The sequence below is a fragment of the Prunus mume genome, linkage group LG1 (assembly GCF_029339155.1).
Source record: "Prunus mume cultivar Tortuosa linkage group LG1, ASM2933915v1, whole genome shotgun sequence".
In the NCBI taxonomy this organism is placed as follows: Eukaryota; Viridiplantae; Streptophyta; class Magnoliopsida; order Rosales; family Rosaceae; genus Prunus; species Prunus mume.
The window spans coordinates 1,413,045-1,483,065 of NC_142698.1; the positions used below are offsets into that span (position 1 = coordinate 1,413,045).

At 38.7% G+C, this 70,021-nt stretch overlaps 8 protein-coding genes, 1 long non-coding RNA gene and 1 pseudogene across 12 annotated transcripts in view; 7 read left to right on the plus strand and 3 right to left on the minus strand.

Moving 5' to 3' along the window:
• The first annotated feature begins 344 nt into the window (after positions 1–344).
• On the plus strand, positions 345–4,450 carry LOC103329217 (phosphatidylinositol N-acetylglucosaminyltransferase subunit A-like). The gene is given in 9 exon segments (XM_089051356.1): positions 345–629; positions 632–693; positions 1,152–1,724; positions 2,200–2,354; positions 2,785–2,874; positions 3,022–3,139; positions 3,235–3,338; positions 3,862–3,952; positions 4,039–4,450. Coding segments are annotated over 9 exon segments (1,344 nt in total). The 5' UTR covers positions 345–574; the 3' UTR covers positions 4,135–4,450.
• A 41-nt stretch (positions 4,451–4,491) lies between these two features.
• Positions 4,492–9,406, plus strand: LOC103329206 (uncharacterized). The gene is made up of 9 exons (XM_089051347.1): positions 4,492–4,629; positions 4,702–5,204; positions 6,075–6,167; positions 6,727–6,938; positions 7,412–7,556; positions 7,639–7,711; positions 8,120–8,266; positions 8,382–8,507; positions 8,940–9,406. The coding sequence occupies exons 2-9, from the start codon at positions 4,948–4,950 to the stop codon at positions 9,027–9,029; spliced, it is 1,143 nt and encodes a 380-aa protein (XP_088907473.1). The 5' UTR covers positions 4,492–4,629; positions 4,702–4,947; the 3' UTR covers positions 9,030–9,406.
• Positions 9,407–26,595: 17,189 nt separating this feature from the next.
• Positions 26,596–27,108, plus strand: LOC148920657 (uncharacterized). Its single transcript, XR_016123285.1, has 2 exons — positions 26,596–26,730; positions 26,810–27,108. It is a non-coding gene; the product is annotated as an uncharacterized LOC148920657 (long non-coding RNA).
• A 3,314-nt stretch (positions 27,109–30,422) lies between these two features.
• On the plus strand, positions 30,423–35,047 carry LOC103329195 (uncharacterized). Its single transcript, XM_008231629.2, has 4 exons — positions 30,423–30,831; positions 32,532–32,788; positions 33,143–33,594; positions 34,301–35,047. Exons 1-4 carry the CDS (start codon positions 30,716–30,718, stop codon positions 34,571–34,573), a joined length of 1,098 nt encoding a protein of 365 aa, XP_008229851.2. The 5' UTR covers positions 30,423–30,715; the 3' UTR covers positions 34,574–35,047.
• Positions 35,048–36,736: 1,689 nt separating this feature from the next.
• Positions 36,737–37,887, plus strand: CLV3 (CLAVATA3). The gene is made up of 3 exons (XM_089043862.1): positions 36,737–37,263; positions 37,366–37,433; positions 37,548–37,887. The coding sequence occupies exons 1-3, from the start codon at positions 37,179–37,181 to the stop codon at positions 37,740–37,742; spliced, it is 348 nt and encodes a 115-aa protein (XP_088899988.1). The 5' UTR covers positions 36,737–37,178; the 3' UTR covers positions 37,743–37,887.
• Positions 37,888–39,376: 1,489 nt separating this feature from the next.
• On the minus strand, positions 39,377–44,488 carry LOC103329452 (pentatricopeptide repeat-containing protein At1g05750, chloroplastic-like). Its single transcript, XM_008231929.3, is given in 5 exon segments — positions 39,377–41,848; positions 42,444–42,566; positions 42,655–42,791; positions 42,877–44,207; positions 44,210–44,488. Coding segments are annotated over 2 exon segments (1,566 nt in total). The 5' UTR covers positions 44,463–44,488; the 3' UTR covers positions 39,377–41,848; positions 42,444–42,566; positions 42,655–42,791; positions 42,877–42,894.
• On the plus strand, positions 39,576–41,171 carry LOC103329441 (pentatricopeptide repeat-containing protein CRR2, chloroplastic-like). The gene has a single exon (XM_008231919.3). The coding sequence runs from the start codon at positions 39,576–39,578 to the stop codon at positions 40,563–40,565; it is 990 nt and encodes a 329-aa protein (XP_008230141.1). The 3' UTR covers positions 40,566–41,171.
• Positions 44,489–46,937: 2,449 nt separating the features above from the next.
• On the minus strand, positions 46,938–52,552 carry LOC103329468 (receptor-like kinase TMK3). Of its 3 annotated transcripts, none has more exons than XM_089052422.1 (3): positions 49,657–52,552; positions 47,929–48,452; positions 46,938–47,148 (listed from the first exon to the last, which is right to left on the minus strand). In XM_089052422.1, the coding sequence occupies exons 1-2, from the start codon at positions 52,118–52,120 to the stop codon at positions 47,944–47,946; spliced, it is 2,973 nt and encodes a 990-aa protein (XP_088908548.1). In that variant the 5' UTR covers positions 52,121–52,552; the 3' UTR covers positions 46,938–47,148; positions 47,929–47,943. The 3 variants fall into 3 exon arrangements, with proteins under 3 accessions (XP_088908548.1, XP_008230166.1, XP_016652325.1); XM_008231944.2 differs by lacking the exon at positions 46,938–47,148 and adding an exon at positions 47,627–47,840; XM_016796839.2 differs by lacking the exon at positions 46,938–47,148 and having other exon boundaries at positions 47,627–48,452.
• Positions 52,553–57,747: 5,195 nt separating this feature from the next.
• HDA08 (histone deacetylase 8) lies at positions 57,748–59,754 on the minus strand. Its single transcript, XM_008231969.3, has 3 exons — positions 59,379–59,754; positions 58,478–59,058; positions 57,748–58,167 (listed from the first exon to the last, which is right to left on the minus strand). The coding sequence occupies exons 1-3, from the start codon at positions 59,641–59,643 to the stop codon at positions 57,865–57,867; spliced, it is 1,149 nt and encodes a 382-aa protein (XP_008230191.2). The 5' UTR covers positions 59,644–59,754; the 3' UTR covers positions 57,748–57,864.
• Positions 59,755–68,724: 8,970 nt separating this feature from the next.
• The window catches only part of LOC103329544 (aluminum-activated malate transporter 2-like), a 2,491-nt pseudogene continuing 1,194 nt past the window's right edge, over positions 68,725–70,021 (plus strand). Inside the window, exons 1-4 of the transcript XR_016128509.1 lie at positions 68,725–69,117; positions 69,236–69,375; positions 69,501–69,773; positions 69,943–70,021. The exon at positions 69,943–70,021 is cut by the window's right edge and continues 34 nt beyond it. The product of XR_016128509.1 is annotated as an aluminum-activated malate transporter 2-like (transcript). The remainder of the gene's footprint in view (positions 69,118–69,235; positions 69,376–69,500; positions 69,774–69,942) is intronic.

Below are 70,021 nucleotides of genomic sequence, written 5' to 3' on the forward strand. Positions count from 1 at the left end.
ACATTTTATGGTATTTTGAATGTTTCACCATTCTCTGCCTTTTGCTTTATATAAATAGATAAGTCCATATATTAATATTAATTTAGAACAACAAAAAAAAGGTAAGTAGAATTAAGCTACAACTGGCTGGATTTAGAAAAGGCAAGAAAGATATTAATTCTTCTTGCCTTAAGTTTATTACAATAAAGGTGAGAAAAAAAAAACAGAAACTTGCGTTTATTTTTTTATCAAGACACTCCAAATGAAACGAGGTCGTTTCAATTAGAATTTTTTTAAAACACTACAATCGAAACGACATCGTTTCATTACAATAAACCTTTTTAAAAAAACACGCGAGTCGTCTTCTTCGTAGAGTCGCAGCCAATTTGAGACTCGCAAAATTTCTTCCGGTTCAGAAGTGTCCAGATCTGGCTCGCCTCGCTCCGCCTGGCCTCGCCGTGCAACGCCTCCTTAAGCCTTCCCCGCGCTAAACGTGCAACTCACGAAACAGCCGACCTCCTCGGGGCGATTTCCTGCCGCCTCGCTCCGACGCGCGCGAAGGCATGCCTTTAAAAACACTGATTGAAATAAAGAAATGGGTGAGTGGAAAAGGCATAGAATTCTCATGGTCTCGGATTTTTTCTATCCCAACTTGGTGGTGTGGAGAATCACATCTATTATCTCTCACAATGCCTTCTCAAGCTTGGTCACAAGGTCAGACATACAGTCTCTTCCACTTTCTGGGTTCACGTGTGTGTTTTTGTATATGTAATTATCTAATATAACTGGAAAACAATAGTTCAATGAAACTGCTGATTTATTTATTTGTATGCTCTCATATTGCTTTTCCAGCACAAGGATGTTGAGGCCCCCATCTAGGTAATAGGGGCATTAGATGAACCACCATTTTGTTTTGGAGTAATGGGAATTTTGTCATGATACTCGACTTGAATGATGTGGCAGCTAAGGTGTAATGAGGAGTTTCTCTAGAGATGGGGGTGGGTGCCAGATTATATATTGCTGTATACTTGTAGTTGTTTTAATATGATTGGAACATCTGAGTTGCCGAGTGTTTTGAGATATAAAAAAATGAAAATATTTCGTGACACAAATCAGCTTCCTTTGTTCTATTAGTTGTTGACTAGATGAACTTTCATTGTTTGATTGTTCAGGTGGTGGTAATGACTCATGCCTACAACAATCGTTCTGGGGTGAGATATATGACAGGCGGATTGAAAGTGTACTATGTACCATGGAAACCGTTTCTTATGCAGAATACTTTTCCAACCTTTTATGGGACACTTCCAATAGTAAGGACTATCCTTATTCGAGAGAAAATATCCCTGGTACATGGACATCAAGCTTTCTCAACTCTTTGCCATGAGGCTTTGATGCATGCACGCACAATGGGGTACAAGGTCGTATTTACTGATCATTCACTCTATGGTTTTGCTGATGCGGGAAGTATACACATGAACAAGGTATTGCAATTTACATTGGCAGAAGTAAGTCAGGCCATTTGTGTTTCTCATACAAGCAAGGAAAACACAGTGCTACGGTCAGGTTTGCCACCAGAAAAGGTCTTTGTGATACCTAATGCTGTTGACACAGCTATGTTCAAGCCCGCACCAGAGCGCCTGAGTAGTCATGAAATTGTAATTGTTGTTATAAGTAGATTGGTTTACCGAAAGGGCGCAGATCTTCTCGTTGAAGTCATTCCAGAAGTATGCCGTTTATACCCCAATGTGAGTTGTTTTCACATAGCATTCAATGAAAATATTACGTTTCTTATCTTGTTTGCTCATTCTGTGTAATGAATTTTAATATTGGAGAGGACTTGAATGTGTGCGCCAATAATTCTGTGATTGTGTATTGAGATGATCATATATTCATCACTTGTCAGCATTACATGCAAAACAATTTTGATGTGTGAAGGCCTAACCTAAGGGGATGCTTTTGATATAAAGAAAATGTTGAGGGTGGTTTGGAGCATAACATCATTGGATGTAATAATTCTGTGATTGTATATTGAGATGATCATAAATTCATCACTTGTCAGCATTACGTGCAAAACAATTTCGTGTGTGAAGGCCTAACCTAAGGGGGATGCTTTTGAAATAAAGAAAACGTTGAGTGTGGTTTGGAGCATAACATCATTGAATGTAATTATTAACATGGTTAATTAGCATTCAATCATCTCATTCAGAAATATGTGGTAAGGTTCGTTTCATTGTTGGAGGAGATGGACCGAAACGTGTGCGGTTGGAAGAGATGAGGGAAAAACATTCTCTTCAAGATCGAGTTGAGATGTTAGGTGCCGTGCAACACTCTCAAGTAGGATCTGTCCTAATTACTGGCCATATATTCTTAAACAGGTACTTATGAATATCTTCTTTGATTTTATCTTTTATAAATATCTGAAGAACAATTTTTGTAGCTACACCAACTCAGGCGAAAAAATTAAATCGCTGGGAATCTTGTAGTTTACTACAACTGGTGGTCAAATTGCCTTTATTTTTTGAAGCTAAACAGTGTCGTTATTAATACCGGTGATACTATCAATACAGTTTGAAACACAAGTAAATTAGGAGTTGCAATTGCTTGCAGATGCATTGGAGCATAGTCATACTACTTTTTCTGCTAGCTAACTGTCGAAACTACGGAGAAAGCATCACAGTTTCACAACTATAGTAATATATTAATGTGAATGAATTTGCACCAACATGTATTCAACTTCATCTATGTCTGTTAAAACCGTTACCTTTTGTTGTAATTTTTTATGATACGATTTTTCCCTCCTGGCAGTTCTTTAACAGAAGCTTTTTGCATAGCGATCTTAGAGGCTGCTAGTTGTGGATTATTAACAGTCAGTACACGTGTAGGAGGTGTCCCGGAGGTATGAACTTTGGAATCTTTTTTCTCTAATAGTTAATAAACTAGTATTTTTTTTCTTTCTTAAAGCTAGGATAAATTCCATCTCTTAGTAGAGTCGAATTTGTATTAGATTCATTTAAACTTAGTTAACCCCGTTTCTGTACATAGGGTACTACCAGATGACATGATTGTACTTGCAAAACCAGATCCTAGTGATATGGTTCAAGCAATAAAGAAGGCAATATCTATACTTCCCAAAATTGACCCACAAGAAATGCACAATCGTGTGAGTGCACTCTTTCAAAAATTGTTGTCTTTAGGCACATTGACTACTTGTACAGTGGTTAAAATATGCTTCTTTGGTTCTTTGTTGGTTTGTAGATGAAGGAGCTCTACAATTGGCATGATGTGGCGAAACGGACAGAAATTGTTTATGACCGTGCTCTGAAATGCTCAAATCAAAATCTTTTACAACGACTCTCACGGTGTGCTACTCAAAGCTTGCATCTAAATTGCATGCTTGTACAGATGTGGTTATGAGTCTGAGTGCTTAAAACAAATCCGTTGTGCATAGAGTGTGAACCAGCTTTTCTCTTCATCACATCAATGGTAAAACTGTAAAAGCAGAGTTATTGACTGCAATACCATTGTTCATCTTGTCTTGCTTGAGAGGATGATAATGAGTTTTTCTTTACAGTTTAGGGAGACAAGGATGCACAGGTAGTTGTTTTTTCAGTTCGAAGGCTGACTGTTGTATCTCTTGATCCATTAGCTTATTAATGATTGCAAGATGGAGTGGAGAGGGAGCGCTTGTGTATTTTGTTGGTAGAAACTGTGTCACATTGAATTTTAGTTAAGCTGCTTGAATTGGACGTCAAGAACTTGATTAGGAGGCAGTGATGGATTTTGAATTTAATTTCATTATATATTTATCTTGATGTTTTGAGATTGCATAAATATGTCAGGAGCAATTTCAGGGTTGCTAATTGCTTAATTTGTTTATTGTAGATACCTCTCATGTGGAGCTTGGGCGGGAAAGCTTTTTTGCTTGGTTATGATCATTGACTTTCTGTTATGGCACCTGTTGCAACTATGGAAGGTTGTATACTTTCTGTGCATGTTCTTTGGGTTTCCACATTAATTTGTTTTCCTTTTTTTAATTATATTCCTTTCATTGTCCATTAGCCTGCAGAGGATATTGAAGAAGTGCCCGATTTCATTCTATCCCATGATCAAGATGAAGGGATCTCGCAGGACAATGAGAACCAAAGCTTGAGATGATTGCATTTAAAAATTGGAATTGTTCCCTTCGTATACAGCATGAAATAGATTGACCTTAAAAAGAGGATGAAATGGATTGACCTGATCTCTTTTTTATGTTGTTTTCACTTGGCTGGTAGTATCAAACTAGTCCTGTATGTAGTGAAGATTTTTTCATGAAGACTTAAAGATGCTTGTCTGTTGCCTGCATGGCAACTTTCGAACAAATTTTGGCCAGAATTTGGCCGGATTGGCTACTTTCTTTCAATTGTTTAGAATGACCTTGTAAAATTTTGGCCTTGTTGTTGGTAATGACATAGTCCGGTTTTTGTACTAATTACTCATCCTATTTCAATAATATACTGTCGCCCTTCTTTCAAAAAAACGAAAATGATCCTTCCAGTTTATTTTGCATCCAGTTTCCTATGATTCTTGAAGGTCGAAGCCTCTTGGTTATATTTTGTTTTCCTCAGGGCGGAGATCCCATTGGAGCATGTACTTTAAAAGCCTCATGAGGTCATTCTCTGTCCTTAAAAATTCGACCTTGACATTAGTAAAGAGAGGATGTAATGCAAACGCAAAATGCAGGGCCTACAAACTCGTGTCTGGCCAAAAGAAGATAAAGAGGATGCATAGCAAAATCCAAAATGTACATGGCAATTGACAAGTTGGGTACGTGGAGCAAGCCTAAACACTAAACATGAAACAAGCTGACCTCTAACCGTTGGTTGAACGTTCATCTATGGCCACCATGTGAGCTTTGTATATCACACTTGACACTTCATCAGTCCATTGCTCTCTGTCTCTCTCTCTCTCTGTCCTCGTATCAAAGCCATGGCAAGCACTACCTCTCCGGCTCTGTCTGTGTCAAAATTGGATTTTCCATTTTTATCCTCTCAGAGAAACATAACTTTCAGCAAGGAAAATCTTCATCAAGTTAAGATGCCTCGTAGGATGTCTAAGTTTTCTGGGTTTGAATCAAATGGGTTTATCTTATTTTCTTCTTTGAGTGGTCAAATTGGTGAGGGCAGCTTTCCTAGTCCAGAAGCCACTGCGAACAACAATGCGCCTGAGGTCCAAGTTCAAAGCAGGTACCATGCTTTCAGTTCCTCTCTTGCTGTAATAATCCCTCATATTGGTTTAGAATTTTGCATTGTTCTAAGTTTCTGTTTGGTTTTAGAAAGTAGGAATTCTTGAAGCAACTGTGAAGTTTCATATCCGGTTCTGGGTTTTTCTTTCAAGAGATGTATATAAAGAACTTTCCTCTGGTTTCTCGGAAACGATCAAATTTTATGTCTTTAATTAGCTATGCTGCCCTTCATACGAAATTTAGTGAGTAAGCTGTTTTTTATTAAATTTTCTAGAAGGTTAGACTCTAATTTAGCTTTACATTCTATGGATCATACAATGCATAGTTGTGGAAAAATTGGCATAGTGGTAAGTGAAAAAAGATGCGACAGAGGATAGCTGAATCATAAAACATCGCATGAGCCCCGAAAACTATGTCCAACTGTGGTAAAGGGAGCTAATATGGACTAACCAAGAGGGGCAAATGAAAATTTGGATGAGAACCTCAAGTTGGAAGTCTCATAAAGACTAGATCTTGCCATCTTTCTACAAACACTCCAATTTCCACTTTATTTGGAATCTCCTGATTTCTAACTGAGACCATGGAGTGAGAATTGCTCATGTGCCTTTATAGAGTTGTGCTTTTGATTCCCACTTAATATATGAACCGATATAGTTTTAGTGATCAGCTAATGAGAATAATTTGGATACTCATGTTGCTTGTTGCCTGAAAGAGTTTTTCTATTTTCAGTTGCTATTGTATCATTGATTCTTTATTTCATGCTAATTGTAATTGATATAAGTATTTGGCATCTTTTTTTGGCTGACAGTGGGTTTAAATTAATGATTGTCTTTCTTACTTTCTAGTGTCATTTTTCTTTTGTGTGTTGTAGAATATGGAACTGGAGGGGTTATTCTATCCGCTATCAGCATGCTGGCAACAGTGGCCCGGCATTAGTATTAATTCATGGTTTTGGAGCAAACAGGTCTACATCATGCACACATTACTTCTCATAAGCAGACAACTAATTGCTATAGGTATTACATGCCCAAATTGCTATATACATTCATGTTTTACACACACGGGCATGAGACATATCCATTTTTCTTAGTTGTACGCATGGTATGAACTTCATTAAATTTGAAAAATTAAATTTACTTCTGTAAGGTTTTGCACTTTTAAGTTTGTTGCTTACTTATCTTGTAGATAGTTGTGAGAGAGGTAAGTCTTTGCTAATTAGACTTAATAAGTCAGATCATAGCTGCTCAAACTGTTGTTAGTGCTTAAGATAAGGACCCATGAACAGACCAAAATCTAATCTTTCTGGGTTTTGGTGCAATCTAGAAGCTAAAGCTTCATTTTTTGGGCTTTGTATTCCCCACAATTTTCGAGTTTTCGTGCATAACTTGCATTTTAAATGTTCCCAAACTATTTGCAAGTTTCACACTTTGCCATATGTTTCAGAGTTTTGTTGTATGATCTCTTTCGTTCCATGCTTAACTTGTCAAGGTCAGTACCTATGACACACATGTTATTCTTTACAGTGACCATTGGAGGAAAAATATTCCAGTTCTTGCAAAATCACACAGGGTATACTCAATTGATCTTATTGGTTATGGGTACTCAGACAAACCAAATCCTCGTCAATTTGGGGAAAGTTACTTTTATACATTTGAGACATGGGGCACCCAGCTAAATGACTTTTGTATTGATGTGGTCAAGGATGAAGCATTCTTTATATGCAACTCTATCGGAGGTGACCATCTCTCTCTTTCTCTTTTTGGTATGAGTTGTAAGTTTTTATGCTTAACTAGTTCTGCCTAGTGATAAATGAAAAGGATCAAGGGAAAAAAAAACATATAATTTATGCCGTCTTTGTTAATCTAATGGCACCTGTGAGGCTGTGAAAGATCATGTGATAGGATATTATGCTTTCCATCATGTGTTGGTCAGACATGCCTTAACAATAAATAACATATTAATATATTATGCATTCAGATATGCGTATATGGAAAGATAGTGAAGTCTTGGATCCGAAGGAGGTCACCATTAAAGTTCATTTTTGGTTACTTTGCTGCAATAAACTTATGAAAGAAATATTTTGGTAAAATATACTGCCTTTGCTTTCTTGCGTACCATCTTCTAATACCCTTTGTTCTTTAGAAACTATTTATTTGAATGACATCAACAGAGACATACCCTTATGAGTTTTTTTGGGTCTTCACATAGGACTTGTTGGTCTTCAGGCAGCAGTTATGGAGCCACAGTTATGTAAGGGCATAATCCTCTTAAATATTTCTCTTCGTATGCTTCATATTAAAAAGCAGCCTTGGTACGGAAGACCATTGATTAGATCATTTCAGAACATACTGAGGTAAAGCTGGATTAAATAGTTTGTTTGTCATGTTAGAGTTCTTTAGTGTAAACACAGAGTTCAAGTCATGATGTTGTGGCAGAAATACTGATGTGGGCAAATATTTTTTCAAAACTGTTGCCACACCAGAGTCTGTGAGGAATATCCTTTGCCAGGTATTTTACGATAGCGACATATTTATTTTTTGATAAGCTGCTAATATTGAAGTATATAAACCAACGTTATCTGATTAGCAAAGATAGATTCAGAACATAGTACAAATTACGAAAATGATTTTTTGCAAATAGTTAAAATTTGGAATCTTTTCAATCCATCCACATAAGTCTTTCTGGATCTTAATGGGTATAACAGACACTTCAGCTATGATATGTACATATTCACTCTAAGTGGGAATCTAGCTTGAATGTCGGTGTGGTTGCCTATGGTGGTGTGTGTTTGTTAAGCTGTATAGTGTTATATCCAAATTATCTTGTTTTTATAGAAGCTAAAAAACTCGTGAACACTTGCACTCTTCCCTTTTGTTTCTTTGTTTAGGTTTACTGATACGAATAATTGCATTTCAGTGCTACCATGACACCTCCCAGGTAACAGAGGAACTAGTTCAAAAAATCCTTCTTCCAGGACTTGAGCCTGGTGCTGTAGATGTATTTCTGGAGTTCATTTGTTACTCAGGTGGCCCCCTTCCTGAGGAACTATTGCCTCAAATGAAGGTTAGTGTCTCAGTTAACTGATTACAGTATCCTTACTAACCACTCACACCAGTCAAATTTACTATTACTAATGCATCAAGTAGCTTCAAGTTTTTAATTTTTCTTCTCTGTACAGTGCCCTGTTTTGATAGGATGGGGTGAGAAGGATCCATGGGAGCCCATTGAACTTGGACGTGCCTATGGGAAATTCGATTCTGTAGAAGACTTCGTTGTTCTTCCTAATGTTGGCCACTGCCCTCAGGTCTCTCTCTCTCTCTCTCTCTCTCTCTCTCTCACACACACACACACACACACACACACAGCCACAAACACTCTGAGGTTATAATTTGTCTGTATATATAAGCACCAGAGTAGGTATTTAAGAGCTGCCTTGGAGCAGAATGGTAATAATTTAGCTCTCAGAAAGGTTTGCGTATATGAAGGCTATTGGAGTTTTTAAAATGTTTGAGAAGATGTATGGATGTATAATGTGGTTTTGTAGCACATGCTAAAATCTGGCTCGGAGAAACTGGTTTCTGTTGTCTTGGGGATGAAAGATTAGATCAAATGTATAAATAGGGAAAAGAAGTGCTAGCGCCCAACCATAAGCAGATATAATTAGTATGAATTCAGATAACTTTCCCATTGACAACGAACGCTGATTCATAATTTGTTAATGTTCCTGATCCTGAAGGATGAAGCACCTGACTTAGTGAATCCACTGGTCGAGTCATTTGTGGCACGCCATGCTGCACTCTCAGCCAGTATTTCCACGGCTACCTGATCTGTGGCATGTCAGTTTGTTGCAGTTTCTTTGTGCAGCAAAGGCCATTGCTAGTCAAAACTTAATTCTTATGCCCCAGAAGCAGCGGCTTTCAAACAGTATTGCAGATGCTTTTGATGTTCTATTGATGGTGTCATCATGTGGCATCTGAATAGAATGTTACGAGTACTTGGTATGGCACCCTAAACCCTAGTTTTATATTCTACTCTTTCCCTTTTACCAGGAATACCAAGTTTCTATTAGGTTTTGCTCTTTGTAATCACATATTATGACTGTGTAATACCTCTTTAGTTTAGTGATGTATCAGCTTCACATTGAGGAATACTTTGTATATATTTTACAATCACATTGAAGGATATATACGTCGTATATACGTATTGATCTTGTCTCATATATTGCTATGGTACGTCATCTTATTTCCAATACATTGTTGACAATGATGATTTGAACACTTGAGAGTTGAAATCATGTTTGGAATGCAAATGGTGCTTAGTTAATTGATTTTACTGTTTTTGTCCTGTAGAAGGATGACATATTGGGTTGTGACATGTTTATCATTTTGGTTCAAATGGTCTCTCATATGTATGCATTCATGTGGGGCTGCGGTTCTTAATCAAACTGTTTTGAACTCAAGGATGTATCAGACAGAATAATTAATGCCCATTTCACTCATTACATCAACAATTAGAAAAACTTATTTGGTTTAAATACATAATGATGAGATCTTGTACATAAGCAGGAAGATTAACCCTTGTCTTTTTTGCTTGCCTTTTACTGCTGACTCAATTAAATTTTCCCACGAAAAACTAAGATGGAAAACTAAGATGCAGACTTTTGTCAAACTGTAGCAGATTATTATCAAGGATTTTAAAAGCCAAAAAGTCAGCAATGGCTTCATAATTAAATGGAACAGTGACAACCCAGAGAGACATTTCACCGACAAGTTCATTGTCCCGTTTAGCTTGTTTTTATTAACTTTTACTGGTTCCAAAATCATGATTATTTACAAAGCAATGCGCCTAAGAAAAGGTGAATATATGTTCTGTTTCTGAGTAATAGAACTTGTCTTGACCAAAAAGAGTTCAAATTTTGCTTTCATATCACCCTTGTTTGAATAAGATAAAATATCTAGGTAACTAAATATAAAATGAGATTTTCAAACATTCGTTACCTTAATTTTTCTAGAGCGGAAGAGTCGAGAAAATCTCAATTTTAGTTATTTGTCTTCAGATTTGATTCAACTTATTGACATAATTGTTTATTTAGAATACAAAATAACCCTTTAGAGTTTATATATTTTAAATTTTAAGCAATTAACGTAATCTGATATTACAACCTAAAATCTAAGCTCTAAAGAGTGATTTTACACCCTAAAGAATCAACCATGTTAATAAATCAAATCGACACTAAAGAAAATTGAGTAAAAATAAGTTCTCAGCACGTTGTTTAAAGAACAAAAGTCATGCACGGAGAATAAACTACTCAAATATCAATATACAATGTCTCATGCGAGTCTCTCTCTCCCTAGCAACCGCACAAATATACTTATGGGATTAAGAACCATTATGAAGATTGTCCAATAGGACAGGATTGAAGCGTGATCATACAATAAATCCTAAAATATTAGCCAGACATGACATATGCTCATTGTGGGAACCGAATTAAATCATACCCTAGGTCAAATAATTCTTTCTATTTGGGGATTATTTGACCTAATTGGGAATTACTCAACCTAATTGGGAGTTACTCAATTTAATTGGGAGTTACTCAATTTAATTGGGAGTTACCCAATTAAATTGAGAATTACCTAATTAAGTTGGGAATTGATTTGATTCCTACCCCAATTCCCAATTAAATTAGGAGTTACCTAATTAAATTAGGATTTGATCTGATACCTACCATGATTAGGGATTTGATTTACCTTAATTAATCAAATCAATTCCAAATAGGGGAGGAATAATTCCTTTCCATCTATGGAATTATCTCTGAAACCCTAATCTCCGAGACCATTATAAATATTTGCTACGCACAAAGGTCAAGGTACGTCTAAATTCCTACTGAAACTCTGCAGAAATTATTTCTCACAAACCCTAGCCACCACTTTCTTTCTCTCTCTGACACAAGGCTCCGGCCACCACACATGGCTCCGGCCACCCGGTTTTCCTTGAAATACCCTACCTTACTTAGGCATCGGAGGGCCTTTGGCCAACATTCCTCGGGTGTGGTCCTTTTACCCTGATTTGTTTTGCAGGAAGAAAGAGAAGTGGAGAAGACGAAGGAATCTTAGACGAATATTCTAGTGGGACGAGATTTGCTCCCACAAATTGGTGCTTTCATTGAGAGCGCGAGATAGATTCAAAGCGTGCTCTAAATCCATCTTTCACACATTTTTTCAAACAACCATGGTTGATACCAGATGTACGAAGAGTAACGCCACCACGACGGGCCCATCTCATGGTTTCGTGGTGGAAACCTCAATGCAACCGCACGGAATCATGGCTGCCAATGCCTTGCAGCCGTCTTCTAGTGCTTTGCAGCCGCCTTCAATCGCTAGGAATTGCGTAACAGCCGCCACATGACCCCGGGACCTACAGCCTTGCGTCGCCAAGCCGACATCGAGTTGCTCGCTACCGCCGTCCGCCTTGGAGCACAAAGAATGCCACACCACTTAACTACCGAACTAGCCGCATGCCCCACTCGGCTACTTTGACGCCGTCCCGGTCTTGGAGCAGATCCATTCTCTCCCTCCTCTGCGATCACACTTGACATATGCACCTGTACGCGTCTAATGGAGCCCTAGCCCACATGCCGCTGGGCCCGATGCACGCCACTCTACTTGACCCGCGTAGTCAGGTGGACCTTAACTCACGGGTTGATCAACTCACAGAGAAGGTCGATGATCAAAACAACCTGATTGGCCAGCTACTCAGGCAGATCAACTTGAATCAAGGCCCCAACCTTGGACCACATGACGAGGAGAGAGGGCACACGAGCATGCCGGGCGAAAGCAGCTTCGAGAGGTCCCAGCTGGTCCGACAGGCAAACCGGCAGGGAGAGAGCGAGATCGTGCAGACGAGACGCATACCGCGAGCCAGACTGAGCCGCTCGAGGTTAGGTCCTGTGGACCAATGTGCTCGAGAGGCTAGGCCCACAATCCAATGTTCGTGCTCGCTTAGGTCCACAAGGAGTTCGAGTTCGTGAGCGGTCGAGGCGACAAGTAGTGGAGGGATCTTCCCAAACTCAACCTTCTCTCCTGCCTCACGGGCAGGGCAACCAAGGGGATCGACCCTTGGGAGCTGGATAAGAAGTTAGCCAATCACGCCGAGGCACCAAGACGCCGACCAACGACCTTCTTTGCAAGCAGAGGATGACGATCAACGCTCACCAGCCCGCTCGAGGTCCAACATGCGGCGACAAGCTGTGGAGGGATCCTCCCAAACTCAATCCTTCTCTCCCGCCCCACCGGGTGGCAACCAAGGGATCAACCTTGGGAGCCGGAGAAGAAGTTAGCCAATTACGCCGAGGCACCGAAGACGTCCGACCTGAACGACCTTCCTTGCGAGCAGAGGATGACGATCGACGCCTACCAGCCCGCTTGAGGACCAACACGCTGCGACAAGCTGCAGAGGAATCCTCACAAGCTCAATCTCCTAATCTGCCTCACGGGCAGGGCACCCAAGGGGATCGACCCTGGGAATCGAGGAAGAAGTTAGCCAATCGCGCCGAGGCACCAAGACGCCGCCCGAGACTCCAACCCCGCGATGCAGGGATGTCGCAAAGCTAGTAAATGACCAACTCCGAGGTCTCCGACTCAAAGGAAGCACGGAGGAGGCCCTGCAAGGAAATTGATCGAGTTGACGCGCCTCTTTACCGACGAGGTGAAATGAGCTCCGCCGCTGAAGCAGTTTACAACGCCATCCATCACTCCATTCAAGGGGGACTCTGACCCCGAGAGCCATTTGAGGCACTTCAAAAGCGCCATGATCCTGCATAGGCGACGACGCCGATGTGCAAAGTGTTCACGATGACTCTGCGAGGAGTAGCTCAGATTGGTTCCACACTCTACCGTCCGCGTCAATAGGCAACTTCAAGGAGTTCGCCATCATTTTCACAAAGGAGTACACCTCCTACAAGACGGTCAGAAAGCATGCAGACGACTTGTTCAACCTGCTCAAGAAGCCAAACGAGTCTCTACGAGACTACCCGAGATGGTTTAAGTGAGAAGGCTAACATCATAGGATGCAACGACCAAGTTGCATCCTCAGCTTTCAAGAAGGGCTTGCCAACCGAGCACGAGCTATACCGGGAGCTGGCCATAACTCCAAGTCAAACCTGGCGTATGTTTATGACGGCAGACGCCACGCACTTTGAGACGATGATCGTACGCCGCAAAGAAAGCTAGCAAGCAAGTTGACCACCCGACGAAGGCAGGCAAGCCAAAAGAGCAACAAGTTCGAGCAAAAAGCCCGAGATAAGCGCAGATCGCGGCCCCAAGAGGAAGCTCAGAAACAGGGACCTTCACTGAGTTCGCCATCCCAATCCACCAGATCCTAGCTCAAGTGAAGGACAAGCCGGGTAAGGAGACCATCATCCATGAAGGAGACCCTCTAAAAGAGACACCAGTAAATACTGCGCATTCCACGGGGAGCACGGTCATTACACCAACAACTGCAACGCTTGGAAAAGGCACCTTGAGGAGCTGGTCAGAGAAGGCCATTGCACAGAGTTCGTTGCAAAGAAGGCTATCCAAAGATCGAGCTTGACTCGCCACATAATGACGCCTAGTCATCTGATCCAAATTAAACAAGCTGTGATCGAGCGAGTTCATGTAGATGAGGGCAGCGCAGCCAACATCCTGCAACTATCTGTTATCCAACAGATGGGGTTCGAGCCCAAGATTAGCAAACTTGCCAGATCGCTCACCGGCTTCAATGGGGCCACATCAATCACTGTTGGAACAATCGACCTAGATGTCCACTCACCCCCAGTGGTCTGCTCGCAAACCTTCATGGTCATCGACGAGGTTTCCCCATACAACGGAATCTTGGGCCGACCGTGGATCAGCAAGATCGAGGCCATCACATCTGCTCTACATCAGAAGATCCGTTATCCCATCCCTCGGGGCAAGGAGATGCACTGCCCAAGGGCTCAAGAAGAGCAAGCGGCTGCAGGTTCACACTGAATGGGCCGCCAACGAGGCGAAGCGCTCTTAGCATAAGCAAACCCAAAGGGAAGGAAGTTCGCCTCACAATAGCGATTAAGAACCAGATCGAGACGAGGAATCCGCCGAAAGCTCCCTTGAAGAAGGTTAAGCCCGAGGAAGACGCTGAGTTAGTACCCCGATCCCGATCACCAGAGAAGGAGGCGACGGCTCGCGCTGATTCAAACAAGAAGAATCGAGATGAGGGAATCCGCCTAAGACTCCTTGAAAAAGGTTGGAAGCCCGAGGAAGACGTTGAGTTAGTACCTTGATCCTTACCACCAGACAAGAAAGTGCGGATGGGCTCGCGCCAAGCCCAGACGAGAAGATGGAGCTGACCATCTTCCTCCAGAACAACAAAGACATGTTTACGTGGTCACCATCTGACATGCTTGGCATTGACCCAAACATCATTTGCCACCAGCTTCATGTCAACCCCGCAAGCCTTGGTACGTAAGAGACGAAGTTTGCTCCCGAAGCGCGCGATCAATGAAGCCGAGATCGACAAGCTCCTAGCTGCGGTTTCATTGAAGAGGTCTTCTACTGGAATGGCCGGCCAACGTTGTTCTGGTGGCGAAACAAGAAAAGGGAAAATGGAGAGAATGCGTTGATTACACCGACCTCAACAAAGCATGCCCTAAAGACAACTTCCCATTGCCGAGAATCGACCAGCTCGTGGATTCAACTTCCGCAACCGGTTGCTCGGCTTCATGGATGCTTACTCCGCTATAATCAAATTATGATGTACGATGATGACAAGGCGAAAACCTTTTCATCATCGAAAGAAGGACCTACATCGCTACAAGGTCATGCCATTTGGGCCGAAGAACGCCGGAGCAACCTACCAAAGGCTCGTGAATAAAATTTTCAATGAGCAGATCGACGAACCATGGAGGTGTACGTGGATGATATGCTGGTTAAAGCCCCGGTGCAAGCAGACCACCTCAAAACCTCACCGAGGCGCTCACCGCCGCCAATATCACATGAAGTCAATCCAAGTAAATGCACGCTTCGGTGTATCGTCTGCCGGTTCGGGGTACTTAGTGATGCAACGAGGTTTCGAGGCACACCCGCGCCAAATCAAAGCCATTCTCGAGATGAAGTCTCCTTCCACAGTGAAGGAAATACAAAGCCTGACAGGCAGAGCAGCGGCCCTTAACAGATTCCTCTCAAAATCTACTGACAAGGCAGACCATTCTTCAAAGCTTTGAAGAAAGGACAAAAAGACAAATGGGACGAAGAGTGCGAAGTAGCTTTCCAGAATCTAAAGACCTACCTTACTTTACCTTCCCTGCTCTCAAAGCCAATTCCTAGTGAAGACTTGTTCGTGTACTGACAGTTGTCCAACTCGGCCACACACCTCCTCATCCGAGAAGAACTTGGGGCCCAACATCCGATATTCTACACGCCAAAAGCTCTCCATGATGCGAGACTCACACGAAATTGGAGAAGCTCATTTTGGCCCTTGTGGTTTCGCGAGAAAGCCGCGACTTATTATCAAGCTCACTGAGTCATCGCATGACCGACTTTCCTTTGAGATCAATCCTCCACACCTCGATGCTTCAATGACTCGCGAAGTGGGCTATAGAGCTGCCACGACCTCCTCTCTGCCAAGACGCAATAAAAGCTCAAGCCTTAGCAAACTTTGTTGCGAATTCACACCATCGCTAGAAGAAGAGAAGCTGTCGGAAAAGAAGGAAAGTTCGAGAGTAGACAAGACTTCCATCAACTGACCAACCTGCAGACATGTGGCATGCGTGTGGACGAGCGTCCGAACCGTAAAGGAGCCGGAGCAAAGGTCATCATCACCCCAGATGGAACCCTCGCTAGAGCAAGCTATCACGCTGGTTTCTGCCAAACAACGAGGCAGAGTACGAGGTATTACGGCCGGGCTTGCGCTGGCAAAGGAGCTATCAATCGTGGGCGGGCAATCTACTCGTGATTCCAATGATCACAAGTCAAGCCTCAGGAGAATACATGGTGAAGTACCCGAGGATGATCTTGTACCTTGACAAAGTCCAAGAGTTGTTGAAGGCGTTTCCCACCTTCACCATCCAGAAGTTCCCAGCAGAACGCGCGACGCAGATGCACTCAGCGCTTAGGATCGGCGCTGGATACCCAGTTCAGACGCTCCATCCCGGCCGAGCACCTTGACCACCTAGCATAGAGGAGGCAGAGCAGCCGACTTGATGCAGATCAATGAGGATCATAGCTGGCAATACCTAATTATTGACTACCTAGTGAATGAAAACCTGCCCGAGGACAAGTTCGAGGCTAGAAAAATCAAACAGATAGGCTGCAAGATACTACATGAAAGGCGACATGCTTATCCGCAGATCATACTCCGGGCCTCATCTCACTTGCATCAAGTACCCACAAACGCTCGAGGTTCTCTGCAAGATACACGACGGCGAATGTGGAAATCACACTGGGGGCGATCGCTTGCTCGAAGGCTCGATTGGCTATTTTTGGCCTACCATGTACCAAGACTCCACGGAGTATGCTCGAAGATGTGATCGATGCCAACGCTACAAGCCGGTCCCTGGCCTGCCCGCTGAGGAATACCATCCGCAGAATAGTCCATGGCCATTCATGCAATGGGTCATTGACTTGGTGGGACCTATGCCGACGGCACCTGCCAATAAAGAGATGATGATCGCTACACCGACATTCACCAAATGGATCGAGGCCGAGGCTTTAGCTTCTACCGAGGAGGCCGATATTGAATGGTTCATCTGGAAGAACATTATTTGCAGATTCGGTTGCCCACAATCGATAGTCACTCGAAAATGGTACACAGTCAGACAGCGATCACCGCATTCTTCGAAGTATGGCATCATCAAAGACCACAACACCCCGATACCCGTAAGGCAATGGCCAGCGAGGCATCCAACAAGATAGCTTGACCGCCTAAAGAAAAGACTAGAAGGCGCAGAAGGAAAATGGGTCAAGAGCTGCCAGAGTCCTATGGGCTTATCGCACGACCAAAAGGAGATCGACCGAGAGACACCATTTTCCCCGGCCTATGGGACAGCGCCTATTCCCCACACATCACAGTCCCTTCCATGAGCATTGAGGTGGGCCTACCAAAGCAGAAGGCATGAAAGTCAACCTTGATCCGCCAAGAAGAACGAGAAAAGGCTATTGATTGAGTTGTCGCTACTGCAGTTAGATGACATCCTACTACAATAGGAAGGCCAAGATCGCATAGCCACCGAGACCTTGTGCTTAGAAAAATTTTCATCACAAAGCACCAATGTAAGGGTCAAAGAAGATGAAGCGAAGGCCTCTACGTGGTCAGAGTGATTTGGAGAAGTTACACCCTTGATACTCTAGAAGGAAAAGAAATTCGAGACAATGGAATGCCCACCACCTTCGGAGATACTATCCATGAAACACTTCGCTTACCAGCTTGGCTCCTAGCAGGACGAGCCTCCTGTACTTCCATTAAAGACGACCAACTTTTGATGTTACCTTTGTTGTTAATTTCCTTTATTCAATAAAGCGATGTATTCACACCAACATCAATACAAGAGCAAGCCTTTCAATGAAGTACTTTTTTGAGCATTATGTCTTACGAACATACACATGCCTGCAGTAAGCCCCATCTCCATTGCAGACAAGCTGCTCCACGAAGCATAAACTCAATGGAGTTTTTTTCGAGAGTTGTGTCCTTGACATACGCTCGCAGGCGACAAGCCTCATCTCCATTGCAGACATGTGCTTTATTAAGCACAAACTCAATGGAGTCTTTTTGAGTATTGTGTCCGACATACGCCGCAGCGACAAGTCTCATCTCCATTGCAGACAAGCCGCTTCCACGGCAATAACTCAATGGAGTCTTTTTCGAGTATTGTGTCCGACATATGCTCGCAAAGGCGACAAGCCTCATCTCCATTGCATGACAAGTCGCCCACGGCTACCTAACTCAATGGAGTCTTTTTGAGCATTGTGTCCTTGACATACGCTCAGCAGCGATAAGCTCATCTCCATTGCATAAGCCGCCCACGGCACCGAACTCAATGGAGTCTTTTCAGTATTGTGTCCTCGATATGCTCGCAGCGACAAGCCTCATCTCCATTGCATAAGCCGCTCCACGAAACACGAACTCAATGGAGTCTTTTTGAGCATTGTGTCCTGACATACGCCGCAGCGCAAGCCTCATCTCCATTGCGCAAGTCGCCCCACGGCTACCTGAACTCAATGGAGTCTTTTTCAGCATTGTGTCCTCGATATACGCCGCAGCGATAAGCTCATTCCATTGCATAAGCCGCCCATGAAGCACGAACTCAATGGAGTCTTTTTCGAGTATTATGTCCCGGCATATGCTCGCAGGCGACAAGCCTCACTCCATTGAAGACATGCTACCCTTGAGTACAAACTTCATGGAGTCTTTTCAAGCGTCATGTCCCCACATAAGCACACAGCGACGCAGCCTCACCTCCATTGCGGGCAAGCTACTTCACGAGTACAAACTCAATGGAGTTTCTTTCAAGTGTTGTATCTCCGAATATACACTTACAGGATACAATGAAAATTGAAGTTTGAAAGACAACTGAAAATTCCATAACAAAGAGGCCGACAAGCACCATCTACTCAACGGCCTCACCTGCGCTCCTTCAGATCTGCCTAGCCTTATCGCTACGCCACCTTGGGAGTTGTCTTCCTCCATTGCAACTTCATCTGCTATCTGCTCTTCAACTTCCGCACCCACAACATTGCTCTGCTCACTTTGAGTAGGGGCAGGTCAAGATAAAGCTACTTACTGTCTTCATCTTCGAGAGGGCAACAAGGAGAAGCACTATTCCTGCAATCCAAGTATCCTAGCTTGTACGCATTAGCAACGATCTCATGCTTGGATGCCTCCGTGGCTTCAATATGAGTGTTGAACTTGACCAAAGGAGCTATCACCAACTGGATCGGCATCTTATACTCTTTTGCTCGAAAGCGCATTTACTCTTTTCTCGAGCAAACGACTCTTTAGCTCTCTTGGCCTAAACTCGCAACATTGAGTCACCCGTGCTTGATCGCTTCTGGCTTTGCAGACGAAGTCGTGATTGCTAGACTGTATGTACAGCCTTCTCGCTTGATCCCAAGATCGCACAAGCAGCCAAACCTCGCTTCAATGCCTCTTCACAGTGGTAGATCATGGGTTTTAGGCGCTTCGAAAGCGATACTGAAGTAATGTCCTGCACCTCCCGCATGCCATTGATCTTCTTATCGCTCAGGCGATAAGGCGCTGATCCGGCAGATGAAGAAGCAACTCCCATAGGGACATTCCAAAGAACGACTCCTTACGGAAGACTTGCTCGTGGAAGAATGAGAAGCTTGGTCGAGGACTTCTCCCGCTCAACTGGCAGATCATCTAGGTCCGAGCCATGCAGCTCCCATCTTTCAACATCTTCGGTCAGGGCACCATTAGCCTCCACGATGTTCACTCAGCAACAAACAGCCAATCCACAAAACCTGGCAAGGATGTTAAAAGCTTGATGAACATTGATCGTGTTCGGGCCGAGATCGAGCTTCTTGTGGATGTCATTTTCTACAAGCAGAAGACAGAAGTCAATCAGACACATAGTAAAGAATTCCATGGCTACTGTAGCAGATCAAAGGGATGCAACTTACCATCACAGTAGGTGAGAGGAACGAGCGGACCGTCGCCAACCTCCCCTACCCATCTGCCGCTGACTTCCAACATGTCCGTGGTCCACACATGATCGCCTTCACTCATACAGTTCCTAGTTCATGACACAAAAAGAAGGAATTGAAGCAGTTTGGATCAACCATAAATAAGCCGACCCAAATTGCCACTGCTCTAGCAAAGGGCACTCGCCCACCCGATAAATGGGACAGCCCAAGTCAAAGACCAGTTGGCAAGTCAAAAGCCTCCTCTATTCAGGAGCCCAAATACAAGGAGGAAGCTCATTCTGGTGGACAGTTTAACAAACAATTCAGCATCTCCTACATGCCACCACTTGCCATGTAAGTGGGGCATTTGTGAACCGAATTAAATCATACACTAGGTCAAATAATTCCTTCCATTTGGGGATTATTTGACCTAATTGGGAATTACTCAACCTAATTAGGAGTTACTCAATTTAATTGGGAGTTACCCAATTAAATTGAGAATTACCTAATTAAGTTGGGAATTGATTTGATTCCTACCCCAATTCCCAATTAAATGAGGAGTTACCTAATTAAATTAGGATTTGATCTGATACCTACCATTAGGGATTTGATTTACCCTAATTAATCAAATCAATTCCAAATAGGGGAGGAATAATTCCTTTCCATCTATGGAATTATTCCTCTGAAATCCTAATCTCCAAGACCATTATAAATACTTGGCTACGCACAAAGGTCAAGGTACGTCTAAATTCCTACTGAAACTCTGCATAAATTATTTCTCACAAACCCTAGCCACCACTTTCTTTCTCTCTCTGACACAAGGCTCCAGCCACCACACATGGCTCCAGCCACCACGCATGACTCCGGCCATCCGGTTTTCCTTGAAATACCCTACCTAACTTAGGCATCGGAGGGCCTTTGGCCAACATTCCCCAGGTGTGGTCCTTTTACCCCAATTTGTTTTGCAGGGAGAAAGAGAAGTGGAGAAGACGAAGGAATCTTGGACGAATATTCTAGTGGGACGAGATTTGCTCCCACACTCATGATTAGGAGGTGAATGTGGTAAAAGTGCTTGCAAACTTAGAAATCAAACCCATATGTCTTTTAAAAATAAAAAATGAAAACTCAACAATCCAGAAATCAACCTTCTTCAATCAAAGTTCCAGAAAATTCAAGCTAGCAGAGATTGGACCCGAACCTAGAATGCGAGGTTGATGTTGGGGTTGACCCTCCCTTTCTGTGTCAACACCCTCTCTTGCCTCACCCCCACCAAAAGTATCATACACTCTAACCCACACTATCAAAGCTCCTTGCCCTTCTTGTCATTCCTCCCAACCCAAAAGAACAAGACCCACCAGCTCCAAATTTAACCTTGATGCCATCACAGCCGCTATAGCCACCGCAGGTCAACAGAATCACCCCATTCATCTGAACACCCAAGCCCCGATCCCATTGCACCTACCTCATGAAATGCAACATCATAATGCCGTCTAGAACCTGTAGCTGTACACCACCGAGGAGGGATGGTTCCAAGAATTTTCCTTGCATGGGTCAATGTCTAAAAGGTTTTTAAAAATTATATAAAAATAAACTCATAAAAACGAAACGCTAATTTATAATTCATAATTAATAGAAAAAACCACATTACAATTGTCCACGACGAGTTTTCATATTATGAAAATGTTGCATTATAATTTCATTATCAATACAAACAAACATATCTTTCTCACTATAAACAAGTAAGCTACCACACAATCATTGATCTCCATTCGGCTGCGAAGTAGAGCTTTCACAACATTCATAATAAAATGCTCTCTCCACCGAAACAATTGCAACCAGTAAAGTTAAGGCTAATGTCAAAAGCAAGTAGACAAAATTAAATGTTCTATGCAACAATTTCTCCACCATTTTTCTTGCAAGGCCACCAATTCCTTTCAATTGAGAAAAATCGCTACTCATACGTATATGATGAATATAAATCCCAAGTTAATCTTCAAGTGCCAAGAGGTCTCGAGGAGTAAATTCTTGACCAAGATATAATCTAATTAAAGCATATACAATCTAATAAATAAAAAACCCTAATCTATTCAAAGTAATCAACCAAAATAAAAAGTCAACAAAACAACTAATCAAGAGATTATCTGGATGATGGGGTTTGGGACATTACGTGCTTATTGGCATGCCTTCCTCAAAATATTGTTAAGCTGATTAGTGGTATTCATGATGGTTTTAATGGGAGTGGGGTTGATAAGCACATATGGCAGTTCACTTCTTGTCCGAGATGTACTCATTCTGTGGAATCAGTAGAGCACTTATTTAAGGACTGTCAAGTTACCCTCTCTCTCTGGAATAGAATTGGTGGTGGCGGTCCCACTTCTTGTCATTCACTCATGGCCCACCTTGGTACTTAGTATTTTCCATTTATCTATGGTATATTTGGAAATGGAGATGCAAGTTGATTTGTTAGCAAGGGTTTATTATGCCTTCTGAGCCTTTGCACCTAGTTTACCAGTATATTTGCCACAGATGCTTTGGCTGCCAGAAGTTATAATCTTGGCCCTGGGCTCCATGTGATGAGGTGCTTGACTTCGTTCAAGATATTCTAGTTGCGGATGCTAGGGGCACTGTGAGGCCTCGTGCTTTTATTATGTAATTGTTTGGCTTTGGGCCTTTAGCCCCCAACTTACCAAAAAAAAACAAAAAAAAAACCATACAAGAATCTATATTAATTAATTAAAGTATAAAAAGATTAGAAATTATGATAACATACTTTCAAATTTGAGGGACAATGACAAATACACCTTTGAAATCAAATTGAATTTGGGAAGGGAAGGGGTGACTTTTTTTTCTTTGTACCTACGCCTACTGCCGATGCCAGATAGGTGGGGTGAGGAAGCCACCATCGGATTGGGTGAAGGTTTGTTCAATAGGATTAGAGGTTTGGGGATTTAGGGTTGGTTCACTGGCTTTTTTTATATAGGGGATTTAGGTTAGTTCATTTAGGGAAGGGGAGGGGAGATATCGGGAGGAAGGGAAAGTTGGATGCGTCTTTTAAATAGAAAAAAAAATAACATGAGCCAAAATGACGTCGTTTTGGATGATAGGTTTTAAAAAAAAACAAACAAACAAACAAACCACTTCAGTAGGATGATGAAAAAAAGAAAAAAGGAAGCGCATTGAGAGTTCTTTGGGGACTTTCATCGAACACTTTGCAGGGGTCAATTTTATCCTATTCAATGGAAGATTCTAGAGGTTGCAGGGGTCACTTGACCACCCTTGCTCCTCTGTAGATCTGTCACCGCAGTAAACGCAGCGTCGTCAAAGATGCCTCTAGAACCTAGATCGAGTGAGAGAACTCATGTTGGATCGTGAAGAATGTGCGGAGCATGTGGGAGAATATAGAGAAGTAGTACATGTACGACTAGAAGAAGACTCGACCCAACTCGAATATATTGGTTGCTACTACACCTTCCTCATTCTCTCTTCCCCTTCCTCTATTCGATAGTCATGAACCCCAACTCATCATCCACCCTATGTATCTCTCTTTGCCCTTTCTGTGTTTGTGGGTTTCTACGATTTAAGCTCACAATTGCGATTGAGACCTTGGGTTTCACCGGGTCTCTAAAATTATGAAATTAGTCAGGTGGGTGTCGTGGTAAACTTTGATTATAGTAAACTGAAAATTACCCTTATATTTATTATTTATTTTTGACTTTTTTTTATCACAAATGGTCCTTTAGGTTTAAGAAAATGGTCCTTAACTTTTTTTATGACATTAATAGTCTTTAACATTAATGCTTTTTATCACAAATGGTCCCTTAGGTTTACGAAAATGGTCTTTGACTTTTTTTATGACATTAATAGTCCTTAACATTAAGGCTTTTTATCACAAATGGTCCATGTTGTTAGAAATTCTGTTAAGTGTGACGTGGAAGATAAGTAAGCCCGCATGTCCAATCACATCGTGATATGTGGATTAAATAAATAAATATTTTTTTAATAAACATACATTTTTTTCTGCAACTTCTCATCCCCCTCCATCCACTCCGTCTCTCTCCCCCTATGCGCTCTCTCCACCTAGGGGGTGGTGCAAGTGCCACCATACAGACCCCGAAAAAATTTCTTTATATTATATATATATATATATATTAATATTACAAGAATTGTATATATACTTTAGCGTGCTGCATCTTGGCACAAAAGTGCATGTGGCAGAGTTGGCTTTCTAGTGCATATCCCTTAATAGAAGACCCGAACCTTAAAAAAAAAGGAAACATCAAACTAAGCTAACCAGCAACAGTATATATCAATCTCTTTTGTTCAATATCAAAGTACTTTCTTCCACTAAAAACAACAACAACAACAACAAAACTTCATGGCTTCTTCTTTCTCTTAAACTTTGATTTTCTAGTAAGTAATCATCATCATTCATCAATCTCTTTGGTTCTTTTTTCAATCCTTTGACAATTTTTGTTATTCTTTCAATTTCAGGAATTTCAACACCAAAAAGTGAAAACCCTAATTCCTAAATTCATAAAAACCACTCAAAATCATATAGTCATATTCAATCAAATCTCAATTAAAATCCAGGAATGTATATAAATTTCAATCTATATATTACATGACTTATTTTATTAAATTATTATCATGTTGATGATTGGTTATATAAGAAAATTAGTTTTTAGAAATATTTATCTATTTCTTGTTGAGGTTATCTTCCAGGATATAGGGTTTTGGAATTTTTCTTTGTAATCTAAACATGCCACCTACTAGAAAATACGTTTCTGAATATACAAAACGACTTAGAAAAAGAAAAATCGAGGAATTGACTCAATCTCAAAGAGGAGCTCTAGATAGATTCATTGTTAAAGAATCACATGCTACAATTGATGAAAATATTTCCAATGAACAACAATAAGATGATGTTGAGGATTAATGCGGGGGTAATGTTGAGCATAATGAGAATGATGACAACAAAAAAGTTGATATCGATGAAAATGTTTTTATGACATTAAGGTATGACAAATTTTTTTATATAGTATTTTCTTATTAGATTATGTGAGGCCCCAATTTAATTTTCGCACAGTGGCCCTTAAAATCTCGAAACATTTACTGTCTCCACTCTATGTCCCCCTCTCTCCCCCTCTGCTGCAACCAATAAAATAGTCGATATCTTTTTAAGTTGTGACCTATAAGCATTATTTAGTTGTACAGGCGTGGAAGAAGCCATCAAGGAGAATGAGATTTTGATAGTAAATTTGCTATCTGCAAAGAATTTTTTAGTAAAAAATTTTATTGTCATTAATCATTTGGCCAAGTGAAAAAAATTTTCTGAAAGATTTTGCCTTTGAATGACTTAATCATTTGGATCAAACAAACTTTTGATATAATTTTCCATAAAAAGAGCAAGCTAATTAACTTTTGGACTATATGTTTAAGGGAGAGGGAGGGAGAGGGAGGAGAGGGAGAGCGGGAGGAGAGACAAGAGGGAGGGGAGAGGGAGAGAGAGAGAGAGAGAGAGGACATCGGGAGAGAGAGTAGAGGAGGGGATGGGAAGTTGCAGAAAAACATGGATTTTTATTATAAAAAAATATGTATTTATTTAATCCACATGTCACGATGTGATTGGACATATGAGCTCTAATTATCTTCCACGTCACACTTACAGAATTTGTAATGGCATGGACTGTTTGTGATAAAATAAAAAATAAAAAAAAGGGGAAATTCTATATGAACCCCGTTAATTGCTCTTTATACCTGATAATTTTTTACACCCCACTAAATTTTAATAAAATTTCAAATTACTCATTATACCCCTTTTTTTTCCTAAATTGCCCTCATGAACCCTATTCCCTAACTCACTGTGTAAACCCCATTTCCTTTCAGACACACCCCATTTGAAATCAAACCCCACCCCATCTGATATCAAGCCCCACCCCATCGAAAATTCCCTCATCTTGCAAACACACCCCATCGCACACCCCATCAGATTTACAACAAGCTCCATCGCACACCCCATCCCCTTTGAAACAGAGTCATCGCACAACCCATCTCTCAAACTCCATCTCTCAAACAGAGCCATCACACCCCACAACCAACCCTAAACGCCACACCCAGTCGCAAACCACCATATCCTCAGCCATCTCAAGCATCCATCACTAATTTGTCAAGTTTTCACAAATTCTTCGAAGAGCCAAGGTTTGATTTCAATTTTGATTTCTATATTTACGTTTCTAAGTGTTTATTAATCCTACGTTTGATTTCACTTTTGAAAAGCCAAAGTCTAATTTTAATTTTTGATTTCAACGTGGTGGGTGTATGGTTCAAACCCAGTTTTACGAAGCTGGATTTTAGATTCGATGGATTACCACTGAAATGGTTACATTGCTTTAGTGGTAGTCCACCGAATTTGAACCTGATCTGTACATTTTACTTTCGGTGGGTTACCACCAAAATCGTTACCTTTTGTTTCGGTGGTAATCCACGAATTTGTTTCTAATTTTCAAGAGATTCCCACCGAATGTATTTTAGTTTTGTGGTACTCCACGAATATGTATTTTTTCCAATGATAGTCCACTTGAATTTGTTTCCGTTTTTCAATTATCATCTACCAAATACGTTACTGAGTTTGTACTTAATATTGTTTGTTTTTAGATATGAAGAGGACTCGCAGAGGTACTCTGAGCTTCATCATCTCGTGAATAGACAGACATCCCACGGCCTCAGCGAGGAGATAGAAGCGGCTCCCTAAGATCACTTTAAGGATATTGTACACAGTGGGTACGTGGAGTGGTACCTCAGCGGGATATCCGTTTGTCCAGAATCCTAATTATGAAGCTGCATTTTGCCTCAATGAAAAGCAGATATTATCAGGTAAATTTTTTAATTTTGTATGACTTCCACTTTTTCAATTTTGATTTTTACTAAGGCATTGAATTCAAATTTGTTATAGGAGCGTGACGAGCGTATGTTGTCCTTTACTAGGCCGCTCGTGGCATTAGGGGAAATAGTTGCATTGCATACACGACCTTCTCAAATTTATCACGCAGTTGAGACCTTACAATAGATTTTAGAGGGTACAAATATATGGTCTATCATGACATATCAACGTCGTCATGGTTAACTGACTTGCTAGCATGTGTTTATTAGAACTCATGGAACTTTTGTTGTTTTGATTAGTTATTGCATGCTTGTATTAGAACGCATGGAACTTTTGTTGTTTTGATTAATTATGAAGTTTGTATTAGAACTCATGGCATGTTTTCTTTTCCGGTGGGACCAAGGTGACTTAAGACGAGTCCTGATATTAAAAAAAGTAACCACAACCCTATCCTTAAAAGGATTTAACCAATTGTCTTGTATGCATTCAAGAGCTTTTTAAAATTCACTGAACTTAGACTCAATATGTGGCAAACAACGCCAATATTCCTCCTCCGCTTTTGAACCAACCAAAGTATTCCAATCCTCATTAAATTGCTTTCATTGTTTGAGGGTCCCAAATAACTTCTTGCAGTTTGAAACACTCCTTTGTTAATATGTCATCTACATAATAAATGTCGTGCTTTCGGAAATATAAACGTAATAGAATTCATGAGTGTTAACTCTGGATCGGTGACAATAACACCAGGAAGACAATTATCATCCAACAAACTCCTCAATGCAGTCAATGCCCATGTGTAATTGTCTTCCTTCTCGGCATTCATATACACATACGCAACAGAGAATGTCATATTAGTAGATGTCACCCCCACAATTTGCAATAGTGGGAAACAATACCTATTAGTCTTATAGGTGCAATCCATGATAAGTACATGTGGAAATGCACGCAAAATATCAATATTAATGGGGTGTGTCCAAAACAAGTCAGTTACAATATCACCAGATGTCCTATGCTACTCAATATAATTGTGTTTGGATAACTTAGTATGCAATTGTTGCATTTGGGTTCTCCCAGCAAATTCTTTGGTTCTATTTCGGATCCTAGCGTTGTATATTGTCTTCATAATTGAAACATTCATTGCATCTCTATCTTTAAAGGTGACCAAAATATCTCTGAGTTTCACCTAAACTCTTAGATGTGTCCATCAACAAGGCATTCTCCTCTTTAGAAAGTCGCCCCACAAATGAATGACCTTGAAGATACTCTAAAATAGGATGGTTGTGTACTCCACAAACCACCACAAACTTCCAATCATCCTCATCACCAATATTGACACATTTTAACAAGAATGGGCATCCACATTTCTTGGTACCAGTGTCCTTAGCACATTTTTTCATATCACTATTTGCATCCGACCTTATATCAGTTGTCTCACTAGATTTGCAAGACTTATAGTAACCATTCCTCTCACAAGCAAGTATTACACGAGGTCTCCTCTTGCCCTCACCTCCATAATCAGACCTTTTAATTACAATGACAATATTATTCATTTTTCCTTGTGCACGAGCTCATCTAAGTAATGCATCTCTACCATTGAATATTTACACACAAAACTCATATTATTTAAAGATAAAATTTGAAACATTAATGCCACGTTAATGATACTAAAAGGATTTCAGAGAAATAATAACCAAATAAGTTGTGAATTAATCACTATAGTCCATTACACATTCTGTTCCCACATTGTTGCCTTCAGTAGCGGCGTCACCTTGTTTTTGTTCCTTCAATAAGTTACTGAAAAAATAAATAAATTTCGGTTGGATGCCACTGAAACGTAGGTAAAAGTTCAATAGTAAACCACTGAACTACGTTCCATGTTACGATGGATCTCCACCGAATATTAAGTTCATGATCGGTCAAACCCAATCGAAAAAGGTGCAATGTTTTGGTGGCATCCCACCAAATTTACCTATCGCTTAATGTGCTAAACGCAACCAACGACCATTATGAAATACTAAACTTGCAAAACACCAAAAAATAAACTTGTACCTCATTCAAAGCCTCTCCAACTTCAATCTCACCCTTCATGAATAAATACAAGATATTTTTTCACCAATATAAACGTATAAATCTAGGGTTTAGGGTTCAGGAACATGATAGTTTGAGAAAAAAGTCAAACTAGGGTTGCAGGAACATATGTGGGGTGTAGTGAGCAATTTAAATTTAAATTTTAAATTTTAATTTTTTTGTCCTTAACGGTAATTATATATAAGGGTAAAATAGGTTATTCATGTTTAAAATTAGTATGGGGTTTAAAGAGCAAATAATGGGGTGCCAATAAAATCTCTTTTTAAAAAAATCATAATATTAAGGACTATTAATGTTATAAAAAAAAAAAAAACTTAAGGACCATTTGTGACAATTTCGTTTGAGGGACCATTTGTGATAAAAAGCCTTTATTTTTTGGGAGTTTTTATCCAAAAAGCCAAAATTTAACCCCCAAATTCATAAATATCAGTTTTTAAAATACTTTCAAATATAGCTAAAAACTCACTTAAATTGACCCAAATGCCCTCTAAATTATAACTCAATTACACCTAAAAGCTAAAGCCCAAAATAGCAAGAGCACAAAAACAAGATTGGCTTCGTCAACTTAATCATGCCTATGAATCCTATTATAAAAATGACAATGTAATTACCAAAAAGAAGAAGAAAAGTAACAGCCAATGTTTTCATAAATCCAAGCAATAAAAATCATCTCTGCGACTATGGCTTGATTCATGGGTTTTGGAGTTTTTTACAATAAAAAAATTTAAAGTCAGTTTCTTGACATAATAATTTTTAATTGAGAAAAAAAGTTGAACTTTCTTGCAAAATTTGTATCATAAATACTGCTAGTCTGCATATGATATGGGGGTTAAACTTTCTTGCAAACCATCATATGTGCTGCTGCCTTCCCTCAGCACAAGAGGTCTAGAAAAATTGTAAGGCCTCGCTGTTCATAGATTATCTTCCCACAACACAATTGCATATATTAACTTTGCTTTCCATTAAGAGCAGTTCTAGAAACAAGGTGAGGGCGCTAGGGGATTTAGGCCCAAAAGCTGTTTCAGCAAGAAGGGCTAACCCTAGCAGGAGATGGGGCTAAACCAGGCTAGCCCTCGTGCAAGATTTGCCTTAGTTCTAGCTGAGTTTGACGCTTTGACGTCAAGAAACAAATTTTTTAAAAAAATACAAAAAATTCATATTTTTTAAAAATAAATACTTAATTGTAGTTTTCACTTCCCACACCAAAACTCAATACAAATTTCTCTCCTCATATCTCATGTGAATAGTTGTTGTCATAGCAATTGGTGGAAACATCACAATCTTTTGTGAGGGCAACTATTCAAGTGAATAATTCTTTGTCCTAGTCCCCTTTCCATGGCAAAGGGCAAATTGCTGGAAGTGCTCTAAGGGTGATTGGCAAGGGGAAGTGTCCTTGTGTTTGAGGGTAGGCTAGGGTGGAGAGTGAGGCTTGCGCTCAGTAACTTATGGCTTGGAAGAGCATGCTTTTTAGTTAGGTTTTAATTTAGAGGGCATTTTGGTCAATTTAAGTGAGTTTTTGGCTATATTTGAAAGGTTTTAAAAAAATTGCCATTTATGAATTTGAAAGTTAAATTTTGGCTATTTTTAATAAAAACTCATTTTTTGGTCGGACAACAGGTACAGGGAGAAAGTTGAAAACTACACGATTCATAACTTAATTGCTGTGCAAGCTGTTCTACAAAGACTTGTTCTTGGCTGGCGCAGGAGAAAGACTTCCAAACTTCCTGCTTTTCTCAACCTGAGGAGGACTAGCTGGCCAATCACAGTTTACAATTTTGTTGAATTCCATTGACCCTTCAATTCATTTCTGCTTATTTAGCTCTGGTGCTTCTGGTGGTCTGTAATTAGGACCAGAACTGATCATATTTGGAGCCTTTGATTGAGAAGAAGATGGAGTTGGCATTGGGAAGAGAGAGAAAAAAAGTGGTGGTCATAGGAGGGGGTGTTGCTGGCTCTCTTCTTGCCAAATCACTCCAATTCCTTGCTGATTTCACTCTCATTGATGAGTATGCATCTCTCTCCCTCTCTCTCACACTCATAGCTGAATGCCCTTTTGTTGAATAATTGAAGTTGATATTTTTTTCAGTTTGTTTAGCAGATGTTGCAATCTGAGGCTTAAGTTGTTCTTTCTTCTTTTGTTTGCATATTTGACCATTTAAACTACAGAAACCAAAATCCTCTTTATGGGTTTATACTTTTTTTCGTCTATTTCGATTTAATTCGAAGATCTGGTATATCATAGATTGCTGATGAAATCTAATTACAGCCTCTGCATCTGGTAGGTTGGGAAAGAACAACTTTTGGGTTCCCTGATATAGAAGTTATTCTAGTCTCATAGTGATCATGTTATTTAGTTTAAGCAAAAGGTTCGAAACATGGAATATATCCTCAACCCATGTAATGCATATATCGTTTCTTTGGTCCTTGGATCTCCTGAGTTACTGGACTAGGAGAATTGAAATTAATTGCTTTAGTATATTTGACTTGTGGACAGCAATACTATTTGTATTTGTGCTTGTGTGCTTGTAAGTAAAAGTGATTTGTAGCTGTGTGAGAATTGAAACCTAACAATATAGACTCAGCCACATTGCAGTCAATCTGGTTTTCAATTTTTGAAGGAGTGCAAAGTGTGGAGTACCTTGCACAGATCCTTCTGTGTGCATTGTTTTTTAATAACCATTTCCAGTAGAACCCAAAAGAACACAATTGAAGATATTGAATTTGGTTAGGGTATTAAAAGTTGATTGTAGGCTCTGCATTTGGTTGTGGTCAATGAGGTTAATCTATACTTGTCTATCTTCCCTGGTACATATGAAGGAATTGAGAGGGAATGTAATAAAGTTCAATAATTTAGGGTGAGGGTAGGGTGTAACTCTAAGCAATCTCTATGATGTTCTGAATGTGTGTGTGTGTGTGTGTGTGTGTGTGCACCGGGCATGCGCATGTGTCCGGCACGTGCTTGTACGGAAGGTTAAGTTCACTGGATAATGCACATGCTAGTTTCTAAATTTATTTCTATTGACTGGGAATCAGCTCACTTCTATTCAGAACTCTTTCGCTTTGGTAGTTTTGACGTTCTGATTTAGTTACCATTTGTAAGAATCAATTAGAAAGCTGTTCACTTAAGTGTATGCATCATCCACTCAATCCAGTTAAGCCCTTGTCTTGAATGATCTAGACATGAATGATTTCTGAATTAATTTCTTTAAGTTAACCCATGCTCATAGGATATACGTTAAAGTTAAAGCTGGCCGGCCATTAACCTAGAACCATCCCTTCTCCCTTCTCCAAGCTCGATAGTGAGCGCATAAAAGAAGTTTCTCACTTGTGACATTTAAATGATATGTACTTTTTTGGACATAGGAATTGCTAGAAACATGAACATGATATCAGGAAATTGACTTTGCTGGGCATATAACTCATCCTAGCTGGCTAGGTGTGTTGCAGCTAAAAAAAGTTAGAAATCATGCGTGCACAAAAACCATAGAAACATAGTGGAATTCCACTTTTCTAACCAAAAACCATTCTCTCTCTCTCTATCTCTCTCTGTTTTATCCCTGTAAGTTCATTCTTGACCACAAGAGAAGCATTGTTAGTAATTCTGAACTGCTGATGGTTGTAGTTGTCAAAAATGACATATTGTAGAACTTTACTTCTCTAGAATTTTTTCATCTATGCTTCTACGTGAAAAAAAATTTGAAATCAGGAAGGAATATTTTGAGATTCCGTGGGCAAGCTTGAGAGCCATGGTGGAGCCATCATTTGCAGAGAGATCTGTGATCAACCATAGAGAATACCTCACCAATGGCCAAATTATTGCATCCAGAGCAATCAATGTCTCAGATACTGAAGTGCTGACTGCCACGGGACGTCTCATTCCCTATGACTATCTTGTCATTGCCACTGGTCATGCAGATCGTGTTCCCAAAACTAAGACTGAGAGACTTAGTGAATTCCAAGAAGGTAAAGGAACTAAAGTGTAATCCAAACATTTCTTTCCCTTTTGTGAACTGCCAAACAGAGTGCTGAGAAGACAGATTGCATATATTTCAAAGGAGGGTGGCAATAGCTCAGATGGCCTAGCATTCCAATTAATATTTGACACAGAACTTTCAGCCATAAAATTCATGTACCAGCATTAAAAGATGAATTTTCTAATTAAAAGAATCACAATTCACAGTTAATTGAATCTAGAATATTTTCTTTTATTAACTGATTTCTTAAGAACTTGTAATAATAACATTTAATGTTTTGTATATCCTTATCCTGTTCTTTTGTTAATTGTGCTTGACTTAACATTAATCTCTCCATTCGCAGAGAATCAAAAGATACGATCAGCTAATTCAATTCTAATTGTTGGAGGAGGCCCAACTGGTGTAGAACTTGCTGGAGAAATTGCTGTTGATTACCCAGATAAGAAAGTAACTCTGGTGCACACTGGATCAAGGTTGCTGGAATTCATTGGACCAAAAGCTGCAAGCAAGACTCTGAATTGGTTGAAATCAAGGAGAGTTGAGGTGATATTGGAGCAATCAGTCAGTTTAAATAATATCTCAGATGGAAGCAAAACTTATCAAACTTCAGAGGGGGGAACGTTTGAAGCAGATTGTCATTTTCTGTGCACAGGGAAACGTCTGGGTTCAGCATGGCTCAAAGAAACAGTGTTAGAGAATAGCATGGATGTTAATGGGAGGTTGAAGGTTGATGAGAATCTGAGAGTCAAAGGTCGAAAGAACATCTTTGCAATTGGAGACATCACTAATATTCCTGTGAGTGCTAGCTGCAACCTTGTTATATGAGATTCTTTAGTTGCTAGGATAGTTTGTTTGATAAATCTAGCATAAAAGTAACAAATCATTTTTAATTAAGGGAAGTTGGGAAGTCGGGCTTTTACTTTTGAAACACTAGAGTATACTTTATGCTATGAGTCATTATTATCTCATTCTAACCTGAGTTTAGATTTATTAACATAGTGATGATAACTTGTCTTTTCTTGATTAAAATAGTTTATATAATCAAGTTCATAAAGTGCATATTAAGATTTGTGTTTTGAAATAACCTGTGGATCACGAGTTCCAAAAAGCGGTCTCTACCTCATGCTGTTCTGATTGTTTTAGGTGAACATCATGTGTTGCTAGCTTCATGCCATTCCCTTCAAGTAGTCTATTTTCCATATTCAATCTGCATAATTTGAGCAGCAAGTGCCCCTTCAAGGGGCGAAAAAGGAAGAAAAGGAAGAGCTAGATAATATTCAATCTCTGTGATCAATCTGCTCAATGATGCCTTATGCTTATAGTTAGATCACTTGTATTCTCATATTTCTCTTGCACCCATAAAAAGGGGGGAAAAGAAAAAGGAAAAAGAAATAGCATGTTTGATTATATGGATTTTAATTTGAGAAGTATTATATTGGTCTGTGGAATGGCTATGCTTCGGAAGCAAATCTAATGCATTTGCTGTGTGCAAACATCACAGGAAATCAAACAAGGGTATTTGGCACAAAAACAGGCTTTGGTGGCTGCAAAGAACTTAAAGCTATTGCTAGCAGGTGGAAAAGAAAGTAAACTGGCTACTTATGAACCTCACTCAGTAATGGCACTTGTTTCACTTGGGAGGAAACATGGGGTTGCACAGTTCCCATTGACAACCATTAGTGGACGCATTCCAGGACTGATCAAATCTAAAGATCTTTTTGTGGGAAAGACAAGGAAGCAGCTGGGCCTAGAACCTCATCCCGTACATGATTAATTTGGTGTGTATATGGATTCTTCTTTTACAGCATACATATATGCATATGTGTATTGCATGTGTTACTTGCGCGCCTCCGTGCATGCGTGTGGAAGGGCAGCTCGTTGACTTCACCATACAATCAACACAGTTGGCGGCATCCATAACATCGTATGCAAATGTATCTGTATATACAGATGGATCTTGGTAAGGATAAATCAATGAGCTAAACAAATAGTAAATTTTGAACCGTCTTATCCGGGATTACAGCACTTGTATGTGACTGTCAAAATCTTGGCTGTACAAAGGGATCTATCGGTTCAGAACTAGCTACTCATTTTAGTTCTTTGTTTTTAACTACTTGCCGAAGTCTAAATATGCATGTATTATTTGTTTGTGAATTTTGTGTTTATATTTATATTCTTTGGTTTTGGTTTGGTACATGTATATTTGTACGACGTGTGTTCCTTTATTCAATTTTGATTGTTTGTTTCACTTGAGAGACTGTCTTTCTTCTTTTCTTCAATAACAATTAAATCTTTAATATTTCATATTTGGTCTGATATGAACGAGTCATTTTGTCATTTGTTATGCCATTTGAGCGAGGGAAAATTTGAATACAGGACCAACTCATTAAAGTAGCTTTTGTTATTGAAAAACCATCCACAATGTCCTTGGATCCTTTCCAATTGATCAAGTGTAGAGTACGATCTGCATTGGTAGTAGCAATATTTTGTAATACTTCATCAATTGAAGAGCCCTAGGACAAATGTTGTTAATCAATGCAAACCAAACAGTGATTTTGTGGCCACTTTTGAAAGGATTTCAAGGATGATATCGATTGGGAGGTCTATCAACTGCTTTGTGCTCTTGCTGCACTGCCCCAACTTCATTGAGGCATTTGATCAAACATTTGTAAGGCTACATACATTCATATGTAATCTAACAACTTACATACATTCTCAAATTTCTTCATATTGTTTGAACAAAATTATTTTATAGTCTAGAATGTCAACTAAAATTCCCGGAGCAATGCGGCCAGATAAAAAAGATTGACGCATACCAAAATAAACCAATAATACAATTCAAGGGTATACCTATTACAAGTATAGTTTTTGTTTTTGTTTCTTCTAGGGTCAAAATTACAAGTATAGTTAGTTATTCGACTCAATCCCTCGAGGGGGTATACAATAAACATTGGGTGTCTGGGGTTTCGAACCTTTACCTATATGGATGAAGATGAAATAACTCAATGAACTAGACTATACCACATTGGCCTAAATCAATAAACTTTAATCATGCATATATATATATATATATATATATATTAAGCTAGATGAAGAAACTTCATTCTCAAAGTATCTTTTACCACCTAGTTCACTTGCAGGCCAGCTGGACTCAGATACTGGGTTGTACTACTTGACCACTTTATTCTCTCCCGCGGTCCCTCGCAGCTAATTTCCCTTTTGTTGTACTTGTCTTTTCAATACTTTTACTATCTCTCTTTTTTCCAGCAAGGAGAAGCATATAAATATTTGCATCTTAAACTAGTTAATTACGTATGCTTAGGATAAGGTTTTGGTATCTAGGTCTAGGAGGCAATGATTTAATGGCAGGCGTAGATTTTTACCTGGAGAGTGATTAAAAATGTATTTTATATTATCTTCATCTCTTGATGGCATGCACGTAATTCTGTCCAATCCCACACCACACCTATAAATATAATGAAAAGTCCAGGCAAGGCGAAACCAGATACAAGATATGGATCCTACCCTAGTGGAGGAGGGAGGGAGAGAGAAGAGAAGGTGATATATTGACAAGATTCATAAAGCCAGCTGCCAAATCTAGTGCCTGATGTCTTTAATCACTCAGTCAATCTCTCTGTCACTCAGTAGCGGTAAATAAAAACAGTGTTTAATTATACTTACTGCACTGCAACCGTATCTTCTGCCTTAATTTCCATGATTCCATCATGCAGAATCGTTGCCCCTCCCAGATAATATCATCGACTGCATAAAAAAATAAATAAATCCACTAACCCATAATTATACACCATCATGAGCAACCATTGCATTTAGCTATAGGCAAGTACCTTAGCTATAGCTATATATTCATACAATATATATATATATATATATGTGCACAGTGAGTACACATCATATGCATAACAGAAAGCATATATTTGATCGTACGGTTGGCATAAATATATCAACCATCTGTGGATGACATCATTTTACTCATTAGGGTTTGGTTCATACATATGATACGTACCATGTCTTCTACTTCCAGGCGGTACATGCAGGGAATTAAGGTCGGCTTGTTGTGGCACATTAATCAATGAGTTGCAGAGTGACGTGGGGGTTTGATGGATACTTGATCAAGACGGCGCTGAGCTGATGGTCTCATGTGTCATAAATTCATAATGGCTAAGCTACTTAATCATCTACTTTTAGAGAAATGGCTGCATGAGCAATTATCATTTGTGAAGATACTCAGATTTCACAGCTCTATAAATTGGGACTGGCCTTCCCCAACATCTTCACACTTACACTTCCTCTCTTCTCTAGTATCTCCTGCTATTTAAGTTGTTGTAGATTTGTTCTACAAGTGCTAGGATATCCCAAACATGGCATCCAGATCATCCATGGTTTTCTGTTTTGTTTTCCTTGTGGCGTTGTGCTTGGTGCACATAGCGGAAGCTGCAAGCACTGGTCTCTCTCTCTCTCTCTCTCTTAAACAAGGAATTTTCTATTTTCTATTTTATTTCAAGTCAAATGCTTTAGTGATTAAATTAATTTTTCTGTGGCTACCAGATTGCAGACGCATTGGCTACGGTTGCTTTGGTGCTGAGGCAGCTGTTTTTCTGAGACAAAACAGAAAGGTCGATCCATAATATTACTTACATATTCAATATATATATACATTTATCTCTCATTTATTCGGGGCACAGAGATTTGTTACTCATTGTGCTTCTTTTGCATGCACATATGCACAGGTGCTCGCTGAGAAGGAGGAAGTTGTTGTTGCTAAGGGTGTGAAGCTGCATGAACAAGCAGCTCCAAGTGCTGGCAATTTTGCTGATAATGGAAAGCATAACTTGGTTGGGTGGGAGTTAAGGAAGGTTCCTTCTGGTCCTGATCCACTGCACCACAATGGAAATAGCCCCAAAAAGCCTAGAAATGATCCATAAAAAAATGTCAGCCGTTAGATCAAGCAAAGCTAATCCGTTCTAGAACTACCAATGGATGCCTTTTATATTTGATGCTTGTTTGGTCCGAGGAGAAGAAAACCCAACAAGTTTTCCTCCTGGACTTTTTCCAACTACTTTATGTGTAAAATATGTGTGTCTTAATATATGGAACATATCTTTTGTTTAGTATCTTTTGTTCAGTTTCTGTCAAGATATTAAAACCAGGTTTCTGTTTTTGTACAAACTAAATCTAGTTACTGTAAAAGAAATCTGAGGTTTTTTACCCAAAATAATAATAATTTCGTGAGATCATAGGTACAAGGGATGTCACAGATTTTGGCCCTTTTGGGCTGACCCCAGAGTTAAAAATAAATAAAAAGTTAAACCCCTGCAGACTGCAGACTGCAGTAACTGTCAATATGTCAAACTTGACCATTTGTGCACACAGCCCATTCCTGGCATGGCATCAGCCTGGATTGCAATAGAATCAATGGATGGATGGTGACAATCTGATGGACATTAATTTATTGTGCATCACACACTTTAATTAATTAATCTAAAACTAAATCCATATCTTGATGATGCGGGATCTGTCACACCACTGATGACGTCTATAATCATTGAACAATAGAAAAGCATACAAATTGAGAATGAAATCATTTCTAATGTAAAATAATAAAGAATAAGATGATATTTTCTCATTTCTGGTATTGCTATATCCTACACCCTTTCTTCAAGGCCAATACCCGTTCTTTTCATTTTTGGTCAAGTATTATGTTTCTTTCTAACGGCGAAAGAGGTCCCAATTTGAATTGAACTTCATAGTTTATCAAAATAAGAAGAGAAAATATATATGTATTTAAAAAAGGAAAAAAATAAAGAGAACCAATCTTGTCGATCACAAGTTTGAATCTATTGTCTTTATTATCTTTATGTGTAGAGTAAGTGTACTGTGAAGATCACAGTAAGAGTACTTTGTGAAAAGCTGGTAAGTAGTTGAAAAGGAAATGTCACATGCTTATCTGAAAATTTAATTCTTCCAAAAACAGCTCGAACAAAAACTATAAATATAAACAACTTAGCTTTTTAACACAAAAACATCACCTACATGGTAGTTAAGACGTTGGAGGAGTGGAATTGTAGGAATTCGAAACCCCTTTGCGTGTGTGCTGTGGTTTTTCCTTTCGGCAAGATAGATATGGTATCTTGTGCTAGCTTTTTTTCATGGTGTGTCCATTGTCGCATGCGCTTGATTAGTTAATTGTATAAACATTATGTAAATGGTTGGGTTGGGAACTTTGTTTATGTTGAATGACCCCAAATTTTGTTTTGTTTGTTTGAAGGGCCAAAGCCGTTATTGAAACTTATATTGATCGACTATGGGTTCAATGCCTAATCTTCCTCAACTTTGGCCAAAAAATAAAAAATTATTCCTCAACAGCTCGCATTTACTTTTCTCATCAACTGAAGGTTTGTTCTTTGAATTAAAAAAGAAATCAAAAATAGTGGGTAACGATTGTGCCAGTGCTTTTTTCGTGGCTGAAGAAAAATTAAAAAAATTCATTAAGCCCAAACTTTAGCAAGGTTAACACCACCTAGATTTTTTATTTATTTAAAAAAAATAGAATTTTGAAAATTTTAAAATAAAAAATAATAAAAGGAAAAAAGGCTACAACTCCTCACCCTCCCCCTTCCACTCTCCCTCCTTCCTCTTCCGCCTCTCTCTCTCTCTCTCTCTCTCTCTCTCTCTCCCATCAACTTTGACCCAACTCTCCTGCAGCACCCCCGACCACAGATAATTGGGTTAAGTTGAAGCCATGGCTGCTGCTGCTGATGATGAGCATGGCCAGCTCTTTCGTTAAATTGCCAGGCATGGCCATGCCTCCTCCTCGCGGCCTCATACCATTCTACGCCAATCTACTCGAAGCCTGCTCTTTGTCTAAGAATATCCAAACCGTCAAACAGCTCCACGCTAAAACCATAAGACTCTGCATTTCCCGCCACGACTTCATTCGAACCAAGCTCGTTTTCTCCTATGCCTCATGTGCCCAACTGAACCAGGCCAACCTCCTCTTCTCCTTCTGCAATCGCCAATCGACCTTCCTCTTCAACACCCTCATTCGAGCCCATTCGTCCCAAGGTTTGTTCTCTCAATCTCTGTCCATTTTTATCCGCATGCTTGCTGCCATTAAAGCCTTTGACCGCCATACCTTGCCTGTGGTTCTCAAATCTTGTGCTGGGTTATTGGCATTGAGGCTTGGGAAGCAAGTACATGGAGCCATTTTGGTGAATGGGTTTGCCTTAGATTTGGCGAACTTGAATGCGTTGATCAGCATGTATGCCAAGTGTGGTGAATTGGTTGGTGCGCGTAAAGTGTTTGACGGAATGCTCATTAGAAATGAGATTTCTTGGTCAGCAATTTTGGCTGGGTATGGAATGCATGGAGTGTTTGGTGAGGTATTTGAATTGTTTGATAGGATGGTGGAAGCAGGAGAGAGGCCGGATGCAGTGACATTCACTACGATTTTGACAGCGTGTAGTCATGGCGGGTTCACAGAGAAGGGGAGGGAGTATTTTGGAATGATGGAGCAGAGGTTTGGGGTGAAGCCCAGGTTGGAGCATTATACATGTATGGTGGATATGTTAGGCAGGGTGGGACGGGTGGAGGAGGCAGAGGAGTTGGTTTTGGGGATGACCGTGGAACCAGATGCGGCATTATGGGGCGCGTTGTTGGGCGCTTGTAGGATTCATGGGAAGGTAGAGGTAGCTGAGAGAGTGGAAGTGATGCTCTATGGAAGGCTACTTGGTGTAGTATCTCTTTGAGGCATTTACAGTGAAGTGCTTGCAAAAGGCCGGCAGTGAGTTCGGTTGCTCATGATGCTAAGTTTGCTTTGAGAACTGAAATTTGCCGGTTAAAAAGCCTGCGCATTCCTCAGGGGGAAAGTTAGTTTCTAGTTACTGGGAGTTGTTAGCCTAGGAATATGCAGGGAACAGATGGAACAGATTGATGGATATGCTCTCTCTACCATTGTTAGGGACTATTACCTTATGCAAAAGCATAGGTTGATGACAATGGACAGAAATGATAGAGACTGTAAACCGCACAAGGACATAAGAATTTTTCCGTTCTCAGACCGAAAGAGAAAAGCCATCAAACATCTGACGTTCCCTGTGATTTGCTAATTGTTCACCAAGAAGATATGGGGATAACATGCTACGATAGCTCATCAAGAAGAGTAAGAAAATTAGAAGTTGACGACTTGGTATACAGCAGCAATTTTAAAAAGCGAGTGTTATAGGTAAAGAAAACATCTTTACTCAACTTAAATTGATCTACAAAGACAGATCTCCACTTTTTGTTTCTTTGTTAGACTTTATTATTTGTACGTGCAATTTTTGTTCTGGTTTAAATTTGTCAGCTTGCATTTATAAGAATTAAGTTGTATGCACAGAGTTTACAATAAATGACTGGGTATATATACCAACAGTGGATATAAGTTTGCAAGTTTATAAAAGCTAGGAAAATTTCATGGTGTGCTAATTTTGGAGCATATGAGTGATGGTTTTATTTCACAGCCCAAATATGAATGATATAGACAAATGTATATATTTTGGAGCTTCACAAGTAGTCATATATCTCAATCAAACTCGTATGATTCCCTCACAAAGTCTCCTGGAACAAACCCACATAATTTGAGCTCAAAAGAGATAAACTCTAGGGTCGAATATATATGCTCTGCGTAGACATGAGATTTATCACCAGCCACGAATTCATGAATGTTACAGTCAATCCCAACTGAACTAAATCCCAGCGTCTTTTAGTACTATCTGTTGCGTATATATTGGCCAAGAGAACATAGTTGGAATCAACACCAGGATCTAACTCATAGAGGTACTTCATTAATCTTTCAGCTACACTGATATTCCCGTTGGTTCTACATGCAGCTAGCAAAAAACACTCAACTTCATTTGGCTTCGTTGGCATGTTTTCGATTACTTTCAAGGCACTTCCAACATCCCTGCATGGCTATACATATCAACTATGCACTCCTAATGCTCGACTCTCAGGGTTATTCTGTGAATTCTCTTCATGTTATCATCAACACCTGTGTTCAATAGCACAGAAGAAAATTCATTCAAATGCTTACATAAAAGGATAGAAATTTTACAAAGCTATTAGGGTGACTACATCAATTAATAAAAATTATTCAATTTGCATATAGGTATATTATCTAGTTTAATTTTTTATGTGCTGGGCTCATGAATATATAACTAATGAGCAAGGATCAAAAACAGCATGCTTGAGGGCTTCTACAGTTTGTTTAAATGATGATGTTGATTATGACTACATGGTAAATACCTGACTTCTGTTTCTGAACAAGTAAATTTCCCACTTAATAATTCCTGGAAAAATTGTCAGAACACAATCGAAGTTTAGGTAGGAAGGTTAAAATTGTTGAACTGTCTAGCTCTGCCCTCATTTTGCAACAATCAAGAAGTCATATTATGAGCAAATTATGCTCTTGTGTGTGCATAGATAATATAGTGAGATGTTTTACATGAGAATGCAATGAATTCATTACAAAGTAACATGTATATAAAGTGAAAACAGATCCATAGGTGATGAAATAACCAAAATAAATAAATAAATATTTGAATCAACTATCATCTATCAACATTGATGTGCCAGACAATTCTTACAGCTCAAGTAACAGCTCCTGATGATACTGATGAAGCGTTTGTGTGTACGAGATTGGCACATATGCACGATTGAAAGGAAAATGCTTAATATCATATCCTATATGGTAGTACCTGCTGGATATCCTATATGGTAGAAAATACATCTATTGAGAAAATAAGCAATTTATTTGAGGATAATGCCAAAAATAGCCAAAAGTTTCTCTTGACTTACCAATTATAGCTTTTCTCATCGACCATCAGCAGAAGTAAGGACTCTGCAAATCCATTAGGCCTTGCAGGAATACTGCCCTTGCTGTCCTGAAGGCTAAGTATAGCTGATCCCTCTGCTTTCTGCTTCCTTCTAAGAACCTGAAATGCAAGTCAATCCATTTTGTAAGAGTCAAGAAGTTAGGCAAGAAAATGAAGGGCAAGTAGTTACAAAAATGAATTGTACCTTCAGATAACCTAAGTATCAGTCAAACTCGTATGATTCCCTCACAATGTTTTCTGGAACATACCCACATAATTTGAGTTCAAAAGAGAGAAGCTCAAGGGTTGAATATATATGCTCCGCGTCAACATGGGATTTATCACCAGCCACAAATTCATGAATGTCACAGTCGATTTCAACTGAACTAAACCCTGGCGTCTTTTGTATTCCAAGGGCTTTCATGGTATTCCTAACTCTACTTGCACCATCCCACCTACCATCCGCTGCATATATATTGGCCAAAAGCACATAGTTGGAATCCACACCTGGATCCAACTCATAGAGGTACTTCATTAATCTTTCAGCTAAATTGATATTCCCATTGGTTCTACATGCAGCTAGCAAAGAACCCACCACAACTTCATTTGGCTTCATTGGCATGTTTTCGATTACATTCAGGGCATCTTCCAACATCCCTGCACGGCTATACAGATCAACTATACACCCATAATGCTCAATTCTTGGGGTTATTCTATGAATTATCTTCATGTTATCAAAGTAATGGAGCCCCTCGTTGACTAAACCGGCATGGCTGCACGCAGTCAGAGCTCCAGTGAAGCTGACCCCGTCTGGCTTGAACCCTTCCTTCTGCATGAGGTTGAAGAACTCGAGAGCTTCCTCTGCATGCCCATTAACTGCAAAGCCCACAATCATCGAGTTCCATGATACCAATGTCCTTTTGGGCATGCTCTCGAAGACTTGACGAGCAAAACCAATACAACCACATCGAGAATACATATCAATCAACGAGTTACTTATCCTAATATTGTCTCTAAAATCTTGCTTCATAATAAACCGATTTATCCACAAGCCTACTCCAAGCGTTCCCAAATCAGCACAAGCAGCAATTACAGCAATTAAGGTTACATAGTCTGGTTCCACACCCGAGAGCTGCATCTCCCGAAACCACTCTAACGCTTGCTCAAACTGACCTTTCTTGACAAAGCCACCAATCAAAACAGTCCAAGAAACCGCATCTTTCTGTGGCATTTGTTCAAACAGCTTGACCGCATCGTCAACCTTGCCATTTTTCATATACCCATCAATCATCGTATTCCAAGACATTGAATTCTTCACATACAGCCCATCAAAAAGCAGCCTAGAAAAATCCACCCCACCGCACTTTGCGTACATATCAATCACCGCCGTGCCCACCATCACATTATTTGTATCCAAGCCGAGTTTCCGGGCATAAGCGTGCAGCGAAGCCCCAAACAACACACCCTTCGATGGAAAATGAGCACAGCCGGAGAAAAGCGTAACGAATGTGATGTGGTTTGGCTCGATGCCGCTCGTCTCATTCGGATGAAATGCGCAACAGCTTCAGCCAATTGACCATTTCGGCAGCGGTGGGATATGGAGGAGGTCCATGAAACAGTGGGGTCTATAGGCTTTTGGGTCTTTTTTTCCAGATAGAAAGAGTGTTTATTGGGATGGGTTGGATTGGGTGAGGTGGTGTGGGATGGGTTTGGAAGTGGGAGAATAAGTGGTGGCTGTTTGGGAAGCTGAAGGAGTTGGACTGGGGTTGCTGTGTACGCGGGAAGACTCATTGTTTAAAATACCGTTACTGGAAATAGGAAGCGCTTGCCGTTATAAAAGGACCCGTCTGTTCAAACCCCATTTTTCAATAAGTTGACTAAAACTTTTAATGAATTTTATATTTATAATGTAATCGTTAAATAAATTTCTATAAATTATTCTATCAAGTCCTAGACAGAACTCCAAATATTTTCTCTCAGATTAGGGCTAACCCTGAGAGCACGTTCACCCATAATGCCATGGCAAAAGGTAAGTTAATGGCGAATTCAGGAATTTTCATTTCGGGAGTTAACGTGTAAAAGGTTAAAAAAAATTCTATACAAAATAGAACCATCGAAATGAAACAATAATACTCTAATTCATAGTTAATAAATAAAACCATACAAAACACTCATGTTCATTATCATAGAGAACTACATCAACCTCAAAAAATAGACACACATTGCAATACACCTGAAATATCTCTAAGAATGTGATAATAAACCAAAAAATTAGCGCAATCCTCTTCGCCTCCAAAGGAGTCTCGTCCTATTCAACATAAGAACTGACATATATTAGTGCAATCGTGCTCATTTTAGGGCATTTACGTCATGTTTTAGGTCCGTCGTCGTTTTGATTTTGGGCTTTATCTGCATTTCTTTTGGGTTCTAACTCTCAAACTTTAGACCATTATGAGTACTGTCTTAGGGGAAGCTTATTCAAGCAAATATTTCTTCAATACGTAAGAGTTAGGTTATTCTTGTAAAACTCTTTGTGAATTAAACATCTAAGGCTTTTTGCCTTGATTGACCTTAGTCCATTTATGCATTTATATTATACATAAAAAATTATTTTGTGTAAAAATATTGGCAAAGTATGAAAAATAGTTTTTCGGAATAGTCATTTTCTCAATATAATTTTTTGTAGCTTTTATTCCTTACACATCAAATAAGAAAACTTAATTTTATGGGATTTTAGTATGAAGTATATATTGACTTAATGAGCCATCATTTTTAGCCTAAATCGTATTTTGCACAATAACCGATTTTCATATTTTGATTTGGTGGGAATTTGATTTTCTAGTATTTTTATTTGAATTCAAATGGGGGGTACTTCTTTATTTACATTGTAAACTTAAGTAAATAGAGTAATATAAAAATAAATGCAAGTAAAAGAATAAAGACATTTACTTAAATGTTGAAAGTGGAAATAAGGTAATTTGCATGTTGTACTGGTGTGCTGCGCCCTCTAGAGCATTCCATCAAGCAGTTTGTTGGCAATTTGCAGGGGTCAACATTTGCGCCTTCAATAGTGGATTCCAAGCTTGCAAGGGTCAATTGACCCATCTTGCCCTATGTGGATCTGCCGAGGTAAGGCAGTCTATTCACATAAATAGTGCATGCCCTAGCAAATTTTTTTTTTTTTGCTTTTCCACCCATTGTCATGGCAACCTAATGACAATTACTATTCACATGGGATTAATTTTATTTTTATGTGTGAGATTAATAATTAAAAAAATTACTAGATATGTATAATATATAAAAATTCTGATTTTTTTTTGGTAATTTTTCAGAATTTTTTTTTAAAATTTCTTCACTGACATCAGTGCCCTCAAATAATAGATTGGATGTTCTTGCCTTCGGGCCTGCCCAATCTTCATGGAGCCCACCATCTGCCTAGGCTGGATTTGTGCAATGAAGTGGATTTCTTCAATATGGGGGCTTTTTACCCAAACTGAACTCTACGGTGGAAGTGCTCTAAGAGTGCAATTGGTGCGATTTTTGCGACATAAAAATTTAAAGTGCTTCTTGCTCACCTTCAGGAAAAAGTGTTTTTCCAGAAAACATTTTGAATTTTAATAAATTCTTTTGATATTTTTCTAATAGAAGCCCTTCTAGAAAAAAACCGTTATGAGTGCTTTTTACCGAAACAGTCGCATACCAAAATTGCTGTAATGTAAATTCGTGGTGGTTGTGATTACAGGGAAGTGCCACCAGCAAGGTCTGTGTGGTTATTTTCGTATTAAAAGTTTGGGGCTGATTAGGGAATTAAAAGCAAACAAGAAACTGCAGCAATAAATACCAAGCAAAAATATTAATCATGAGACTGGAAAGTGGACCTTCCCAGGCCAGCTGCTGCCCATTTCTGTGCATGCCACCCAACTCAACTTCTAATTCGGGGGTTGAAAATTCAAGGCGTTTCCTACATATAGACCCCATTCCAACCAACCAGCTATTCAATTTCTGTGGTCAGTGACTCAGTGGTATGGTATCTCACTATTAGATGACATATTTGATTTCGACCATTGTTGATGACCGTAACACCGACACCTTGACACGTGATGTTATTAGTGAATATATATATTTCTTTATATGAGATTCTAAAGTATAAATGTGTCGTCTACTCATATTATAATAAAGCAATTATATATATATATATATATATATATATTTCTTGTTACCACATTATAGAGTATAAATTTACCACCTACGGATAACACTGAGTGATATTTTAATATATCATTTTTATAAATTAAAAAAAACTTAAATTATTAAAGTGTGAAACCATGATTCCCCTATTGTCTAACAACAGGTACATTGTTTCTTCTTTTGATATTTCAAAACCGTTGTACACAAAAAAATTACTCTAAACTGATAACATGTTTGAGAGTGCTTTGTATGAGTTGTCTTTGCTCAAAAGAGTTTTTATCAGCAACACCTGTGTTCAATAGCACAGAAGAAAATTCATTCAATCACTTAAACAAAAGGATGAAATTGGATCAAAATTTTACAAAGCTATTAGGGTGACTACATCAATTAATAAAAAAAACTATTCGATTTGCATATAGGTATATTTATACAGTCTAATTTTTAATGTACTAGGTTGGCTCATGAATATATAACTAATGAACAAGGATAAAAAAAACAGCACGTTTAGGGGCTTCTACAGGTTCTTTAAATGATGATGTTGATTATGATTACGTGGTAAATACCTGATTTCTGAACAAGTAAATTTCCCACTTAAAAATTCCGGGAAAATTTTTCAGAACACGATCGGAGTTTAGGTAGGAAGGTTAAAATTGCTGAACTGTCTAGCTCTACCCTCATTTTGCAACAAGCAAGAAGTAAGAACAATATATGCGCTTGTGTGTGCATAGATAATATAGTGACATTCTTTAAAATGAGAATGCAATGAATTCTTTACAAAGTAACATGTATATAAAGTGAAAACACATCCATAGGTCATGATATAACAAACAAATTTTTTGAATCAACTATGCTCTATCTACATTGATGTGCCAGACAATTCTTACAGCTCAGGTAACAAATCCTGAAAATACTGATGAAGCATCTGTGAGTACTAGATTGGCTTGTATGCACGAACGATAGGGAAATCCTTAATATCATATCCTATACGGTAGAAAATAGATCTATTGAGAAAAATAAGCCATTTATTTGAGGATAATGTAACAATAGCCAAAAGTTTCTCTCGACTTACCAATTATAGCTTTCCTCATCGACCATCAGCAGAAGTAAAGGACTCTGCAAATCCATTAGGCCTTGCAGGAATACTGCCTTTGCTGTCCTCAAGGCTAGTATAGCTGATCCCTCTGCTTTCTGCTTCCTGCCAAACCTTTAACATTTGGGGCAGAGGTTGGTTGTAATCAATCCCAGAGAGACAATCTGATTCGTCTTCAACTGGTTTCCACTTTTCAACAAGTAGGGACAACACGTTCACTGCATGGCCCATATCAGGCCGATGGCTTGGTTCCCTCGCTGTGCAATGGCCAGCCAGTTCAGTTATTATGGAGATGCTCTCAAAAGTTTCTTCATTAACTTCAAGGGCTGGATCAATTGCAGCCATAAGTTTCTCCTTGCTTGACTTGATCCGCCAAAACCACTCAGCCAAGTATCGGCTTTCCTCTGGACGGTTCTCATCAAGTGCCATTAATCCAGTCAAAAGTTCCATTAGCACCACCCCAAAGCTGAACACATCTGCCTTTGTTGTGATTTTCCCCATTACTGAAACCAATTATCATGACTTGGTAAGATATTTGGGCAGATCAGATGTACAGGTAGATAACAAATTGAATACTTTAGAAAATAGAAACATAAGTAGAGTATCCCATAAATTCCCACCAGTTGTGTCCAAGGAAACTACTGGTAGTTTTAACTAAAGTAAGATACACTAGTCTCATACCAAGTGAACTCTATAGTTATTAAGTTATATAACATATTCCTGTAATGATAAGAACTATTTATCTGCCCTTTTTTCAACGACATAACAGAAACATCTATTAATATTGCCTTTTGATCTTTGACCAAACACACCTTTATAGAACTAAGAGATATAGTATGGCGTTTGACTTGTAGATTATTCATCACCGTGGGGCTTAATCAGAGGCAGTTTATCTCTCATTGAGGTTAAAAAGTAAAGGAATTTATTGGTATTTACAGCTGTGATAGACATGTTTCACATGTACAGGACAATCCACAAGACGTGTGCTTGATGGTATTAGGGCACCAAGCATTTTCATTATCGCAAAATAAGAAGAATAGATATTGCATTTTAAAGCCTTTCTAATGGCAAACAATCCTTCATTATCGCATTTTCATTATCCCAAAATAAGAAGAATAGATAAGGGGTTTTCAGATGCAGATTTATTTACTAGAGCCAACAATCTTTCTCTTTCAGATGCAAATTCTAAATTACCCTATGGTAACTGAGTTAAAGACAGACCAAGTGTTCTGAGCCAGTTATCAATTTCGTTTTTACTGTAGTGGGAAACAAATTCATTTTTTCCTCATGCATACCTTAAGTCCAATATTGAAATATTGTAATTCATTTTTGTAGATTTTTCCCACTTTGTGACTACTGTTTCTAGAAGTGCGTGCTCTCCAAAATATGAGACCTAATTCAACCAACAAATTTATAATCATAACTGCTAAGTATTCGCAAATCATAAGAACTTAAAGAACTGTGACAGAAGTATATACCTTATTTTTCTGTTTAAGATAAGAAAGGGTACCTAAGAGTACGAAACATGAAAATTCTAGCTAGACATGAAGTACTGATATTAAGTGAATTTGTAAACCAGATAAGATTTCAATATAATAGTTACATTAGTGTTTTGAGTCTATTCTTTTGCATGCTTTAGCAGATGAACTTATTTCTGAATTTATTGCAAGAACAAAATCTGAGAGGGGAATGAAAAGAAAATTTTACCTGCATATTCAGGTGCAAGGTATCCAAATGTCCCTGCAAGCTTAGTGGCAATAGACTTCTCCCCATCAGGAGCAAGTTTCACCAACCCAAAATCCGAAACTTTTGCATGAAAGTTATCATCCAGAAGAATATTAGAAGATTTGAGATCTCGGTGTATGAAGGTCTGGCGGGCTAAATTATGTAGGTACTCCATTGCTCTTGCAACATCCAATACAATTGTGAGTCTCCTTGTCCAAGATAAAGGTTTCAGGTTGAGGCTCTTCCAATGGAAAAGATGCCGGCTAAGAGCACCTTGAGACATATACTCGTAGACAAGAAGCCTTTCATTGCCTTCGATGGAGTACCCCAAAAGAGAAACTAAGTGCCGATGACGGACCTTGGATAGAACAGCAATTTCTGCCTCAAATTCATCCAATGCTTTGCTACTGATTACCCCACCCTCCATTCTCTTAACAGCTAATTGTGTCCCATCTTCTAGTTCACCCTTGTAAACAGTTCCAAATCCGCCACGGCCTAGCTCATTTTCGGGTGCAAAATTTTTGGTCACCTTTCGAAGAACTTGAACAGAAATGACAAGGTTCCCAGCCTCAATCATATGAGAGTTTTCTGTTCCACCACTGTTGTGACTGACCGTAGTCCTAGTTTTAGTTGACAAGCTTCCAGTGGTGTTACTTGCAACTGCAATCTTATACAAATTTTCTGGATCAGATGGATCTCTTGGGTGAATCACAATGGAAGCAGGAGCCTCCAAGATGTTTTTCCTTTTCTTACAGCAGTATATAGACAGACAAATCAACAGAAAAGCTGCAACACCAACAACTGCAATTCCAGCAACGATAATAACTGGTTTGGGTCTTTTGGAACTTTGGGGTTGAACATCCACTTGGATAGCACCAGATGGATTCTGGTCTGGATGAGTAATTGGCGAAGGTGGACTCTGTGATAATGGGGATTTTGGAGGTTTTCCACTATCTGATGATGGTGCTTTTCCACTACCTGATGATGGTGGTTTTCCACTACCTGATGATGGACTATCTGATGGAGGTTGCAAACTGTTGCGTGGAGGTGGGCTTCTAGTAGATAAAGGAGGTTGTGCAGTCTGATTAGCAACTAAAAGAGGATTTCCCTCGGCGATGACCTTCAGGCTATCAGGAAATTTTGGTAATGGAGGCTCAATATTGTTTCCACTTATATCCAATAATCTCAACGATTTCAACTCAGTAAAGTTAGTAGGAACTTTACCAATTATGTTGTTTCCTGGAAGTCTTACATTGACCAGAGAATCCAACTTTGCAAGTGCAGGACTCAGGGTACCATTTAACTTGTGCCTAGGCAAATTGATGACAGAAACCTTGGACTGTGGATTGCAACTCAATCCCAACCATCCCCCCTCACAGGGGTTATTACCAGACCACTCAGATGCAAGACTTGATGGATAATTCAAATCACCAAGAAAATCCAGAAGTGCAGTAACTTCTGGGGCACATTGAACCCCAGGATCAGGTTGACAAAATGAATTAGAATTATAAGTAACATTACCAGACTTAAACTTCGGTATTGGACCCATGAGCTGGTTATTTCCCAGGTCCAATTTGTCAAGCTCCATATCAGCCAATGTCTGAGGAATCAGACCAACAAGATGGTTACCATTGAGGTTGAGTTCCTTGAGAGAAGAAAGATCCCCAATGTTCTCTGGGATTGTTCCTGTGAATTGGTTTCCATGCAACCAAACCTGTGTCAATGATGACATTGATGCAATTACATCAATTGGACCAGTCATGCCACCATCTTGATTATTCAACCACAAAATCTGCACCAAAGACTGTCCGAAACTCGGGGGTATCTCACCAGTTAATTTATTAAAGGAAAGTTGTAGCACCGTGAGAGACGGCAATCCGCCTAAGAATTCAGGCAATGGTCCAACCAAATTACAGTCAATCAAGGAAATATTTTGTAATTGAACTGATTTTGCTAACTCATTAGGAAGAGACCATCCAGTAGAGGCATTCAATGGAATGTGATCCAGAGCCAAAACCCTGAGACTGCTAAGTCCATTGAAGAAATCAGAAGGGATTGTATCAAATAGGTTCTGATCCAAATAAGCATATTCCAGTTCAGATAAGCCACTAAAAGTGGGCAATTTCCCATTGAAGTTGTTCCTTTGCAGGCCAAGGTTGTAGAGCTTAGAGAGCTGGTTGAAGTTCTGAGGCAGAGGTCCTTTGAGGCCCATATTCTGAACTTGAATCTGTGTGACTCTGTCCCCACTACAGAACACATGAGGCCATGAAGGAGGGCCACAAGGGTCAACCCCATTTTCTGGCCAATTGAGAAGCTCTGAATTCTCCAACCCTTTTCTGAAATCTTTCAGAATTTTCAGGTCACCAGGGAAAGTGGCACCATAAGCCACCATGAACAGACACAAAACCAGAAAATTGCATAGCCTCCATCTCCACCCTCCCTCCATAGCCACTCCCTATAACCAATCAACTACAGCAACAGCAACAAACCCCAATGCACTCCAGAAACCACAAGAATTTCAACACCAATCCCCAAAACAGACTATAATAACCAAAACCAAGATTCAGAAATGCAGAGAAAAAGTGAATGGAGAAGAAAACTGAACCTGAAATGCAAGTGAGTCACTCCATTTTGTAAGAGTCAGGAAGTTGGGCAAGAAAATGGAAGGCTTTGGGGAAAATGGCAACGACCCAGACGAGAATTCAAAGCTGAGAAAATGAAGAGAGATAATCTCATACTTTTTTGGTGGGATTTACCTAATGGTGAACCACGAGGTCCATGACTCTCTCTCTCTCTCTCTCTCTCTTTCTCTCTCTTTTGCTCGCTTCCTTTAACCCTTTTCTCTGTTCCAGTGTGTTTGTTGTCTGTAATTCCTCTACAGTTGCAACCAGTGAACTGACTCTTTTGCCCGAGATGAGGTTGGCTAAGGTGAGAGTGACAAGTATCATCCACGTGTCAGCAGGAATGAAAGAAGAAAGAAAGAAAGAAAGATTTCCTCTTTAATTCCCACAATTGTATATATTGCCGTGGGAAGCATGATATTAATAAAAAAATATTTAAATAATTATAATGGGAAACCCAAAAGCCGAACAAGTGATTTGTTTAGTCCCACACCGAATTACTGCTCTGGTGGCGGCTTCAGGGAGACTCCGCTAATTACGGATTCGGAGATTTCCACACATTCTTTGTACTTCCTCGGAAGAATTAGAATAATATCTTGGCCTAGGAATCCTGCTGTCTCCTGCTGCCATCATTGTTTCTTACAATTTTCCACTGGAATAATATAATTTTTCGGCCGCATTTGATTGGCGGGAAAACGAACTTAGGAGTTAGGAATGACAAATCATTTACTTTCTCAATTACAGTAAGTTCATGTTTCAGGAAAGGTCCTCTACGAAACTCTCTATTTATCTCGGGTTTCATTTTCGTTTCCCATGGGAAAATGAGCAAATTTTGGCTCTTTAAAACTAATGAGGAGCTCATCTTCAAAATAAATGGGATTTTGACACTTGTTAATTTCATTTAATTTTTTTCTTTTTTCGAAATTATTTTAACCTTTGTTTTGAAATTATCAAGTGTTAAAACCTCATTTGCTTTGGGAATAAGCTCCTCCTCAGTTTTAAGGAGTCAAACTTTTTTCGAAATGAAAAAAACTTATTACATTGTGTTATGACCCAGTTGCGCTCATTAAAATTAAACAAATCACATAAAGCATTCTTTTTCTAAATTAGGGATATAATTGAAAACTTAATATATATATATATATATATATATTTCCTATTCCTACGCAAATCAAATTTGAGCAAGAAAATAAAATGGTATTTATGGTTACTTTTTCAGTATTACTAAACATGATAAATGAATTTATGAATTTTCATTTATTATCCTCTCTTGAAAAAGACATAGAAACTGATTCACGCATTTAATCGTGTTTCTAAAATGGCTTAAAACAATAAAAATTCTTCTGAGAATGTTTGGTGCAAAGACTTAAAAGTGCATATGAATGGTAAAAACAAAAGTGTCGTTTTTTATTTTTTTTTCCCCTTGAAAAATCACTTCAATTACTAATTTAAAATTAGATTATTTTTTTAACAACATCGTTTTCAACAATAACGCTTATGAACAAAAGTATTCTCGAACTGCCTGAACAAGAAGTCATAAGTATATAAGAGGATGTGAGTGGTAGAGTGTGTTAAGCTTATTATGACAGCTCATTAGAACCTTTTGGAAGACCACATCTTGATGATGATGACGTGGTACAACAAAAGGAAAGTTGTGTCGACGTACATACACAACTGTCCCTATAGTAGTAAGGAAATAACATGAGTTGTAGAATTTGTCTCAAATTTTTTACAGATGCAACGGTGGGTGTGGCCACAACAGTGCTTCTTCATGTGGTGGTGGTAGGGTTCGTTTAGGCTCATGGATTGATTTAGAGTTTTGGCTATGTTGAGTTTGTGAGCTTTGTTTGGGTTTATGACTAATTGTGGTGATGTGGGCTAGTAGTTTTAGTGCAACTTTTGTCCGCATTAGTTTTGCTTTTAGCATGTTAGTTTGTTGTCCTCTTGGGATTGATATTTTAGATGTCTTGTTGATGTCTTTAATTGTACTGTTGAAGTTTATCTAATGAGGTTTTTATTTGATAAAAAAATAAAAAACTAGAAGAGAAAGATATTGAATGTTGTGAATAAGTGAATGAATAGGTCAAGCAGACCAAATAAACCAATTATAAGTATTATTAGTTTCTCTATCAAAGAATCTGCTACCATATTAGCTTTCCAATATAAATATTGAAACGAGAGTTGAGTAGATTCTCAATTTTTATGATGATGATGATGATGTTGTCGTTAGCCTTTATGTCTTGTTTTAGTTTTAGGTTTTTTTTTTTTTTTGCTCCCTAATTTCTTTTCCTCGTTGTTTTTTTATCATCTTAAAATTGGTTTGTTGTGATGGTGTTGTGTAATGATTTTTTATTTGCAGGTCAATTGGTTAGAGTATTGAGATCGCATCTCGCATCCAAGTTCAAATTTCAGTTTCTGTAAATTATATTAATTTAGGTAGTTTAGACAATCACTTGTATCAAAACTTTTATGCTTAATCTTTAATTTCATGCTCTCTAAACAAATCCATAAATTTTCTGAATCTTTCATAATCCCCTTAAACATAATCTTAACTAATACACCTGAATAAACTCCAATCAACACTAAAACAAATTATTTAAAAAGCAATCAGAAAATTAAAAAGAATAAAGAATACAAAAAAGCTTGCGTGACTGAAGAGCTTGGAAGAATTATCAAGAACCAGAAAGTAATTGATTACTGCAGGAAGAGTGGGTAACATGCTCCATCTCTGGACATAAAAGCAAAAGGCATGCAGTTGAAAGATACAATTGTAATATTAATTTGATCTTAGCGGGATAGATTTGTCATTTGCTTTAAAAGAGTTAACATTCTTACTATGTTTTCCCCTTTCTTGCTCGACACAATTAAGCACCCCTTTGTTTCTGTATTAAGAAATCATATCCCAAAAAAGGGAATTTGTGGGGACCGGAGATGGATTTATTTTGACCGTTTCGACAAGCGGACATTTCACCTACACATGGCAGATGCATCTACAAGGAGTTCGAGTTCAATTTTGCATAAATTCATCGTTCTAAAATATCTAAAATTTAGGGTTTATTTGTAGGTTCCAAAATGGGCAAAATAGATTTTGAAACAAAGTTTATTTTTACATAAAAAGTAAGAGACTTGTAATTTAAGTGGCTAAGGGTAGTTACTTTTGCATATGTCCTATATGTTCGAATCACTCCTCTCCTCATATTGATCGTATGAAAAAGAAATTAAAGGAAAAAAATGTAGTGACTCAAAAAAAAAAAAAAAAAAAGTTATGGCATGAAAATATATAGGACAAAATTTTGGTTTAGTCCAGGGCTACATTTACCAGAGTTAGGGTTGATTTTTAGACGGATCAAGTAGGAATTAGGGGATTTCAATTCCAATTCAAAAAAATTCGGAATGAAAATCCTATTCCAATTTCGTTAAAAAAATTTAGGAATTTCAATATCCATTCCAATTAGGAAAACTCGGAACTTATATATTTCAGTATTTTTTTAAAAATACTAGTTCAAAATTTTAAACATGCACAATCATGTTGAACGCTTGAAAACTCTTGTATTCTCTATAACTTGGATGTTGTTACCCTTTATGGAATAACTTGTCTATGTATATTGGTCATTAAATTATATTTAGCTCAACATGAAATTAAATTGTATAAAATCTAAGCTTGAAATTCCAATATATTTTGGAATTCAAAATTTTTTGATATTTTGAGATACATTCCAATTCCAGTCCAACTTTTTTCCGGAATTTTCGGATATCGGAATTGATTTGGAGTTGTCAAAATTGGAAATTTTCAAATCGTATGAGCCGGAAATCAGAGTTTTTAAGTTAGTTCACTATATCAAAAGAACAATACACTTCACTTATTTTGCCTCGAAAGCACTAAAGTGATGTGGCTTCTTTGTTACTTTTGGATGTAATATTAATACAACAGAACATGGCTCGGCTATATGTACACATGGTAGGAACAGAAGTGACAATGAGTGGAAAGGGATTTGCGTTTTGTAAGTATCTGCATTAACCTATTCAGTTTCCGTTTGCAGACAAAAACACGTGCCTCACGACTTGACGCTCTCGTTCATTAGCTTATCAAATTACTGTCAATAGAGGCCCGCCGACAGTACTAACATCTTAGTTTGTCCAAAAATAAAAAAAAAGGAAGGCAAAAAGATCAGTAGACACGTCTCAGAAGTCTACTATCTGCCTTCAGGAGCCTCTTTTGAATGGAGGTATTTGAAAGAACGGATTTGAATTTGGCCACAATGCTAAATTTGTTACAAAATGTTAAATTATATGTATTTGAATGACAAGATGTAATACATTTGAAACGACCATGTACGAGAAATCATTTAGAATCCATTTATTTTCTTCATTTTCTTATTCAAATCTTGACGTACATAAATTATGGTAACGTAATTTTATAATTGAATCCTGTAATATAATTTAAATCTTTAAATTTGAAGTCATCCCATCCAAAATGGAGCCTTCGGTTCAGAATAGGACATGAACCAATGAAGACTGCCGACAAATATCAATGGTTTCGCTTTCATTCTAAAAGCAGAAATCCTAGTCCTGGAAGATTAGGATGCCACTTTAAAATGCAAACGTGCCCCTCGACCGTTGCTGGAGCAGACTCATTGATCTTCTACTTTTAGGTTCATTTCACAAATTTAATTTAAAGATGTGAGATTAACAAGTATCAAGGCAGAATTTCACCACAATTTGAAGAGAGAACAGAGAGAAAATTGTAGGGTAGGAGAGAGAGTAAACATAAATGAGGTTGAAATTCAGACAAATTCCTAGTTTTATTTGTCCATTCAAATTCTAACATTTTGACTATCAAATTGTCGGTGAGTTTCATTCAAATCCATTTCCACTTTATAAACCTGGACCCAAACATGCCCAAATCCAAATCCACCTAAACAAATGGGCCCTAAGGATTTGATAATTCGAAGTGTATAGTGTAACTGAGTCACTCTACAGGAGTCGTTCTATAATGAGGGTGTCATAGATGCAGATCTTCATATTAGCTACATGATTCATCTAAATAGTAACTTCACTTAAGTTTAATGAAAGGATCCTGTGGTTAATAAAAAGGTCCACATGAGGAGTCCATATATGACACTCTCATTATAGAATTTCGTCATTCTATAGTGGGTCTAATATGGCCCTCAAGTGAAACCCTATCTCTTAACTGTTTGATCAAATTGGTTAATCTGATCCAACGATTAAGAGATAGGGCCTCAGCTAAGGGTCATATGTAAGGCCCTCATTATAGAATTCTTGGTAGCTCCTAAGTATTAACAGAAGTGTGAACTTTTATCTTCTGCTCCAGCCATGCTTTTTTTACTTAAAAAAAAAAAATTGCGTATGAATGTAGGTGTACTCTGCAAGATAACAGGGCCTTCATCTCTAATTGGGGATGCTCATACAGAAACATTGATGCAATAAGCAATACTCAATCAAATTTTTTTAAAATAATAATAAAGTGTGACTTGTTTGTTGCAATGACAATCTTATATCATAGACACAGTACAAACAGAGAATGAGGTTTACTAAAATGAATTCCAAATTAAGCTCCTTTTAAGAATGGTACATTGTCTTTCTGGAACTTTTTAATGGATTTAATAACTTCCACGGCCAATGCCTCATCCTCTGGGTAATAAGCAATGGGATCAGATAATAGAGAAGTTGGTAGGTTGAGCACACCTTCAAGTGTGGCATGGAGACAATAGGCTGAGTAGGTAACATGATATCCACCTTCTTGGACAATCAGAAGACGTCCACTGCAATGTCGGTCCGCCAGGCTACGAACAATCCTGCCAATCTCTTGATAACCCTCCATTGTCAAACACTGCCTTCCATTTGGATCAAACTGAGAACAAGCAGTGTTAATGTATAAGCTACTTTAGTTTTTGTTGACAATAAAATTAGATTTCTTCGAAGGTAGCTAGAGAAGAACTTGAAGTTCATACCATGAAGAAGGATATTATCAAAGGGTAATGCCAAAAAATAAATTGGCAACAGTTATTAGTACTAAACACAAACAGCTCTTTTCAAAATATGGGAAGTCTCTACATAAAGACGGTGATGATTTCAGTTTTGTTAAGCAGACACTTTTCTCAATAAATAAACAAATCAAGCAAATCATCTAAATTGAAGTCATGCAGAAAGATTTAACTTACAGCACTTGAATCTTGGCCAATGACCAGAACCATCATTTCAGGCTCAAACTTTTGGATTGCAGGGACAACCAACTCAGTCATGGCATCCCTGTATCCGCGGTCCCCGGTCCCATTTGGTAGAGGTATATTCAAATTATAACCAAACCCCTCCGCTTCACCAAGCTCATCAACAGAGCCATTCTGTGGGTGAGATGGACCCCATGAACCATGATTCATATGAAGGGAGATTGTAAGAACCTTATCAGACCTATAGAATCCCTCAGCAGTCCCATTTCCATAATGGACATCGATGTCTATGACCGCAACCTTTGCGCATCCAGAATTTAAAGCGAATTGAACAGCAAGACCGGCATTGTTAAGGAAGCAGTAGCCATCAGCTCGGGTAGGCTGAGCATGGTGACCCGGAGGCCTAACCAATGCATAAGCAATTTTCCCATGTCCATCAAGCACATGCTTCATTGCCGATAATGTTGTACCGGCAGCAAGAAGCGAGGCATCCCATGATCCGGGATTCAAGAAAGTCCCAGAACAGAGCATCTTACCCCCATCTCTATCTGCTTCAACTAGTTCATTTATGTACTCTGGGACAACAACATATATTTGAACCTACATCAGACTCTAATTTAACCTAAACCAATATTCTTCATAATTTTTCTAACTCATATATATCACAAATGTAAGCATTTAAACAATCAAATGATTAAAATTTGATAAGCCCGAAAGAATTCGTAATTCAAAGCCTCCAAAATCCCAGTACTATGCAATCAAACCCCAACCTACAAAAAGATTGCGAGTCCAAAGTGAACCCAAGTAGCAGGAGAGAGGAAAGGGAGCAACTCAAGAAGCAGAGCAATCAGAAGTTGAAAAAGTAAGCAAATTGATTCAAAGTGAATCCAAATACCTGAAGAGTGGAAAGAGAGCAATTCAGAGAGTAGAGCAGGCCTTCCTGGGAGCCAAGAAATGTAGGGAGAGATAGGGCCTCTCTTTAGAATAGAAACCATGTTTTTGACTCTGTCAGAGTTCTCCGGGTGCTTTTCTAACACGTCCAGAAACCCAGGATCCATTCCAGTGTCGAATACTCCATTGCCTGAGTTATGGTTGAGCATGCCTGAGTCCCAGAACACATCTATGCGGTCAGTTGGGGCAGTCGCAGTTGAAGCAGCCATTGATGAACTCACTCTTTTTTTTCTTTCGTTCTTTGAGTTGGTGTTTTGCTATGGGGGGACCAGGTTGTTCTCAGTTATTTGTCTCCTTTTGATTGGAAGGGCCAACAAAAATTGAGCTGGGTTGATAATGCCGGATGATGCTTGAATGTTATTTTGTTTTACCTTGAGCTCATTTTATTTCATATCATCACTTGGGTTGTTGCACTGTTAAGTTTTGGGTTGGGCCTTAATTATGGATTAGGATTTGGATCGTCTCGTTGTGTTGGCCATCACTAACTTTAATCTAAGCGGGCCCATTATTAATGTAATTTTTTTTTCCGGAACAAACAAAAGAACTTACATGAAGGTCGGCCTTAACTTTTGAGTGGCACATGGCATATATTAAAATGACCCCTTTTTCTTTTGTATATAATCATAGTTGATCAAGAAAGAAAAAAAATTCTGCACATGAATGTATTTTCTTTTTGGCTTAATTATGATATCCTATTAAACTAAAATAATGGAAGAACATGAATCATAAAACATAAAAAACCATCAAATTGTTGAGAAAGTCATCAAACTAGAAGAAGTAAACATTTTCTTGAAGAGAGTGTTGGATTATTTGGATGTTTGTTCCAAAACAAAAATAATAATATTTTAATATTCAATTTATTAATTGTATTGCTAAGGATTCAAAGTGATTTTGATTTTTTTTTTTGGTCGAAATCGCTGAAATTTTTTATTAATAACGAACTGTAAGGTTTACATCAGAAGCAAGAATATTGAAAAGCCAGTCAGTTCCAAGGTGATCCCAAACATGATTACCCCCTGTTTAGAAACGAAACCAGCCACAGTGTGAGCAGCTTTGTTACAAGCCTTGGGTGCAAACACAAAGGAGACCCGAGAAAGAGAAGCCACCAACTGCTGGATATAAAAATAATCCCCTTCAGATATGAGTCTATTGCAATCTGTCCAATAAGCATCAAGATTCCCTTCTGAGTATCTGACTCCACTATTAAGTCAGTGAGATGGAAATGAACACATGCACTAAGAGCATGGCGAATAGCAAGAAGCTCCATCATAAGAGTGGAGGAGCCATGAAGGTCCCCTTGCCCACCAGCACAAAGCAGCAAACCGAAAGTGTCCCGGATGACCCAACCAACTCCCCACGCGACGTCGGAGCTGACCACGCAACATCGCAATTCACCTTGAGAAAACCTGGCGGAGGTTTACACCAATTTTAGGGCACAGAGTTGTTGGTGGCTAGGTGAGGTCGGGGCTGGACTGCTGGTTTAGCCGCACGGTACTCCGTGACTTGATTGAGCAAAAGATGAACAGCCTCCGTGGGGTCAGCCTTCACACCTTCAAAGACTGCCATGTTTCTGGCTTTCTAGATACGCCACAACCCAAAAACAAACCACTAGATTGCCTCAGCTGCATGCTCAGAGGACTTGAAAATCAACATCATATATCGCCAAGTAGAGATAAAATCCTCACCTTCTAACTTGTTCACATCAAGTTGGAGAGGGCTTACAAACCAGAAGGCACGGGTAAAGTCACACTTGAAAAAAAGATGAGCCTGAGTCTCATCTTGGAGGCCACAAAGACCACACTTCCAGGGGCAAGACACTCGTCGCCGACGTAAATTATGCCTCACCGTGAGAATGTTGGAGCAACCACGCCAAATGAAGGCTTTGAGCTTGGGCAGAGCATCAACATGCCAAATTGACTTCCAAACTGCACTGTGAGAGCAGCTGCCACTGGTTTCACCAGCACCTTGACGCCCCAACTCACCATTCCTCTGTAGGTGAAGGGCAAGCTCATAGCCTGAACAAACAATATATCGACCACTCGTGCTGAAGTGCCAAATTAGCTTGTCGGGACATCCCCACCTACTGATTAGTATGCTTAAGATGCAGGAGGCTTCTTCTGGAGCAAAGCATCTGTTAATCACATCCTGTTTCCATGCTTTCAGAAGGGGGTCAATGAGTTCATGGACCATCAAGGGTAGGTCAGGATGTCGCGAGAGAGTTCGAAAGGTGTATAGAGAGGGAAGCCACGGGTCATTTCTCACCTGAACTTTAGAGTCATCTCCAATACGCCAACGCAACCCAGACTCAAGAAGACGGCGCCCTTGGAGAATGCCTTTCCATCCCCAAGAGGATGATTTTTGAGAGGCGGCAGAGAGGAAGATGCCCCGACAAAGTACTTATCATGTAACAAGTAGGCAAGTAGAGAGATCGGATTATGAAGGATCCGCCAACCAATCTTCGCAAGTAAGGCAAGATTAAAGCATTGGATATCACGAAAGCCCAAGCCTCCCGCCTTTTTGAGTTGAGATAATTTTGCCCAACTAACCCAGTGAATGCCGTGTTTCTCCTTATGAGACTTCCACCAAAACCTAGCAATAGCAGCTTCAATTTCTTTACACAAGGATACCGGTAATTTAAAGCATGACATGGCATAACAAGGCATGGCCATAGCAACGGCTTTTATGAGAACTTCTTTGCCCGCCAGAGAAAGGAATTGTTCAGCCCAACCATGGAGCTTTCCGTCTAGCTTCCGACGGACCTCCTCAAATACCTTCCTTTTAGAAGTTCCAAAATCTGCCATAATGCTTAGATATTTACCAAATTCTTTGCAGCCCTTAACCTGCAGGATCTGTTCCATCTGTAAGCAAAGGCGAGAAGAGCAGTTTCCACTATAGAAAATAGAGCTCTTATCATAGTTGACACTTTGGCCAGAGGCCGCTTCATAACACTGTAAAATGTTTAAAACACACTGTGCTTCCCTTTCATCTGCTCTGCAAAATAGGATGGAGTCATCAGCAAACAAAAGATGACTAATGCTGATCCCATCCCCACGTAGCCGAAACCCATGCAAAGCTTGCCTCTCTTCAAATGCTTTAATGAGAGAGGTAAGTCCTTCTGCAAAAATAAGAAACAAAAAAGGAGATAAAGGGTCCCCTTGTCTCAATCCTCTCGAGGGTTTAACATTGCCAACTGCAGCACCATTAATTAGGACACTACACGAAACTGTGGAGATGCATTCAAAAATCCATGAACAAAATTGGTAAGGGAAACCGAGCTTTTTCATCATTGCAATCAGGAAAGGCCATTCAACACGGTCAAAGGCTTTCGTCATATCAAGCTTGAGCACTAAGGTCTTTTAGTTTGAGCGCTTACTCCTTTGTAGAGAGTGAAGAATCTCGTGCACCACTAAGATGTTGTCCGTGATCTGCCTTTCTGCCACAAAAGTGACTGGTAAGGACTAATAATCTGAGGCAACACAGTTTTCAAACGGTTGGTGAAAATTTTCGAGATAATTTTATAAATCATATTACAAAGAGAAATTGGTCTCCACTGCTTCATATTCTGGGGATTCAGAATTTTGGGGATAAGGGTGATAAGTGTGTGATTAAGCCGCCTAGGTAGCTTGCCAGAGTGAAAGAAACTCTGAACTACCCGAAAGACATCAGTACCAACCACAGCCCAATGATGTTGAAAAAGGCCCTGTGAATCTGGCAGGCCCGGAGAGGCTGAGGACTCAAGCTCTTTCTGATGTCGAAAACCTCCTCCTGTGTTACAGCCTTAAGCAAAAGGGAGCCCTCACTCTCAATGATTCGTTTGCTGACATAATCCACTATTTCATTGATGCGTGATGGCTGACTGGTGGTGAACAAGTCTTGAAAATAGGAGACAACAATAGCGTGAATATCAGTTTCCTTCTCATACCAGACACCAATTGCATCCTCCAAGCCCGTTAAACGGTTCTGATGACGGCAAGCCATCACTTTGGAGTGGAAATATTTTGTATTCCTTAATTCAACCAATGTATGCGTGATTTTTGCTTCCAGTAGAGCTACTTCTCGCGAAGAGCATCCTTAAGGTCCTGTTCCAAAGCTCTCACTCTAGAGCCATCAAAATCCTGGTCGGTGTATGCAGATTGCAGCTGCCTTCGAATAAAACTAATATGATCGGAAGAGTTGCGTCCTTCTTGTCTCCACCACTGGACAAGACCTGTCCGCACCCAGCCTAGTTTCCCAATAAATTGGTCCCCGGGACCCTTGAAAATACTTCGCCATCTTTCGATACGACATCTTTGCATCGGGCCTGACGCCCCCACTGTGAATCATAAACAAATCTATGGTGCCAACGGGTGGTAGAAGGTTTCATAGAAAGCAGAAGAGTTGCATGGTCCGACCTCGCCAAGGCCACATGCATCACTCGAGCTTCGGGTAATTCCGGCCAAGGTTCAGAGACGAGATCTCTATCAAGTCTCTCCTGGATCAAACCATTCTCCCGTCTATTTCGCCATGTATAGGGATAACCTGTCTCCACGGTCGCCATGAAAATATTCGTTTGGAACCGCAAGGCATTGGGGTGGCTTGACAGTTTCCAGTTTGAAGGAGCAAGTCCGGCTCCACACCCCCGATCTAGTGGTACTTCTAGAAACCAAAACTAGGAGGCACCGCTATGAATATCTGAAGAGGCAATTAGGCATGAAATTTTTGTTTGCGGTGGAACCGCGTGGACTCAGTGGAGGTTTATGTATGTTTTGGTGGGATGTTCAACAGGTGGAACTAATTAAATATGCAGATTTTTGTATTGAGGCTTTGCTTTATGATCCTGAAGGATGATATATAATTCAAATTTATTTATTTTGTTTATAAATAAGATGATGTCTAATAAGCCATAATCTCTTGTTTTTTTACTCTTAAAAAAAATCAATTTAATATGAATTTGAACAACTATATATAAAACATATAGATATAAATTTTTTTGGGGCCCTCTTGATATGAGGCCCTAGGCCGTCGCCCTCGGGCCCAAGCCTTGTGCCGGTCTTGTAAATACCTTACTCAAAAATAAGAAAATACATCAAGCATGGAATGGTAAATTAAAACCAAAACATTAAAGGGAGTTTCACTAAAATATCTAAAATAGGAGTTGAAATTATAAAAAAACCCAACACCCAAAACACTTTATAAACACACTCAAAACCCATCATTACATACACTCAAAACTCATTTATAAACACACCAAAAAAATATACAATTGTTGATTTTGGGGTGATTTTGGGTGTGTTTCTATATTTAAATAGTGCTTAAATTTTTTTATAAATATATGTCTAGGATTGAGTTTATTTATAAATTTGTAAACATTTTAAAAGCATAAGCTCAAGAATAAAACAGGAGAAAGAAATCAACCATTCTCCCTTAAACAAGAATATTTAACAACCTAGCTTTCTAGTTTTTATATGCTTCTCGAAATGAAAGCAGTATCCTTTTGACCTACGAGTTTCACTTGGAGAGTAGGAGTCATGAGTCTTTGCGTGTATTGGAGTCCTCAATGGATAATTATTGAATTCTCTTTTGTACTTTACAAGGTGCAATTATCCTTCATTGGAAACAAAATTCTCTCTTTTCAATCGGTAAGGAAAGTTTTAATTATTTTTTTTTGGATTCTCTTTTGTGCAATACAAGACAAGTGAACGCAAAAACCATTAATAAAAAACACATATTGAGTCAAATAACGCGTTGTCACAATGCACATCATGCATGAAATTCGAGAACGCAAAAAAATCTATTTTCTGTTTCACCAAAAAATAATTTTATTTTCTGTTACATCAAGAACGTAAGATGGAACAAAATAAGAAAAAAGTTTGGCTCCTTAAAACTAAGAAGGATTTCCAAAAGAAAAAAAAAGGGAAGAAGCTTGGCTCCTTAAAACTGATGAGAAGCTCCTTCTCAAAACAACTGGGATTTTGACACTTGTCAATTTCATTTAACTTTTACTTTTTATGAAATTTTTTTAACTTTCTTTGTTTCGGAATTTGACTAGTGTCAAAATCCAATTTTGTTTGAAGAGGAGCTCCTCGTCAGTTTTAAAAAGGAATTCAAAAGCATTCTACTTGTTTTTTTTTTTTTTTTGTTGAGAGAAAATGGTATTGCATTCAATCCAAAGATAATATTACATGGTAAGAACGAGCATGTTAATGGTGACCTCATTAAAACCTTCCCGGGAAAAACCACAAGGGAGATAAAACCCCGGAGTAAGAAAGAGCATTCCATTTGTTCTGAAGGAGACCTCCTCCTCAATTTTAAGGAGCCAAGTTTTTTTCCCATAAAGGAATGGGTGTTGTAGTATAATCATCAAATTAAATAAAAAGAGTGAAGCTATTTATATATAACAATGAATTATTCATGCGTAAAAAGCATGACCAAATTCAACATTTTACTACTAATTTCGCAACTCCCGGAAAGATGGAAAGAATATCATAAAACAATTCAAATTTAAATGATAAAAAAAGAAAAAAATTAGGATGCTTGCAGTCAAAAAAGAACAATATTATAAAGGAGAAAAACCACATCATAGATGCTCCTTAAATATTATAAGCATCTATATAAAGGGACAAGAGGTTTTTATTTATTTATTTATATTATTTATAATTTGTACATAGTTATTAAATTATATATTAACAGGATACGTTAATAGCAAAACATCCTTTTCATTATTAATTTTTCTTATTATATTAGACAAAATATTCTGAAAATCAGCTCACTGACAACTTAAATTAGGATCGGTTCTTATGTCAATTATTATTGTATGTCGTGCTGTCTTAAACACATGGGTAGATTCAACCATCAAACAGCCAGTAGGTTGAAATTCAAGTACTTTAGATGGGCGCAGGCCTATATAATATTTGGAGTAGGTGCTTTTCCTGTGGCATTTTTAGCTTAGTACACTGTACACTAAAATGAAAATGTAAATCTTCCAGCAAAAAACGGAAAAAACGACAATATAAGCTAGAATTTGGAAACTTTTTCATAATTTTGATTTTATTATAGTAATCATTTAATTTCTGAACGATTAAAAACGTTTATATTCGACGTATATTTCTCTCTCAATATCGCTTGTATCATAAGGAAAATGGTTACCAACTGCATTTGCTAGATAATGCATGTCCTCTTTTTAATTAAGTTTAACGATCAATGGTAGCTTGTAACCTAATAAAACAAGTAGAAATTGTAAAGATAATGGTAGCTTGGGTGATACATATATTTATATATCAAGATGAGTACTACCAGTATTTCTAAACCAAAAAGAAATTTTTAGGACGACAAAATAATATATGAAAAAAGACAACAAATATAGAGAAAAGAAGCTTACTGGTTAAAAAATTGTGAGAGAGGTTGTTCCAATCAAGTGACAAAGTGACGGACCTATTAAGGTGCAAAAAAGTGCATCTGTACCTCCTCTCACTAGAAAAATCATTATAGATGTTGTATATTGCACCTTTGTTTAGCCTGAGAGGTGCACTCTAGGTGTTCGACGAAAAGCCTAAACAAAGTTAGTATGCTGCATAGAGTGCTTGTTTTTTTTATATTTTTTATATTTATTTATTTATAGATCTCGGCTAAAATTACACATTAGTTAAAAAATTCCTGGATCCGCGAGTGATGACAATGCATAATTAAAACACATTCCAGTTAAAAGATAGAATGTGTTCAAATTTAATACTTATTTTAATTTCTTCAACAACAATTTTTTTTAATTAGATTGTTTTGTCTCTACTTGCCACATGGTTGGAGAACAACCTCTTATAAGTTATTGTCCTTAAAGCTTCGTGGACATTGGCAACGCTAGAAATTCATATTAAAAGAGACACTTTAGACTTGAAAGAAATTCTAGGAATTTAGAAAAATGAAGCAATATAGTAATAGAACATAAAGTGAATGGTTTTTCGCTGTTTGGATTTCTGTCCTTTTGATTTCATATGATTACAACTGGAGGGAAAACAGAGGGAAAAAAAAAAGAGAGCAAACATTTCTCAATATTATTCAACACACCACTAGCTAGCTAGTAAGAGGATTATATTCTAGAGGGTTTAGCTTGTTTTCCAAACGAGCTCGAACTTAAGTTTGGCGAAGTTTAATGATGAAAAATAATAAAGCAAATACAAACAAATATAATAGTATGAGATGGCCTTGGTCAATATTGAAAAGTAATGAGGCACATACATATAAACATAATAGTTTGACATGTCTCATGAGAAATGTATATTTCAATTCTGAAAGACCGGATTAATATGAAGAATGAAAAGTAAAGAACATTTTAAAAAAGTGGAGGATGTAACTAAGCAATAGTTGGATTGGATTTTTTAGGACATTATTTAATTTTGATCATAAGATTACAATGTCTAACTTTTATGAGCCACGTTTTACGAATGAGCTTAATCAAACCTAGAGCTATCTTACGAAAAGATACGAGTTGCTCACGAGCTTTACAATCCGAATATACTGAAGTTCAAGCTCAACTCATTTTTCTTGAGCCTAATATTTTGGTTGAGCTCATCTTGATGAGTCATGTGACATATTTTGTGTAGGACCGAAAACTTGGATGAGTTAGCTTTGACTAATAAAATGATATTCTATTTACGCACCAATTACAGAATTTAGGTTTCACTAATTGAGAGTGTTAACTTTTTAAGAATTTCGGCTATACTAAGTGCGAGTGTTAACTTTTAGATTTATCATGACGGTGGTCAACCGTTTCAGTACTATATACAAGAATGCAAAAAGTTTCCAAGTTTCTGCGTCCACAAATTGATTCATAGAAAAATGAAATTATATGCTCACTTGCAGCTCGCAGATCTAAAAGCATAGCTCTGCTGTAACATATGTAAGATGGCTAGCCTTCTTTGACCCTCTGCCTCTCAAGTCTCAACCACAGAAGCATAACCGTCAGGTTCTCCTGATGTGAGTCACGTGCAATGTACTAATGTAAATTGCAACGCTCCAAAATTTGGATAATAATACATAGAGAGTAGAATATTTCTGGAAGAAATAAATATGAATACATAAACTTTTTTTAATACCAGTGCTAGTCTAAATTATTTTAAATTAATTTAATTTACGGAAAGGGGAATTTGAACTTGAGTACAAAGAGGCAAGTTCACTGCCCTGATCAACTAGGTATAACCCACGTCTACATGAATATATAAATTATTAGATAAAAATAATTGAGGCTCACTCTCATTCTTTATCTACATATCGAATTATTATTATTATTATTATTATAATAATGATGTGATAAGCACATTTTATATGCCACCATCCACCATTGATCGCTTATAAATATTCTACTTTGCTTTGTCAGAACTCACTCCACAAGGCATCTTCTTCCTCCATCTAAATTTTCCTTCTACAGCTACCAATATTTTGTTCCTCTATAGAAATATTGGAAATGACATCTTCAAATCATGAGAATGCTGCAGGACCCTTGATGAGGTTATGGGGGAAGATAGTTGGGTTTGCCTTGAAGCTCAAGAAACTAGGGAAAGATGATCCAAGAAGGATTATTCATTCTTTTAAAATGGGGCTGGCTCTCACATTGGTGTCAATTTTCTACTACTTCAAACCACTCTATGAAGGTTTTGGTCTTGCTGCAATGTGGGCTATTTTAACAGTTGTGGTTGTGTTTGAATTTACCGTTGGTAAGCAACTTCTAAAAGCTCACATCATTGTGGTCCAAGACTTCCAACATATATTATCAACTGAAAATCAGAGAGTTTAAGTTTCTAAAATGTGATATTTTGTATTTTTATTTTTCAGGATCCACACTTGGAAGAGGTTTAAATAGAATGTTGGCAACTTTAACAGCTGCTGCTCTTGGCGTCGGGGCACATCGCTTAGCAACTCTTTCTGGAGAGACAGGGAACCCATACTTATTGCTCTCTTCGTCTTTATCATTGGTATATATGCATATACTTACTATTAGAAACAAGATTGAATTAATTTTTGCACTATATATGTATGTATATATGCTTCAAACCAACTAATAATCATTTCATGTTGGATTTTTTTGTTGTTACTGCAGCTGGAATAGTGACATTCCTGAGATTCATTCCCCAAATTAAGGCAAGGTATGATTATGGGATGCTGATATTCTTATTGACATTCTGCTTGATATCGGTGTCTGGTTATCGCGATGAAGAGGTTATAGAAATGGCCTTCGAGAGGTTATCGACAATTGTCATTGGAAGCTGCACTTCTGTCATTGTATGCATTTTCATATGTCCAGTATGGATTGGGGTGGATCTCCACAATCAGATTGCTACCAACATTGAAAAGCTTGGGAATTTCTTAGAAGGTATACATATATACATATATACATATATATATATATATATATATATATATATATATTCAAAAACTCATATTGACCAAAAATATATTTTAAAAACCTCGTTTATGACTATCTTACCAGTATTACCACCAGGAACTTCAAAGTTTAACCTGTTGAGGCCAATTACTTGCAGGATATGGAGAAGAATACTTTAAAGTATCTGAGGAAGGGCAGCCTAGAGACAAGTCATCAATTCTTGATGGATATAAAAG

What these genes read in the sequence shown, in the direction of transcription:
- LOC103329206 (XM_089051347.1), top strand. Translation starts at nt 4,948, where the DNA reads ATGGCAAGCACTACCTCTCCGGCTCTGTCTGTGTCAAAATTGGATTTT. An exon ending in GAGGTCCAAGTTCAAAGCAG is followed by an intron (nt 5,205 to 6,074) that starts GTACCATGCTTT and finishes TGTGTGTTGTAG; the next exon opens with AATATGGAACTGGAGGGGTT. An exon ending in CATGGTTTTGGAGCAAACAG is followed by an intron (nt 6,168 to 6,726) that starts GTCTACATCATG and finishes TATTCTTTACAG; the next exon opens with TGACCATTGGAGGAAAAATA.
- LOC103329195 (XM_008231629.2), top strand. Translation starts at nt 30,716, where the DNA reads ATGGAGTTGGCATTGGGAAGAGAGAGAAAAAAAGTGGTGGTCATAGGA. An exon ending in GATTTCACTCTCATTGATGA is followed by an intron (nt 30,832 to 32,531) that starts GTATGCATCTCT and finishes ATTTGAAATCAG; the next exon opens with GAAGGAATATTTTGAGATTC. An exon ending in ACTTAGTGAATTCCAAGAAG is followed by an intron (nt 32,789 to 33,142) that starts GTAAAGGAACTA and finishes CTCCATTCGCAG; the next exon opens with AGAATCAAAAGATACGATCA.
- CLV3 (XM_089043862.1), top strand. Translation starts at nt 37,179, where the DNA reads ATGGCATCCAGATCATCCATGGTTTTCTGTTTTGTTTTCCTTGTGGCG. An exon ending in AGCGGAAGCTGCAAGCACTG is followed by an intron (nt 37,264 to 37,365) that starts GTCTCTCTCTCT and finishes TGTGGCTACCAG; the next exon opens with ATTGCAGACGCATTGGCTAC. An exon ending in TTCTGAGACAAAACAGAAAG is followed by an intron (nt 37,434 to 37,547) that starts GTCGATCCATAA and finishes ACATATGCACAG; the next exon opens with GTGCTCGCTGAGAAGGAGGA.
- LOC103329441 (XM_008231919.3), top strand. Translation starts at nt 39,576, where the DNA reads ATGATGAGCATGGCCAGCTCTTTCGTTAAATTGCCAGGCATGGCCATG.
- LOC103329468 (XM_089052422.1), bottom strand. Translation starts at nt 52,120, where the DNA reads ATGGAGGGAGGGTGGAGATGGAGGCTATGCAATTTTCTGGTTTTGTGT. An exon ending in CCTTGCACCTGAATATGCAG is followed by an intron (nt 48,453 to 49,656) that starts GTAAAATTTTCT and finishes AATTGGTTTCAG; the next exon opens with TAATGGGGAAAATCACAACA.
- HDA08 (XM_008231969.3), bottom strand. Translation starts at nt 59,643, where the DNA reads ATGGCTGCTTCAACTGCGACTGCCCCAACTGACCGCATAGATGTGTTC. An exon ending in GCTCTCTTTCCACTCTTCAG is followed by an intron (nt 59,059 to 59,378) that starts GTATTTGGATTC and finishes TTGTTGTCCCAG; the next exon opens with AGTACATAAATGAACTAGTT. An exon ending in TTGGCCAAGATTCAAGTGCT is followed by an intron (nt 58,168 to 58,477) that starts GTAAGTTAAATC and finishes GCTTGTTCTCAG; the next exon opens with TTTGATCCAAATGGAAGGCA.